Genomic DNA, 56,038 nt, shown 5'->3' on the forward strand with positions numbered 1-56,038 from the left:
ACCTGCCTCCTCCCTATTCATACTCATGCAGTCTCGACCAGGCCTGTCCAATCTGATGTCTGTGAGATGATAGTAAATATTTGTAAAACAAGCCATATTGCCATGAGGGCTGCAAAATCAGTCAGGAGGAATACTTGGTGAAACCACAAAAGCTTTGTGACAAGGCCATCTTTTCATTGTGTGGATATGGTGCCTAGCAGTGGCATACTGACAGGGGGTGCCGGCCTGTCGGTGGGGGTGGGGCACAGGCTGGGCCCTCCATAGGGTACTTGGTCCCTTGGCAGCACTTCCAGTGAAATCAGAAGTGCCACCAGTGTATCCAGGCTTGGGAATCACCTACCGGGGAACCCTGCCTCCCCCCGCTTGGCGATTGCCCACAGACGGGGGCACATATGCAAGCATTGGCCCTCGGGCACCAGAGACCTACCATATGTCACTGGTGCCTAGCAGAATGGGGCACAGACCTGTGACTCCCAGGTCCTTCTACAATACAAACAATAATCTGGCAAAGGCAAGACTGGACTAGCAACATCACATACTGCTGAATGCCTAGCAAGTTCTAGGTGTGAATTCATGCACAGAAGCAGCACTGATGAAATCTTCGCTCCAGTAAGGGATGAATATGGACAACAAGGAAAAAGTCATCTCCCCTCCTTTGGTGGGGACTGGACGAACAACAGTGTTGTAGGGAGAGATCCGTATTGATGGTGGAGGCCAACCTAAGGCATGTAGATTTGTGAGAACATGTGGAATTAATACTGATTCAGGCCTTGGTCCCACAAATGTTTCATCAGCACTGTTCTGGTAAGTAAAGCATATGCACACATAGGGGTTGTTATGACAAGCACTGACACTTGCTGTGTGTTTGCACACTGTAGGCACTGATAGCTAGGGCTCTGGTCTCCACCAGCACTTGAAAGCCATGGTTTTCAACCTTTTCAGACTCAAGGCACCCCTCGAAAAATGCTGGCTCTTAGCTTTCACTCTTGTTTTGACTCTAGAAAAACAATACAGCAATTCTTCTACTACAAAGACCTCAGAAAGATCCAGCAGGTCCAAACATTCTCAACACTGTGGATTCCTATTTGAAACCTGTGGTCTGAGCTAGCAAATCCCAAGCCCACACCTAAAAGTGCTAACAGTGTGTGGCCCCTCGGGCACCCTGAAAGGATCTCCAGGCACCCCAGGGTCCTGTGGCACCCCTGGTTGAGAATCGCTGCTTGAGGGCTCTGTTACGTTGCAACTAATGATCATTTGGAGTGATCTCTTATTGCACACTACTCATATAGTAATCATAGTAATATTTTATAACGGAATATATTATATGTAATAATATATAATATAACACAGGAATGCAATATATAACACAATACATAATACAGTACATAATATAATAATGCAATATAACACAATATATCATATAATATATAATGTAAGGTAATATAATAGTGCAATATATAACTATATATGATGCAATATAAGTTTATGCAATACAATAGAATATATAAAATAACAATTTAATATAGAATAGAATGTTACATTATAGTGTATTATATTATACATTAGCATATTAATATATCGATATAATGTCAATATATGTCACTTGCATGATCAATATACCATTTATCATCATACCCAATTTATTAATATCATTAATAACATTAGCGTGCTCATCTTGTATAAATATATAAACAGATAGATAGCGCTTCATTTTAATCATGGAAAAATGTCAATTTGGGGCTCCTTTTTTTAAACTAAAAACTGAGGATTTTTTCAAATCAGAGAAAATTAGAATCCCTGGGTATCACCGTATTCTGTCACGCCGCTGTTACCCGGCACTATTCGCGTGCCCCCTGGAAGTTGCCGGGGGGCTTCTGGGACTTGTAGTGCAGGCGCCGCTCACGTGACCAAACGCGGTCGGGCTCGTATGTCACGTGACGCCCGCTGGCCCCTGGGGCAGGATGCTGGGCTAGGTAGGCGGCGGGGGGAGGGGCCTCGGCTTGTGTTCCCCGCCCCGGAGCGAGGCGGCGCAGCCGCAGAGGCTGTCCCCGGGGTTCACCCAAACCCTGTGCGCAGCACCGAAGAGTGTCGGTTATCGATGCGCTCGGCGCTCTGCTGCTTCTGTCTGGCCGGCGGTGCCGTGCGGCGTCTCTCCCCGCCCCCTCCTGCAAGATGGCGGCCGCGGGCTGCGGCGGCGGCGAGGCGGGAAGCGGCCGAGCGGAGTGAAGGGAAGCGGCCGTGCGGCCCCCTCCCCACCCCCTCACCCTGGTCCAGGCGGCGGGAGGACCTCAGGGCTGGCTGGAGGCGCGGGGCCGCGGGCCGGAGCGAGGCTGGAGCCCGCCAGGGTGAGAGGCCGCACGGGGCCGCTTCAAACCGCCGAGGCGGGAAAGCGCGGGGAGTGAGACCGGGATGGGCTAGGGCGGGGGGGTCCGTGGGACAGTCGCCTACTGGATGCACACAGTTAACGTGGGCTTGACGCCCGCAGAGCAATAGTTACCCCCTCCGCACCTGCCCCCCACTGTTATTAGGGGGGCTGCTGGGGGAGTGTTGGCTGAACTCATTATTAATGGAGGACAAAACAGGCATGGGAGAGAAGCTCAAAGGGTTGAAATAAGTGCACCAAGGGGTGACACGGGTCAGCGCCCCCTGGCCCTTAAGTGTAGGGAGCCATTGGATACTGCCCAGTGAAACTCTGCCCAAAGACGTGAATGGATGGGGGACAGAAAAGCAGCCACGCAGTCCCCAGGGGGTCAGTGGGACAGGGCTTTTGACGTGAGGCAAAGACCCCCAGGCTGATGGGGCACGGCACTGGTTGCATAGGACAACGAAAAAATATAAAACGGGAATGGGAGTGAAATCCATAGGTTTGAAACGAGAGCACCAAGGGGGGACACGGAGCAGAGTACGCTGTACTATGCCCACCGGCCCCCAGATGGTCTAGGGCAGTGGTCTCCAAACTTTTTTGATCGTGCAGCCCTATCTATATAAATCTAATATTTTCTTCCTGCACCCCAATGGATCGTCTTGCGCTTACCCCACATTGGAGACCACTGGTCTAGGGAGCCAGTGGGCACTGCCTGGTAAAACCCTGCCTGGGGACACGATCAGGCCAACAGCCCTGTTGTCCCCAGGAGTCTGGGACAGGAGACTGGGCACGGTGGACATCTGGTCTGACCTAGCCATTGGCAACGCCTATGTTTGTATCTGGTCCTTAAGATTGTAAGCCTACTGGTGGGGAGGGGGCAGGAATCTGTTGTCATACGTATTTCTTATGTAGACTGTGGCATGTGAATTCTACCTGGGACTTGCCATATGTGCCATTGGGGTTTCACATGTTTTCCTGGTGGTGTGACTTAATTTCTGTGCCCAGTACTTCTCCTGAGTACTTAGAAAACAAAGCTGTTTACTTTGTGGACTGTAACAAAACTTCCTACTTAGTTGTGTGTGTTTGAGGAAGGAAGGGTTTAGAACAGTCGTCACCAACCAGTGGATCGAGATCCACTGGTAGATCTCAGAGCCTTTCAGAGTCGATCGGAAGCTGGGGTGGGGGGCTGAGTGCCCGCGTGCAGGCACACACATGCCCCAGCCCAGCAGCTCAGTCCATGGGGGTGTGAAGGGGTGGGAGCTAGATCAAGGCCTGTACAGTGAAGGACACTGCAGCAGAGGCAGGAGCAGGGGTAAATTGAGTGGGGCCCCGGCCAGATGGGACTTACCTACTGGGGAGGCACACCCCCAAATATATTTTTCCCATCACACTCATCAGTCCTAGGGCTCTTAGTGAGTGACTGACGTATTCATGACGTGGAGCTGACAGCAGGCAGAACCCAGCAAAAGAGAAAGCACTCTTACAAGGGTCTGCTGCAGGAAGAGCAAGAGATAGCAGCACAGGTCAGGAAGACCTGGAAGAAAAGGCTGAAGGTGAAAGGATGCATATAAAAGCTTGTGATGAAGTTAGCGTGGGCATCATCGAGGGCATTTCGGTTTTCTGCTACTCTGTCCTCTATTAATACAAAGTCCAACGCCTTTATGTCCTCATTTTTCTCTTCATAAAGAGACATAAAGGCATCAGTTTTGTATCAATAGAAGACAGAGGACAACCAGAGTGTCCTCTATGATGGACTCCCTAGTTGGAGTAGGGTGGGAGAATTGGTTGTTTTGAGGAAGTGTCCTGCAGAGGATTGTAGGCAAAGCTCAGGGAATATCCCATGTTGCTCAGGGACACTTTATGATTTGAAGTGTAGTGCTGTATTGCTCTGAGAAGGAGTCAGGCCTAATTGTTTTGTCTCTGATTTGTGACTTCATGTTAGATGAATGAAAGGGAGAGCAGGACTTTAGGCAGTCTTTTAAAGAAGAAGATTCTAGTTATTGCAGTGCCACAGGTAACCAAAAGCTCCAAACTGCTCCATTCATCTCCATGAGATGTTAAAAAACTGAGAATAGATACTGACAACCTTAGTTCAGAGAGGAAAGTTTAAAAAAAAACTTAAATATATGCTTTTTGGAGTCAACTAAAAGGGGATCCTTTTTTTTTTTTTTTAATTTTATTTTTTTAAGTTCAGCAGATGTGGAAAACTATTGTTTTCTGCTTTTGCTTTTTCATTTGCTGGTTCATTTTCCATCCCTCAGCTGGATTCTTCCAAACAAGCTTAATTTTTATCTTCAAAATGGTCAATAAATAATTAAAGTGTTTTGCGTTGCATATCTATAAGACCATTTTACTAGTCAGTCATTTTGGCCAGGTCACCTCTCCCTTTGCATTTCTCTCCTGGTTCCCCCTTCTCCAGTACATCAAACAAGCTACTTGTCTCCACTTGTAAGGCCCTTCACAGCCTTTTCTCTCCTTACCTACCAACTCTTATTCAGTACGTTCAGGTCAGCTCTTGCATTTGATCAAGGCCTGATGTCAGCTGCCATTGCCAGCTTGTTAGATTTTCAGACAGGCTCCTTTTTTATCGTCTTCCATGTTGCCAGTCTCATGTGAGAAGCATCTCCCATAGATCGCTGTCCTTCAAGTATCTATGGAAGTCTCAACAGGAGTTAGGTTGCTGATGTGCTTTAGGCATTGCCTTACATAACTAGGGTTCCTTTGTTGCTGTAGTAATATAAATAATAATTATAATACTGGTTTCCAGAATTACCTGCATCAGTATCCAGTGCACATTTGTTCTTTTTTTCTGCTGTCTTTCCAACTCATTTCTTCTCTTTTTCCAGGACACTGAGCTCTTCTTCCTGGGGACAGAATCACACAAGAAGAAGAGGAAGCATTCCTCCGATGAGTTCTATCACGGAGGTAGGATAGCAAGTGGGCAGGATTAAGGAAATGGGGCAGAAGGAAAGACTTACAGATCCCTAGTTTTAAGGAAGGGTCACTTGGTAGCCCACAGTAACCGTTTTGTATTCGGCACTCCTTCATTTAGGAGTCACCAACTGTTGGGAAGCACAAAGCCTGATACGTACCCAGCAGGTAGACAGAAAGCCCCAGGTTGCAGAGGAAGGATGAAGGACTAATCTTTGGGTTTCAACACAACAAGGTCTTATTCACTGAGCAATCACAATTCCCTAACATGCCCTTATGTGACTTTTGTATTCTGGTATCACAGCAAGCTGTGGATTTACTTGCGGAACAAAGTATTTCAAGGTTTCAAAATGTGTTCTTTTTCTGTAGTGAAACAAAAACTAAACTTTCAAATGTTTCCATAAATTAGAGTTTTCTCAAAATAACTTTTCAGAGTGAAAAGCTCAGGTTAGAAGTAACCATAAAACAGTGGACCTTAGGCAGCAGTTTGTTGTGATAAGCACATTTCCGTGAAATGGATTGGCCTCAAGGAAGTAGTATATTTTGACAAAAACATATTTTATCAAAAGTGTTCTGATGAACCTCACAGTTTATACTGTTAACCAGCTCGAAGTCTATGGCTTCTCTTCTTCTGTAGCTTGTTTCGCGTTGCAAAGGAAGACTTGCACTGGCCATAGGGGTTAGAAGTCTTTTTCTCTGTCAGAACAATAACCAGCTAGCTCTGAGCATAAGGAGTTCTGTAGGACTCTTGTCCTATTTCAAACCAGTGTAGGAAGAGGGGTTGCCTTGGAGGAGATGAATTTGATGTGTGTTGCTTTGGTCCCTTTTAGACCTTTCACCTTTGGAACTACCATCAAAGAAGAAGAAAAAAGTAGTGTCAAGCCCAACTTCTGCTGACACGGCCATGGACCTCCTCAAGGCTATCACCACACCTCTTACCACAGGCTCCAAGGCCTCAAAAAAGACCTCAGAAAAGTCATCTTTCTCTTCCTTTACTGCCTCTGGGTACTCGGAGAGCAAAAAGGAGCACCACAAGAAGAAGCTGAGTGGGAGCAGTGGAGAGGCTTCACTGGATGATGGGAGCTTCCACAAACCCAAAAAAATGAAACCACTCTATGTAAACACCGAGACACTGACCCTACGTGAGCCTGATGGCTTGAAGATGAAGCTCATCCTTTCACCAAAGGAGAAAGGAGGCAGCGCAGCAGATGAGGAGTCATTCCCCTACTCTTCACCACCAGCAGCAACAAAAAAATCCTCCAAGAAATCAGCCCGAGATGAACAAGGATCATTCCTTTTGGGGCATGAGTTTCAGAGCTTGCTGAAGTCATCTCGGAAGAAGCACAAGCCACCACCAGACCCACAGCCAGCGCCCATCTCTGAGGGATTTGGCCCTGACACCTCCTTCTTTTCAGAAGGCCATGGGAGTGAGTATGACATTTCAGGGTTGGAGCCTCCATTAGAATCAGGTTCATCCTCTGGGGGAGAGTTGGAGGCTGGAGAGTTGGTGATAGATGACTCTTACCGGGAGATCAAGAAGAAAAAGAAATCGAAAAAGAGTAAGAAAAAAAAGGACAAGGAGAAACATAAAGAGAAGAAGCACTCCAAGTCTAAAAGGAGTTCTGGACTCCCTACCTCTGTGGCAATAGCGGAAGTCACAGTACCACCGCCACCGCCACCACCACTACCACCGCCCCCTCCACCCAGCACCCCATATGTCCTCCCTGCGCCACCACCACCGCCTCCTCTGCCTCCTCCCCCTCCTCCACCTCCTCCTCCACCACCTCCTCCAGTATTCCATGTAGATGGACAAAGTGAGAAGAAGAAGAAAAAAGAAGAGAAGGAAAAAGAGAAGGCAGAGAAAGCAGAAAAGGACAAAGAAAAGGTAAACAGCATCAGGTAATAGAAATTGTTCTATATAAAGTCTGTGATGTTGCATAACTATGGGTCAGGTATCAGGTATTGCAGTTGCAGATTCAGATTGCTGCCATTTCCTAAAGAACTGGAGCTTTCATTTGGGTTTATGTGAATCAAGTGAATATTGAGGTTATTGTCTCTCTGAAACGTATCTTAGACAGGGCAGTTTGCATTTCTATCTCAAAGTATTTTTAAATAATGAAACCCAAAGTTAACTACAGTATTGGCATTAACCATTTCATTTCCGAAACTGTTTTGCAAAAACAAAAAAAAATCACTTGCTCTTCTCCACCAAATGGATGGCTACTAGCCAGACATTCACTGACAGAGGTTAGTGAGAAACTTTTTTTTTGAAGTGTCTTGACAGGATAGTGGACTAAAACTTGTCACTAATCTAGTCCAATAGGGCAGTGCAAATACTAGTTTTGTGAAGTGGCACATTTCCAATTGTGTTGTAAGCTGAGAACCTGGAGTTCTATGGCTAATTTATAAACGTGAAAGTGGGGAAAACTGGATGGTGTATAAAATGAGTTTTGCAAGATAACAGAGCTGTTGCAGTATGCGGTGTACAGAGGGAGAAATCACAGAGTAGACCAGTGTTTCCCAACCAGTGTGCCATGGCTGTCAGAAAGAAATGGGTGTGCCATCGAATTTTGCCACAGCAATGAGCTACAATAGGTAGGAGGATGGGGAATGCCTTAACAAATGTGCCATGGAAAATTTTTATTAGTGTAATTGTGCCTTGGACTGGAAAAGGTTGGGAAACACTGGAGCAGACTAACAGAAACTGAGCTGAATTGTGTCAGGAACCCATCAGAAATCTCAGTCAATGAAATGGACTGCTTTGTTTAAAATTGTGGGTAGGCTTTCTCTAATCACAGACTGTGGTGGCAGAGTCTCCTGTTTCCATCACTGTGTTGCTAATATCTCACTCCTTGTAGGGATGCTGGAACTGGAACGAGAGGTAGTTACGTATCAGGATTGAGCTGAGTCGATGGATGTGTGACTAGTGGCAATGTAGTGAGAAGTGGTGCTGGAAGTCAGAACTGAGATGTATTAGTGGAAGTGTGCATGGATCTTGTATTAGAATAACATGTTGTTGCAGTATGGGAATGAAATGCATTGTCAGAGCTTTTGCAGGGTACAGGTAGACTAGGACTGATTCTGATCAATAGTTAAAGCCCTTACTTTCATGAGTGCTGATTTCACCAAGAAAATATGAAAGAATTCTCCTTCAGCCTCCTTACTTCTCTTGGGAGTTCCCTTTACTGCCCAGTGGACCAATGCAGAGCAGTCCTTTTCTGAAAGGTTTTGTAGAAATTCTAGGAAATCCGTACATTTAAATAGACTGTAGTATAATTTAAAAAGCTTCCCTCACTGTCTTTTTTTTTCTTTTGTCCAGCCAAAGAAGAAAAACATGTCTGCCTACCAAGTGTTCTGTAAGGAGTATCGTGCAACCATTGTGTCAGACCATCCAGGGATAGGTAAGAGAGTAACCAGGCCCCTTCCTCAGTTCTTGTACAGCGATCTGATTGGATATGAGGACATCTCACTTTGTCCTGTCATCTACTAACACTAGCAAAAGGTCTGCTACTAGGCTTTGAATATGAGCCATCCACGTGAAGAGGAAAAGATTTCATGAGTGGGGATCCAGGTTTTCTGAAGAATTTCTTTTAAGGAGAAAAATGTGGATTTTCTCCTTTTTTTTTTTTTTTTTTTCCATCTTGAAAGGAGAATAATGCAGTAAATAGCGGGTTTCCCCTTGCAGGCTGGCATGGGGGGGCAGGGCATTTGTCCCCTGCTGCTGCCAGGTGGGCAGGGGGAACCTTGCCATGGTGGCGCTGGGCTTTCTGTGGCACCATTGAGCCTCCCCGTGATGCTGTGCCCTGCTGTACCAGGTCCTGCCTGCTGGGCTATGGAGGCCTCTGGGGAGAAGGCAGCAGGGCAGGGCACCCCAAGCCCACAGCAGGCAGCCTGCATCCACTCCTGTCCCCAGCAGACTCTGCTGCATCCATAAACCCCACATGGGAGGGGGAGCTGGGCTCTGTGCTCTGCTCCACCATGGCAGCCAGGGCTCGGATGCTACTGTGGGGCCAGGAGGCTCTGGGCCCTGGCCCCATAGCTCTAGGGGCCCCTCTGGCAGGGTGGGAAGGAGGGGGAGAGGAGAAGGAACAGGGGGCTGCAGGTCATGTGGGGGGGGTGGCAGGCTGTGGGTTGGGGACTATGAGGCAGTGGCAGGGCCAGGGGGCTGTGGGTTGGGAGTGAAGGCCACCTGTGGGGTTAGAGGGCTGCAGTTTGGGAGTGAGGGGCACCAGCAGGGTCCAGGGGGCTGTTCAGAGGAGGGTGGGCTGTGAGTCAGGAGGGCCAGGGGTTTATGGATTGGGAGTGAGGAGGAACGGCAGGGGCAGGACACAGGTGTATCAGGGTTGCTCAGCTCCAGAAAGTGGGTTAGGGGGACAGAGCCACAGCTGGACCGCATCTTTGTGCACAAAGGGAGCAGGGGGAGCTCTGATTTTCTGTGATAAAAACAAAAACACCAACATATATAGGTATTTAGAATTAATTTTATTATAATAATTGGGGTACTGTTAGGCTTCCAAAGTGTAAATATATCAGTGAAGCATTGTTCACCTGATACCTGTATATAGTGATGTTTCATTTTAATTGTGGAAAAACGTGGATTTGGGTGTTTTAAGTCTGAGAATCTGGGATTTTTATTAGAGAATTTACGATGTTTAAAAGGAGGAAACCAGGATCCCTGCTTATGAGTAATAATTTGACCAACCTCATTTCTGTGTACTTGCAAAACTGTCCCTACCTTGCACTGTGGAGCCTCCACATACAGAACTTCCCAGTGCAGATGTTCCACATCAGCCTTTCCAGTTTAGAAGATATTCAGGGTTTATGTTGAAAACAATCTCCAGGACAGTATAAGTTCTTGAAATAGCCATGGAACAAGCTATTCACTACAAGCATGTACATGAGCTAATTTCCCACTGCTCCTGTAATTACACAGACTCTTTTAAAAAAAACCTTTTTCCCTTCTCTTGTTCTGTCCTTTTTCCTCACTAGATTTTGGGGAACTGAGTAAAAAGTTGGCAGAAGTCTGGAAGCAGCTACCTGAGAAGGATAAACTGGTAAGCATAGCCTTGACAGCAGTCTTATGTAGAGTTTAGATTATGATTTGTATAGGATGATTTGGATAGGGATTAGGCCTGTGCGAAGTGGCTAGCATTTGCTTTGGATTCAGCCAATTCAGGGAACAGTGATTTGATTCTGTGATTTGAATCACTATCCCAAATTGATTCGCTGAAATCACACAGGCCCATCCCCTGCCTGCTATCCGAGCCCTGGCAATGGCTGCCCTGCCCACCCCAGCTCCGTCATTGGGTGCTTCCAGGTTTGCGGGCGATCCTCGCTGCCCTGCACTGTGTGGGGGAGCTCTGCAGGAGCCCCCTGACACCCTCCTCCGCCCCTGGCTTCCCCAACCCCCACAAGGCTGCCCTGGCTCCTGCCCTTTAAGAAAAACAACCCAGACTTGCCAGTTCCTGCCTGGCAGGGGAGTGATCCCCATGCTGCGTGGGCTCTGCACGAGCCCCCAGAACCTCCAAGGCTGTTGTAAGAACTGGGGAGGTTGTTTTTTTTTCTTAAAGGGCCAGAGTTGGGGGGGTGCTCATGACAGAGTCAGGGGCAGCAGGAATTGCCCCCCTGCCCAGCAGCACCCAGTGAGTAGGGTTTGTTTAGTTTTTTTAAACAACCAGGAGCTGGGCCTGGGAAGGGCAGCCATGGGAGGGGGGTTGGGGAGCAGGCAGGGGATGGGCCTGGCAGGGGTCCCCCCATGGTGCCCTCCCCCCCCTTCTCCAGCACCCTCTCCCTTGCCCCATAAGTACAAGCTCTGAGTCCAGGTCCTGCTCCCTCCTGCAGCAGGCAGGGAGTACCCAAATCACTGAAGGTCTCTGAATCTTTTCCAAATCAGTTCAGACCTTTTAATTGGTCCCCAGATTTGATTTGGATTCAGAGATTAGGCCACCAAATCAGGCCGAATCTCCTCCGAATCAAATCAGTACCTGAAGCTTCACACCGCCCTAAAAGGGATGATCCTGCCTCAGGCCAGGGGGTTGGACTAGATGACCCTGGAGATCCCTTCCAGCCCTGCTTTGGTACAATTTTATGAAAAAAAAAAATTTCTAAAATACTTTGTATGAATCAGTTGCCTGCACACTCTTGTGTTGCAACTGCCACCTTCATACGTACAAAAGGCAGCCCCCTACAGTCTGGAACTGAGCAGTCTTAAACACCCCCAGCTTCCCACCCCCCCAGTCACACACACACACATCTAGTTCCTGTTCATGAAAAATGCTTAGCTGGTCACCTATCCATAAAGTTGCCTCTCACATTCCAGTTCTGGCAGCAGGATTGCCTAACAGTTTGAATCTTGCTTTGTTTTTTATCATGTTCTGTGAAGAGTTGGAAGCAGAAAGCTCAATATCTGCAGCACAAGCAAAATAAAGCAGAGGCCACAACAGTGAAGAGGAAGGCAACCTCATCAGAGGGTGCCCCAAAAGTGAAAGGTACTAGCTATGTTTGCTCAGGTTTCAGGGGTAGGGGAGAGCTAACAACTATGTACTAAATTAAGAGCAAGCACCCCTTGTCCTTCTTTTCTCTTCTAGCTTTCTACTCATTAGTTCTGTTTCCATGCTTGATCCATCATGTTACCAAGAAATAATCCCTCTAGGATAAGAAATGGCATCAGCAGAGTTGAAAAGGATATCCTGTCCAATTCTTAGCTACAAAGATGATGGTGTTAAACCACCATGATTCATTTTAAAAGATTTAAAGCAAGCCATAACAGGCGGAAGCTCTGAGTAGGGACTAGAGGATGGAATTAAAAAATGCATGATTAGCTTAGCATCTGTGTTTAATCAAAGAATTTCCTACCATCGCCACTAAGTATTAATACTACCACCACTAAGTATTAATATTAATACTACATTCAGAAGTGGAATATGTGCTTTTTATGTGTATAGGTAAAGTCCTGACTCTAAAGAGCTTGCATCCTCAATAGACTGGTCATAAGGAAGGGAGAGGAAAAAAACAGGGGTTTTTTATATCAATCTGTTTTCAGCTTCTCCGACAGGAATACTTTCACCCCACAAGAAGTCGCCCTCCAGTACTGTGGTGTTATCCTCTTCGCCAGCCAAAGTCCCTGAGACGGAACCCATTGACGTAGCTGCACATCTACAATTGCTGGGTGAATCTCTGAGCCTCATTGGACACAGGCTGCAGGAGACAGAGGTGAGTACAGGTGCCATTATTGAAGCAGGGGAGAGCTGTCCCATGTTAGCCCAAGTTAGCCAAAATTCTTTTAGTATGAAAAGAAATTAAAGATGGAGTCAGTTGTTTTTTTGTTGTGTCCCTGTTTAACAAAGGATATAGTAAGTTCTTTTTCCCGGAACCCAGCAAGCACCAAACATCTGGTAACGCTTTCTTTGCTGGCACACCCAAGCTATTGCTGCCAGCACTCAGGCCAAACACCTTCAGCTTTCTAAGGACATGTTCAGACAACGTTATCTTCCTCATTGCCTTTTTTAACATGTAGTCTTGTGTTTCAAAGCTTCAGTGGGCTGAATAGTAGGTGACAGTATCCTCTCATCCCACGGTCCTGCATACCATGTGCTTTTATGGCCAATAAAACAAATGTGCATGAACTCCTTTTTTTCTAGTGATGACAACTGAGATTTTATTGCAAGGGAGCTGTTCACTCCGTTCTAACAATCAAAGGCTCTTGTTTCACAGGAAGCTGCTCAAAAGTAATTCTCCACCCAGAAATCTCTTACATTAGTACAGCCCTAGCTACAGTCTTAATTCTTTGAGTTCAGGGAGACAGCATTTTCCAAGACATTTCATGTTTTGTTTCGGAGGTTTAAATATGTGTTACCACACTAGGTGATGGAAAACAATTATCAAGTGTATCCAATTTCAAGACAACTTCAAAATGATGTATGAAATGCTTGGCATGAGGTAGTAACTACATAAATAGACTAGGTAGATTAGAGAAGCTCAGGAGCAAGTCATTAATGTTTGCAAGAGAAGAGGTTATGGGGTGGTGAGATTTAATCTCTGCTGTTCTTTTCCATTCAGTTTGATCCTCCTTTATTCTTTTCAGGGGATGGTGGCTGTTTCAGGAAGCTTGTCAGTGCTTTTAGATTCTATTATCTGTGCCCTGGGCCCTTTAACATGTCTGACCACACAACTGCCTGAGCTGAATGGCTGCCCCAAGCAAGTTTTGGTGAGTTCCATGTGACTCTTATTTTGGTTCTAGACTTACTTATTTTTAGGGGAAGAGAGTTAAAGAACTGATTGGCAGAGCTTTGTGACACTGATTCTCCAGTGCAGAAATCTTCATGCTAGGGCACTATTATTGTGGGAGGGATGTAGGAGAGAATTCTCTGAGAAGGCATTGCCTAATGATTTTTCAGTGAAAGCTGTGGAGATGCTAATCATTCAAGGAAAGCTGGTCTCTTTTTAATATATTTATTACAGTAGCTGTAGCTTATATTTCTTAGTGACTGAAACACTCAATCTCAAGCAGATAAAGCAACTGTGCATACTAGACATTTTAATACAAGTTTGCAATAAGAATTTAAAGGCCCCTACACCCTATACACCCACCTGTTTAATTTTTTATTAGTCGTGTATGCATTGTTCCTGTGACCTGCAATTAAGCATGTGGCTCCTAATAGTGAGGGGTGGTACTACATACCTTCAAAGATGGACCTTTTCTTGTCCATCATTTATAGCTGGGTGCTAGCTGCATGTTCTCTCCTGCATGCCGGAAACACATTTGCTATTAAACCCTCATTTGGCAACAGACATCCTGCAGCTCCAGTGTAGTGTGAATCCAAGTGAAAAAACAGAACATATTACTTTAGCAGACAGGGCAATAAAAGACCACATTAGGAGGAGACATGAATGAAAAGGAGAGCTGAAAGAAGAATGAAAAATGAAGTCACAAGAAGCAAAATGTGTAGAACAAAGTAAAGGGAAATCATGTCTGATGCAAGAAAAAAGAATAGCAATACAAATGTGAAGAAAGCAGTGGATGTGACATGAACACGCATGTTTTACAAAGGTTCTGCCATGATGTCCCATGCTGGCTATTGGCATATCTTCTAATAAACTGAGTCACCTGAGTACTCCTACCTGCTCAAGTTATGACTACATTACTATTGAGTATTTTTTCTTGTACTACTTTCCCTTGCCCAAAGCATTATGAGCTCTGACACCCTTCCAACATCATTAATGCAGTGTATGACTTGACAGCTTGATCCTCTTATTTCTGTAAAGAGCTAGGGAGTGTTAGATGGGTAGTGCTAATTTTTCACTTCTGGAGCTTGGAGAACTTGTCTGAAATTAGCAGGCTAATTGTAGTATCAAGTATTCATCTACATCTGTAACTCGCTTGTCCCCAAAGCACCCTGTGCTTGTGGTGCAGTTTACCTTTTCAGTTAATAGGTGGTGCTGCTAAATTGTAGGATCAATCAAGAAATTAGCAAAGAATCCATTTCCTCTGTCTTTGAGTATGAACTTTGGGAGTGCAGCACACCAGGAATCAGACTTAATTGTATGTATGGTCTTCACTGAGGCACAGGAGACTGTATTGTCCTTCAAACTTCCATCTGATTTGTATAGAAACTCTAGGAACATAGAGAAGCTCTCCTACCTTACATCTGAAACAGATTAGGGTTGTTTACTTGTTCTGTTTAACTTAACACATTGCAAATTCTAGCAAAGGTTTTGTATGTGCATTTGGGACTTCATTGGTATCCCTTCCATCACCTTAATTGGATCCCTTATCACTGTTTTCCCTCTGGATAATGTGGTTTGGATATGGATTTCTTCTGAGTTTCTTCACACTAGTTCTAGGACTAGTTATATAGGGTAAGGGAGGCACTTAAGAACAACAGGAAGTGTTCCCTTAATTCTAGATGCAATCTCAATGCCTGAGAGAACAACAGGGGCAAGTAGACTGAGCAGTAGACAGAGCATTTCCGTGATTGGTGGTTAGCCTAGAGCAGGGGTTCCCAACCTTTTTATGCTGAGAACCAGCAAACTGTGGACCATAAGTGACCAGCATACTGCAGGCAGCCAACCCTTTTTTATACTCAATACTGTACTAAATACAGTATGAAAAAGGGTTGGCTGCCAGTCCACAGTATGCAGGTCACGTCCAGTCTGCAGTTTGCTGGTCTGTAGTCACTTCCAGTCTGGCAGCCAGCCCTCCTGTGGACTGGCAGCCGGCCTTCATGGCCCGGCACCAGGTTGTGGCCCGGGGGTTGGGAACCCCTGGCCTAGAGTGCTGGTGACTTCTGACTTGGGTTGGTCTCACCATGTAGGAGCTTGAATGACAAGACTGGAGAAATCCCCACCTATTGCTATGTTATATTAAAGCATTGTTTCTGTAGCTTTTCGAGCCAGAGCCCATTTTTAAAAAGAATGTTACATGTTCTCTTCCCAGTCAAACACACTTGACAACATCGCCTACATCATGCCTGGACTTTGACAGAAGAGGACCCTGGGATGTACACACCTCTATGTAACTGACTCGTGTACATACACGTTATACCGGCACTCAAAGGGCTTTGTGTGTAGGGTTTTAAAGTTTTATATTTGTATAGTATATACATAGGATTGTAACTATTTTACCTTTATTAATGTTATGAAAAGTTGTGAAGTATAAGCTAAGAGAATCCTTTCCAATTTGGTGGGAGAGACCTGCTCAATGCCTTCTCCAATCTAAAGGCTTTTGTGTGATTAGACGTCAGAAAGCTTTTGATATATCAGCCTTAAATTCAGAGAAACGTTTTATTTGGAATTGGTCTGGGAACTGACTGTTTATCCAAGATGGATAGGTAAGCTAGTTTATTTTGGACCAAGCAGTAGCACTTGACACATCACCAGCCCTGTTTCTAACACTTTTTCAGTCTATGGGAGACAACAGGATGCCTGTTGAAATCCGGAGGTTACCACCTGTGGTCACCTCTCCATTTCATTTTTCTTCCCCCCCCCCCCCCCCGCCAGTCACAAGTGACTGAAAGATTTTCTTGTCATTTGGCTGGTAGCTTGCATTAAAGTAGTCCTGGAGATGGCAAGGAATCTGGACTCTTCCCGTGGGCATGCATGTACATTGCCATTAGCTCAACATTGAATCCACAGCAGAGGGCCAAAGATTGAATTTGGGATTATGGAAAATTGAACCTCCCTTGAATTCTTCCAGAGCAGGGCTAGCCCACTCTGACAAGGAAGAACTAGTTGGCAGAGGAAAAAGCTTGCACTGCCCCTGCCCATGTTGTGCTGGTTTTATGAGTAGAAGACTTTTAGTTTCTAAGATTGCTGATCCCATCCCTTTCACCAGCAGTATTATTTAAGAGGCATGGAATCCTCTTGGTGCTGCTGTATTCTCCAGAGGAAGTGATTAATGCTAAAGATTGAAGGAGTTATTGCTGAGTGGCACAGATGGGTTCATTGGACAGATCCCTGCTCCCCACAGCCACGTTGGCATTCCAAGCTCCTGCTCCTCCAATGTGAGTTGCAGGAAAGCACTTGATTCTCACACAGGCTTGTGTGTATGTGTGCGTGGTGTCCATATTGTGTATTTAACTTTTACAAATATCTGTAATAGATTTTAATTTATCCTGTATATTTCTGTGTATATAGATATAATTTAAAAACAAAAGTCCTTCCCTCCACCAAGTGTGTGGAAAATATGAATCAGCTGTGCTCATCCCTAGTTCCTGCAGGAATAAGCTGCACCTGTTGTGGCAAAGCTAGACTCTGCAAGGGGGAACAGCAGCCAACAAAACTTCGAGCCCTTGTGGCCAACAGGGTGTCCAGTGATGTTGGGTGGAAGCTGAAATGGGAAGCTTTTATTTTAGCTTCAGCCTCCCCCTCCATTAAAGTAGCAGAATCAGAGCACTTCTGTGCTGTTACAAATTGTGGTTTCTCTCTTTTCCAGGGCAGCTGAGAATAAGCTGTTCCTCATTGCTGCTGAGACCTAAATCTATTATGTTTTAAAGTCAATCTTCAGGTGTCTGGAAGGGGCTTCCTGCCAGTTTCCCGCCCAGCTATTGTCTCTTGCAGGGCTTCCCCTTTTCCCAGTTCAGTGTTGCTTTTATTTGTCAATCAGAAGGGCTGGTTTGGTGGATGGAACAGAGGACTCTCTCAAAACCTCAGAATAAGGCAGAAATCTCTCACCCAGATATGGCTAATCTGAAGCAGAATTTGAGGGAGCTTGGAGATACGGGAAAGGCTGTCTGGCTTCTGGATCTGGACATTTACCATGGTTCTTGCAAGTGGCATAAAATGCTTGGCTCCATTTCCAGCTCTCCAGAAGAAATGAAGTATTGTATCAAAGGAAAAGATTTGCAGATCTCTATCTAAGGAACAGAAGGGGATCAGCTTTAGCTTTACCATCTGTACAACAGTAAACTCTTGAAGAGTTTAGAAACACACACAACCCTAATGTATTGTATTTTTATTTAAAATTTGTACACATTTGTATAATCTGTATCTTGTGGTATTTGGTACTAGAGGGAAAATCTTTGGACTGAGAACTAGCAGTTTTTATATTTTTGTTATTTTCCTGCCATTTGATCCAGATTGCATTACAATTGTATAAAGAAACTTTTTGTACTGTACTTACAATATAATTTTTTTTAACATTTGGAGTTTTGTGTCATTTATTTTTTTGCTTGGTATTGTAATTTGCTGGTTGTCATTTCCCTCACTACTCTAGCTGTCCTAGTATTTCATTTTACGGAATGAAATGTCTCTGGTATTTGAAATCTAGACCTGTCCTGTGGTTCTTGGCTGGGTACTTCAGTGTCTTATTTCTAATGAAAGGATGCTTGAAATACAACCTGGGAATTACTGAGTTGCACCATTTAGCAGTCTCAGTAAGAGACCTGCATGACTACATAGGGTTGTCACTTAAATGCCCTAGTACCAGGTTATCTGCCTGCCCCTCTCCTTGTTTACCATTCAGTGAATGGCAGGCAAAATGCTACAGGTGTTTCAGGATCCCTCAGCAATGACAGAAATGGCAGGATCACATCTTGTAATACTTTTTCAAAACACCGTAGTTTCAAGAGCAGAGAGACTCAGTCAGTTATAGGCTCAGAACTTGTGTAGTGATGTCCCAATATACGATGATCATGCAAAATGTGATTCCTCACCAACTCAAGTTGCACTTCTTGTAAGGAGACCTTTCAACAGAAGTTCAAAGGAAAATAACGTTAGAACCAGGAAACACGTACCCACAACAATTTCAACATATTTAAGCAGCGGTTTTCCTGGAATTCTGCATTGGAAGGAATACAGACGTTCAGGTCCCATTCCAAGCTCACCTCGTGCAACATGCTTATTTACTACTTAGACTATGGTATCAGCTTATTTGAAGCCATGGAAGTAGGGGTCTAAGGCTCACTGGTACAGTTGCCTTTGCAAAAGTGGTAGCACTTCCATTGCTTTTGCAGCTGTTGCTATTCCCATTATTGTGACTGCAACAGAGTTAAGCCAGGCTGATCACAGAGGCAGAAGAGCCAGTGTTCAGTCCATCTTACAGAGGTTGCAGCATAAGCTAATGCGATCTGCACAAATGGAAGCAATGTGGAATTGGACTTTGCCATGTGGAGTAGGCAGCTTTGTCAAAATGGGGATCAGTACTTGGTAATGGCCTTGTTTCTCTTAACAGACGTATTACATCCGCAACACTACACCAAGGGGCACATTTTCTGGAAGTTCTTACTGGTGTCGTTAGAACTTGCAGTATTTCTCCTATGAAAGAATTGCTAGAGGAAGAGGGGTTTTTTTGTAGCTGGTCCCTTCCTGCCGAGGATTCACAAGTAGAGGTGATGACTAGTACCGCTAAGGAGGTGTGGTGGAGGAGGATGGTACTACCAATATGTGGGCCACGGTGGGAAGAGGTGTAAAGGCCATATCCTCTCTTGCCTGAGATCTCCCAGTGGGCAGAGAAAAGGCTACAATGACACGTTGAAGGCACACCCAAAGCAAAGAGATGCTGACATCAAGAGCTGGGAGGAGCTGACTGTCAGCTGACTCCACTGGCATCTCAACCTCAACCAAGCATTAGTCTGTTTTGATGGAAGAAAGAGTGGAGGAAGGAAAAGGAGAGGAATCCCAGCCTGCAGCCTCCTCTCAGCTGCAGAAAGGCCTGCAATGACTGTAGTTGGCTCTGTGGCTCAAGGACCAGACTCTGCAAGCAGCTCAGGCTTCACAGCAGGGGCCTGCCCAGAGCTGGGGCCAGCTGAAACAAATGGCTTTGCATGCCATGCTCTGGCACATGTGCCGGGGGTTGCCAGCTACTAGACTAGATGATCTCTTTGAGATCCTTTTCAGCTTTACTTCTGTCTGCCATCTGTCTCCTGGAAACAGTGTTACCAGGTCTTAAATATGAAAATATTGTATTGGAAGCTCAAAATTATTGTATTTTCTGAAAAACTGTCATACACTGAAAAAAAATTAAGTATACAACTAAGTAACATCATGTTGCCTTATACCAGGGGCAAGCAATCAAGGGCCGCATAACAGGCAGCCCAGGGCAGATAAATATTAATTTTCTAAATTTTTTACAGGCCCCGTGGGCTGGATAGAATGGCCTGACAGGCCGTATCTGGCTCCTGGGCTGCATTTTGCCCACCCCTGCCTTATACTGTTATCATCACCACATCCTGCACTGCTCTGCTTGACACTATGACATTTTGTTTAACTCTTTCCCTAACTGGTTAAACTGAATTGATTGCTATAATTAGTCTTTTCTCTCTGTTTTGTGTTTCAGGTCTACATATTGTAAATTGTTCTGCAGTTATGTTATATTGCTCACTGGAAGTCCCCAGTGAGAACTGGGTCGTCAAAATTGAAGTTTCGAGGCAAGCAGGCATAAGCAAGTGCTGAAAGTGAACCCAGAAGTTGGTTAAGATTCCCTGAGAGTGGGGTTGCCAACTGTTTGAATGTATTCTGGGAGGCTTTTGGAACGCCAACGTGCCCACAACACTACACGCATTTGCCCGCATGCTTGTTTACGTCAATTATGGATTACGATGTGTAGACTTTACATCAGGAAGGCAAATGCACATGACAAGTACATTTTAAAATCCCACTGGACTACTGTATAAATTGGATTCAACATGTTAATGAATGCCCTATCATTCATCTCCTGGGTGACTCTCAACAGTCTCCTGGGGATTTGTATCCAAATCCTGGAGACTCCAGAGCAATCCTGGAGGGTTGGCAACCCTACCAGAGAGTGACTTGGGTTTTATATATGCTGCATCAATTAATTGCATCAAAAGCCATTGCACATTTTGTCAGGTATCTGGGTTGTAGCCCTACTTGTCTAGAGGCAAAAGGAATCAAAACTCATGGAAGAGGTGGTATCTTTTATTAGGCCAACTAGGTATGTGCAAACAAATACATTTTGAACAGTTTTAGCCATTGGCAATGTGTAGGGGGTGTACATGCACCCCCTGAAAGAAGCGCCGCTGATGCTGCCAGCAGTTCCTGCAGGCCGTGGGTGCTCACGGTGCCCCCCAGCCTCCAGGGACACACGTCATTCATGCTTTTAGCATTGTCTGTCATACATTGTACAGGGGTTGAAATTATCCTACAAATACAGTATTTATCTTACACCTGGCACGGCTGCCTGGGGCCTCAGGGCTATCCACTCAGGGCTGCCCTGTGTAGGCTGCTATCTGTTGCCAGGTCCACTAAGGGAGCCTGCAGAGCACAAGGAACTATGCCTCTCTCCCCAGCCGTGAGGCAGGCTACTCCCGGCCTCCTCCGCCCCATGAGACCCCTCCCTGCCCACACCGGGAGCCGGGAAGTGCCACGAACCTGTAACGTCACGGCGGGCGCGGTGGCGTCACCACTCCGCTTAAGGCGAGCGGAGAAGGTACGCGAGCGGGGTCCCGCCCTCCAGCCAATCACAAGCGGCAGCCGTTGGCGTCACAGGTGGCTGGGCTCCCAACTCCGCCGCGCGGCGCTCACGTGACGGGCGCTGGCGGTCAGCTGACTGCTGAGCTGCGCGGCGGCAGCGATGGAGTTTCTGCTGGGAAACCCGTTCAGCTCCCCCGTGGGGCAGCGCATCGGTGAGTGTGGCCCGGAGCCCCCTCCGACGTCCTTGACATTTGGACTCGTCCACTAACCAGCCCGACCCTGCCCCCACCCCCACCCCCAGAAAGTGACCGCGATAGTCGCCGAATAGGTGCGTGGTAGGGGGAGCGGGTTGGGACTTACGCCCTCTTTAAGGCGGGGTTGACGCGACTTCAGCCCATGGCGAAGTGATCCTGCTTTGATTGACGGCAGGCTGCCACCAATAGGAAGGGGCCAGCGACGTTTCACCCCGGCGGCTGTCCTCCCAGGCAATCCCCGCGCGAGGGGGTCGTGGATGGCGGGGAAAGTTTCCCGCATTAAAGGTGCCGCGACCTGAGCCCCGTCCCCTGCGGGCAGGCGGGGCAGTAATTGGCTGCTTGACATGCGTCCCTCCCCCTGACTTTCTTGAGCCAGAAGCCGCTCCCTGATTGGCTGGGGAGGCATGGGGTGTCCCTGGAGGAAGGGAGGTGTGGTGGGTACCCTTGGGTGCAGGCTGTATCTTGCTTCCAGCATGGAGCAGGTCCCCTCGCTCTCACTCCTTAGGTTTTAGGCTACCCCCAAGGTATTGTCTCCTTGCAGATCCAGAACCAGCTGCTGGGTACAGGGGTGGGTGGTGCATCCTTTGCCTGGCATTGGAGCAGTGCCCTGTATCCCCCCAGCCCTAGCACCAGAAACCCTTCAGCAGGGCTCAGGACCCTCCCCAGAGTGCCGTCTCCCCTGCCACGGCCCCCTGCCTCCAGCAGCTCCTCACAGAGTTACCCCCTAGGCTGGGAAGCTTCTGCAAAACTCATGGCAATCGGGCCAGACTGGGCATGTGTCCATCGTGTCATCAGTTTGGCACAGATCAGCGTTATAATGTGGATGCCACAGCCCTGTGCTGCACAGGTTCTGGCCGGATTGATCTCTGCTACAAGAGTTAGGCACCTGCCTCAGCTGTTTGCAGGATTGGGGGTTGGTTTTATTTCAGAGTGGATTTACCACCATGGGTTTTTTTAGGAAGATGACCCCTCGTTATCCCCTGCCCCATAAAGGCTCTAGTAAGGCAGGGAGTCAGAGCTACCAGTTAAGCCCGAAAGCATGGAGGTAGAATGATTGGGCCTAATCCGAGACCTTGCAGAACTTTAGAGAACAGCGTTCCCTGTTGTCCTGTTGGTCATTTAACCTGAGAGAAGAACAGGGAGGTACTACTCTAAAGAGAAGGGGCACAAAGAAGCTGTAGACAAGAATAGAAAATTGTTTTGGAGCTGAAATACAAAAAAGGGTAGGAGAGACGGGGTGGGGAGGGGGGTGCTCCCAAGAAGTTTTAAAAGGGGTTAGGTAATATTTTCTCCTATGGTTTGCCATATATGGTCTTTCTACATATCGTGTGTGTGTGTAAAATGGGAATTAGGTTTTCAGAGACTGGCTTTCTGACAGCTGCTTCTGTCCTTGATTGCTGGTCCCCTCTCTCTCTCAGCCTTTCTGTTCCACAGTGTTTTGGGTCAGACTGCCTAACTCCTTGCAGACTTTGACTCTCTGAAGCCACTGGGTACTGAACCAATGACAAGCGAAGTGCATGTTCATCCTATACATATGGACACCTGCATTCCTTTCCCCATAGAGCATTTGTGTCCATTCCCCCTTTACAGATGTTCCCCACCAGCCCTTTTCTCTCTTCTCTTCTCAGCTTTCCCCAGTGACCAAAACCCTCTGTTACCCTTCTTCCTAACCCACCAAAAGTTTCCAGTGAGCTTCCTAGTCCTGCCTTGCCATGACATTCTGTCCTAATCAGCTGCTTACTCAGACCTCATTACTGTAATATCTCAATGCCCTCCAGTAGCAACATGACTAACGTTAGTCATAGGTTTGGTCTCATCCTCTCCCAGCAGGGGAAAAGTCTGTGCTGTGGAGCATATTTGGAGCTGTGCACATGTCCCCAGACATGCACTCATATTGCTAGTGTTGAGCACCCAGGCAGTTGTCCTGTTTTTACACCTCAAAAATGTTGTTCTCCCTGCCCCCACATTCATTTTTTATGAGTGCCAGTCATTTCGAAGAGTTCAAAGAATGACACAAGCTATATTAATAGAGCAGTGCTGAGATATGGTGCACACTGGGAGGATGAGCAGCAGCTGGGCACACAATGTGGGGGAAAAGATCAGTTTGGCTTAATCGCATAAGGGCATGTTCCTTCAGGGATGAAAAAGTGGGTGTGTTTTTGTGTGTGTGTATGTGTGTGTTTTGTCCATGCAGACGGACTCTGTTTAGTGGAGGAGCATTCTCACAGATGCTTCTAGAGTAAATGGCCTTTGCTTCCTGGAGTGAACAGAATTTGGTCTGGTTTGCTTTTTTTTTTTACTCGCTTCTAGATGCTGGTGGTTTCCACTCCCTTCCCTACCCCTAGATATTTTGATCAAAAGAGTAACCAGATTGTTTGCAGCTTCTCTCTGCTCATGATGGGAAAAAGGGTTTGCAGCTGAATGCCAGTAACAAAGGGGAAGAGATCAGAGTAGTCAGGGCTGGTAACGGAAGAATTGGAGAAGAAAGCCCAGTGTTGGCAATGCCTTGCATTTGTCAGATGGAGAAGAAGGGTTATGAGAGCCCACAAGAGTGGAAGCTTTGTAGACCGTAAAGAAGAAGCTGGGCTGCACCTGGTTGTGTGTTATCAGAAGTGATAGGGTACAGCAAGGAGCCATTCGTGGGAGTGCTTTCCCTCTTTGGAGTTCTGCCTCGCAAAATTCTTGTGACAAGAATAAATATTATTAACCTCACCTGACAGCTGAGTGAACCCAAGGCACAGACAGTGGCTTGCCCAGAGTCTCATGGCAGATCAATGGTCTGGATACAGAACCCAACTACACAGTGGAGCCCCAAAGTCTTGACCAATTTAGGGCCACTGTTTCAGCCTGTCTACAGCCTGAAGGCTAATCATGCAATTCCCTAAAGGGCAACATGAGTGGAGTGTGTCAATGTGTCTCCGTGATATACAAAGTTATAAAACACCTTGAGAAGAAAGATATTTTTTAGTTTATAACACAAATGGCTTGCATGCATGGGGTGCCTGAACCTGGAATAAAATTTGGAAAGCTCATAAAGATTTTCAAGTCCCGCTTAAGGTAGGAAATTTGAAGTAAGAAAATAGTAGTGTCCTCTATATTTTGCAATCAGAGAAACAGGGGTGACGGGAACCTTAATGATTTGCCCTGTGTCTCAGAGTGAGTTGGTTACTGAGAGCTGGATTCTCTTGTCTTCTGATCGTATGATTTAACCACAGGATCAGCCTCTGTCATGTAATATCCCACAGGCTTTTCCCAGTCGACCTGGTTAGAACTTTTTTTTTTTAAAGGAAAGTTTGCCCAGGAAAAAAACCTCCTAATCCCCAGAAAAAAACACTCAGACTATAAACTGTATGGATTTTCTGTATGTCAGAGAGGATTTCTGGGCTTTCTATCAAATGCTATGTAGTTCTTGGACAAAGTTGGTTGGCACCCACAGGCGAGTTAGTCTCTAAGGTGCCACCTTGCACTGTCTTCTGTCTAATAACTACAAGCAATCCTACTGTGGAAAAACACATTAATATAAGGAAGCTCTCCATGAGTTGCAAGACCCAGAAGCCTGAGGGTAAGCAGTAGGGAACTGTTGATACTGTCCAGCCCTGGGCCCTGACATTTGGAGTTTAAAGAAAATTACCACGTCTGTGCAGAGAGTGGGGTAGGAAAGGTCTGCTGTTGATAATGGAGAGGATAAAGAGAATAGGGATAGAAGTGAGGAAGCAGAGAAGCATCTGTTTTTCAGGGAAAACTAAGGGAAAGGGCATGGGCAATGGCCAGAGAAGCTTTGGGGCCCACTGCTGTGGTGTGAAGAAGGGAGCCAATACAAATAAAACATGCCTAAGCCCCTGCAAGGAATATAAGGAAGAAAGGGAAGATGACATACTATTTCCCTAGCCCACCACCTCATAGTCCCTTCATCCTGGCTCTGTGGGATTGGCGTTTCAGGAGTGGGAAGGCTAAAGAAGCAGAGAGCAGCCCCTTCCTCCTTAACACTTCAGTGCTGCTGCTGCTGAGATAAGTGTTAACAGTTCCTTTATGACCACACCTCCACACCCCCCTGAAGAGAGAAGTCAGAGAGCAGGAGCTGTCTGAGGAGACATGTGCTTCCTAAAAAGCGATGCTGCCTGATGGGAGTAGACCGTAGGCAGAAATGCAAGGGACAGATCTCTGCTGTATTCAAGCAATGTGTCTGTGGATCCTCAGCCTTGCATTGTGTCCTCAACCCTGTCTGTAAAATGGAAACCTCTCCCATTATGCAGCTCACATCTGAACTGTGGAGTCCTCCCTGCGCCTGTGTGTCCTCTCCCACGGTCCACCACCAGAGGAGAAGGTATGGGCAGGGATTGCAAGGTACAAAAGAAGGTGGGGAGAACTTGGATTCAGGTGCTGTGTCTCTGGTGCTGCTTTCTCGTGGATCTCCAAAGTCGTGATTCCATGAAAGGCGGCTCACCCCCAGCTCAGAGGAAAGTGTGCGGGAATAGCTTGCCCTTGATATTTTGCAAAGCTATTCAAAACTGGCAAGGATAAAGCACTATAGGGAATGCTGGCAGGGGTCATGGACTAGGACACAGGATAAGGTGTGAGGAGGAGATGGTAGACTCTAACCTGCTAGCGGACGGTGTTTATGAGATGAGAAGTTCCTGGAGGCTGACTGGCTGGAGAGGGATGCAAACAGGTTTTATAGATGTCATAGACATTAGGGCTGGAAGGGACCTCCGAAGATCATTGAGTCCAGCCCCTGCCCAAAGGGCAGGAAGTCAGCTGGGGTCAAAGGATCCCAACAAGATAAGTGTCAAACAGGGTTGGTTTTATTTTTGGGGGGGGTTGAGGTGAGGAGGCGAGGCAGATGTCACAGAGGGTACTTGGTGCCTTCTATCTCGAGTTTCTCAATTTCCCTGCTGTCTTTACTATATGCCACAGGCTTGGCTGGATGGCATCATAAATCCATCAACAAGCCCTCCCCAACTATGAAGATGAGACAATAGGCTGGGAAAGGAAGAAAGGTCAGATTCTATCACAGTATGAACTGGGTCAAATCCATTGTACCACTCGTCCCAGGTCTGGGATTAGCTCCCGAGCTTTAGAACAGGACCGGCTTTGATAACTTAGCCAGATCAAGTAGGATCATTCCAAACTCCAGCTGAAAGGAATATTCTTTGTTAACTTCATCCCTGACACCGACTGCAGGTTGATGTAGAAAGACGTAAGAGGACAAGTTGGGAGCATGCCAGAGCCTTAGACATCTGGACTAACCTGACTGGCCTGGAAAGCAATCCAGGTTCGCAGCGTTCAGTAGTGTAAGATGAACCCCAACGTTGCCACACCCTGGACACGGGCTTGCTGCCAAAATAAAGCGGTGCTGAAGTTTCTGCAGGGCAGACATGCTGTCAGATCACCATGTTCAGCGGCTGGTCAGGTTTGCGTGTACCAGTGACCCCTACCATGAGAAATAATCAGTGGCCAGTTACATTCCAGCTCTTGTAACTCCTGTTTTTAAAACCTTGCTGCTGTTGTGTGCAATGGCTGGGCTCCCGGGATCATGTTGCATGAGCTGTGGACAGCTCATATGCTAATTACAGCTTCTGAAGCAGGGCCTGGCGTCCTGATCCATCATGTGACCAATAAGTAGACTTTGTTTTTCCCCAAGCTCCAACTGAAGGGTAAAGATGAGGATTTCCTTTCTCAGGAAGGACTCCAGCTTCTCTTATTAATCTAGGGTAGTGCCGTGCTACAGAGAAGCGTTAGAAGGGAGTTAACCCAGCTCTCCCATGGCCTTTTTAAAATCAGCACTTCACCTGTATAGCCTTCTAGTGCTTTGTCACAGTTGCAGTCATATTGTCCATGTATCCAGTTGCTGCCTCTGTGCTATCAGACTTTTGCTTTCTTCCATGTTATGGTTGTATAAGGGCGATGCTATAGTTGTGATAGTCCTTGCCTCTCACTCCATTTCTGGATTATCACGGCTACATCAGTCTTGTACCGCTCAGAGTCTTGAGCATCCCTTGATATTTTTTTGGTCAAGTTTTTCACCTTCCAAAGCATGTCACTGGCTGCTGTTGGACGGGGTGCCAGAATCAGTGGCCTGTTGCTTGATTGTAGGGAAGCCGGTTGTGTCCATTCCGGTTGCTTGCTTGGAGTCCTGTCTTCCTCGTAAGTGAGGAGCTGGGCTAGAGAAGCGTGTGGGGCTGGTTTGCATTTCTTCCTGAAAAGTAAACACCATCCAGACCTTGAAAGCCTGTCTGTGTAGGACAAGCAGTGCTACAAGTCACCCTGTGAAATCTGGCTCGGGGAGGTGGGGGCACAGTGCCTACAGATCCTGGTCAGGGTTGTTGAGGGAAGATATTGAAGGGAGAGGCTCAGAGGAACCCTTGAACTGAAAGGAAGGCTTCATGGTTAGGAACAGCTTTCCACCCCACCATCCCTCCACCCCACCATCCCATTTCTCCTGCTGCCAAGGATTCTCCAGCCGCCCCGTCCACACGTGATCTGTTGATTTGTGGGGAGGACGAAACAGGCTAGTCTTGCTCAAGGTCTTTCCAGCGTAGCAAGGGCAGTGTGACTTATGCCTTTCAGTGCAGAAGGTGACACAGTGCAGTGGAACTTCTGGTGATGCTGGCATTTGTGCTGGGTTGGTAGTGGGCAGGATGTGCTGACTGGCGTGTTAGAGGAGATGGTAAAGAGGATGTCCTAAGGAACCATTTGTTTATGATTCATTCCTGAAGGGGTAAAAGATCACTTGACCTACCGAGGAGCCTACAGGGGGCTGCACAGAGCCTCAGTTCAGCAGATTAGCCATAACTTTGAAAACCACAGTTGCTACAATGGTTTTCTGTGGCCTCTTGTTCCCTGTTCTGCCTGCCTCCACCTTGTGCTAGCAGCCCAGCTGAATCCATGGGTACCCACTTTTTGCCCAGTCAGGTGGGGCATATTGAGGCCCAAAGGCTGCATTAAACATCAGCGTGCAGTTGACCTGGTTTTTGGAGTGTGGGTATGAACAAATTTGCCTTTCGGTAGCTTAGAGTGATGGCCTCCTTCCCCTTTGAAGCATGTATCACATGTTTGGATCTGACTTAAGTCTGCATGATCCTGTAGCAAGTCAAGACCATTAGGTCTGTCCATACACTATGGTAGAAAATGGCCTGCCTGGGTTTATCATTTCCATGAGAAGTATATCTGTATGAAAGGTGAAGGTAGCAATGAGCTGGACTGCTGAGTGTGCAGTGGATTGCACTTTGCCCTCCCCTGAGATAGTGGTACTGTATCTCAACGCGCAGAGAACTGTGTAAGGTAGGAATAGTTTCAGACAACCCTAGAGCTAAAGTCTTCCCTAATCCATCTCTCTTTCCTCTTGTCTTTTCCTATTCCATCACCAGTAGGCAGGGCTGCATGGCAACTTACTACATGAGACAGGGGAAGAGAGAGCAAGAAATCATTAGGTGTTGCTCTATCAGCAGAGCAGGTATCTCAAAGATAGGGAGAGAAGGCAGATTGGCAAAGAGGGCTGTTCTGAATGGGAAGAGAAAGGGGAGCCAGGACACCCAGGACCAGGTTTTCACAAAAATGCTCAGAACACTTCAGTGTTTCAGGCTTTTGCAAAACCTGAACCTTCATCTGGTATCTAAACAGGCCTGTGCTCTTTTGAAACCTTGGCCCCATATGAGCAATGGACACTATGGAAGACAGGAGGGCAGGTAAAGAGCCTGCATGTTCCCTAATGTTTTTCTGTGCGCTATCTTCCATTTGCTTCTACCCCCCTGACTTTGCAATGGAGAGAGCCCCAGCTGCCTGCCATGATATTCGCTTTTATCTGCAGGCTGGCAGTGTTCCTAGGCGGTGATCCCATCACCAAGCGTGGGGTGGACCTGTGGTTTAGCTGATTGCAGGGTGGAGGCCCTAGTAACACTGGGTAATAACAGCTTGTTGCTCAACTCTTTCCCATGAATAACAGCATAGCACACTCAGAAACTCTAAATTAAAGGGGACGTGGTCAAAGAGGAATTCGGATTGCCCTGATGCAGTCAGTCCTGCAGTTGACTCCCCTGCATACACCATAGTGACCAAAGGGCCATGTTTTAGTGCCCTTTGAAGGGAAGCTTAAAAATGAAATAGCAGGTAGGTTTTTTGTTGTGGCTTTTGCATCAAAAACAAGGGGCTTGATTCTTCTCTTATTTAGTATGGAGCTAATTCAGAATTATTCCATGTGAATTAAACTAGGTTTAGTGGTAGGTGGATCAGGCCCAATATAGCAATTTTTTTCTTTCGGTAGCTACAGAGCAGTAGCAAAAGAAATAGTTCCTGGAGCAGTGACACTGTATTGTGGAGTCAGGTAGTCATGCCTCCCCCTGGACTGTGCCAATTCAGAGAGAGAGAAAGAAGAAGATAGCGTGTGTGCACACGCACATACACACACACACATATATAATGTACAGTGAATGAAAGGGACAGGAAACTCTGATACAGAACACCTCCCCCCCCCAACACACACACACACACACACACACACACACACACACACACACACACACACACACACACACACACACACGTTAAGGGCATAGCTCAACTGCATAACAGGCTGTCGATCCCAGTTTGTCTCCTGTTGTAACAAACCCCCAGTTACCTACTTGTTGATTAAGGGCATAAATCAGTTAGGTGCATACCATCTTTCATCCCCATTATCTGCTTTGTAACTCCTCGTACTCCCCACAGTTACCTACTTACTCTGGTTGTAATGGTGTTCCTGTCTTCAACCATGTCAGAACAGTGAAAGAAAAGCACCAGCCTGTGGGTCCAGGTTTCTTATGGGTGGTTCTGAACAGCAGCCCAGAGCCTTTTCTTATCTTTGTCTTGTACCTTTTCTTTTCCTAGAGAAAGCCACTGATGGATCCCTGCAGAATGAAGACTGGGCCCTCAACATGGAGATTTGTGACATCGTGAATGAGACAGAGGAAGGGTAAGGGAGCTGGTGTGGATGTGCCTCCAGCAACACAAGCATATATCCTGTACAGCAAAATCCCCTGAGGAGCCTTGGCTTGAGTGAGATGAAAATACCACATCCCTGGCTACTCTCTTAGTCTCTGCTGTGCTAGGGAGACTTGTAGATACAGCACAGCTACTTGTCTTAGCCAGAGACTCCATTAGTTGCTACCCAGAATTCTTTATGTAAGCATGACAAGCAGTTTATTGACCAGGCCATTGGGTCTTGTTATAAGCACCCTGGCTCAAGCCATTTTTCATTCCCTTTCCCAAAAGAAAGTTATTTATCCTGATATGTCCCTTTGTTGCCCTCTCTTTTGGGAGTTTAACCATCTCCAGACTGGTAACTTAAGGGACTCAGAAAATCTCAGCCTACCATTCAGTTCTTTGACTTTATCCAAGCCCAGCTGGGGTTGTGTGCTCGGGTATTTGCATATACAATAAATTGGACATGTGCAACAGGGTGGGAGGTCCCAGGTCCCCTCTCCCTGATGAGCAGCTGTAGAATGAGACCTTCAGAAATCTGGAGCATGCTGGACACACTGGCTCCAGGCCCTGTAAATAACCTGCACCAGGGACCTGGTGAAGTCTTCAGGGGCCACTCCCTCTAGCTGCAGAAATGTCAAGAACAGCATGCAGTGGGAGCAGTGAAATCCAAAACAGGGGAATCTCTGCCCTTCTCCACTGTCCACTCCCACCCCCCTGAAGGGTGACAGTAGCTAGGCCCAGTTTCCAGTTACACCACTTGTCATTTTTCTGAGTCACCTGTCTCTGCCAGTCATGCCCTTCAGTCAGGTATTCATATGTTCCCACAGTTCAGAACATAGCCCTGACCTCCACTTCCCATGCTGTTTCAGTTCTGGGCCCCAGATGGCTCAGCTGATGTACCTCAGTCCTTTTGTATAGTGCTCCCTCTACTTGTCCTCTATCCGTCAGCATCCCTGCTCCCACACAACTTGGCCAGTGCACTCCATTCCTGGCCTGCATTGCCACTGGCTATTCTAGCCCTGGCCTCCCCCTTTGCTCTGCCAGTGTATCTCATTCCTGCCCTTAGACACCCAGTACTATGCCAGCCTCGGCCCTACCCTATCACAGCTTGTTTGTGTACTTCAGTCCAGAATCCTGCCCTCATACAGTGTTGCAGCACCACCCTGGCCGAGCACATCCAGCCTTTCTGAGAAAGCAGGAGTGTTAGCAACTTTGTTATACCTTGTTTCTCTCCTTCAGCATTGCAGCTGAAAATGCAGGCTTCATTTCTTCCTGCCCAATATTGGCTGAGATTGCAGAATAAACTTTCTCTAAAGAAGTAGTGTGATCATTTGTGGGGGAAAGAAAGGAGCTCTTGCAGTCATCTCTTTTTAACATCCTTCTTCCTCACATCACACCCCAGTCCCTTTTTGGCTCGCATTGACAGAGAAGTGTATCCTCAGTTCCCACCACCTTCCTCTGGTTTTGCGTCCTGTGCCAATTGGTGAATCCAAGAGCGGTGCCACTCATAGCATTGTCTCTTGTCTGTGTGCATGCTCACTCTGTCCCTGTACCTTGGATCGTCAGTGATGTCAGTACAGATGCCCGTGGTGCCAGGAAGCAAAACTTGCTAGTGTAACTACCATTTCTGCTGCAGAGCCATCAGAGCTGCCTTACCTGCTGTTGTTTTGAGCCATTCCAAAAACAGAGGGAAACTGGGGACAGAATCACCAGCTAACTGCAAAGCCTTGGAACCTGGAAGCCACGTTGTTGTAGTCTCTGCTACCAGACCTAGTTCTCTGTGTAATCCTTTCTCCATCTGACTTTCCTGCAGGCCCAAGGATGCCTTCCGAGCCATAAAGAAAAGGATTGTAGGGAACAAAAACTTCCATGAGATCATGCTGGCTTTGACGGTTAGTGCTATAGGCCTTTTCTCAGATACTGGAATCCTGCTATAAAGTTAGGTCCTTAGGCTCTCTGCTTCCAGCCTTTCCTATCTCCAGGGGTTACCACAATACTGCTCCATTGGGCTTAAGCTCAATTAAAAAGGGAAAAACTACAGAACTAGGGGGAGTCTGGGTGAATGGCTTTCAGAATCTGGGAGTGGGGAAGAGGAGTCTTTCTTTGATCAAGGGTCTGTGGCAGCTCTGGAAAGGGGTACTTGCATCTTCAGAGTGGGTGGTACCCTGAGAGTCCTGCTGTCTAGTGTGGGAGAGACTGTGGTGCCAAGGCTCCCACTTCAAAGGCACGTGGTAGATACTGTGTACTTTATTTGGAACATGGAGGCATGAGTAGGGGAGACGGATACCAGCAGATGGGATTTTTCTTTTAGAGCCCTATGTATCAGCTGACCCTTCATAAATTCAAGTAAGGCAACTCCGCCTCCCCGCTCCTTCAGCCAGGAAGGTAAACCAGACAGTATCTTATAATGACCCCTTTTTCCCATCTATTTTGAGGCACTTGGGAGCTGTGATGTGGAAATGTTGCTGTCTGCAGGCAAACTGTAGGGAGGTGACTCTTTCCCTCTGGGGGAGAGAGGCAAACAGGCCAGCTCACAGAGAACTGTAACCAACTAATGCTTGTCTGACTCCACAGGTCTTGGAGACTTGTGTCAAAAACTGTGGCCACCGCTTTCACATCCTAGTGGCCAGCCATGACTTCGTGGAGGGTGTCCTGGTGAGAACCATCCTCCCAAAGAACAATCCACCCACCATTGTGCATGACAAGGTGCTGACCCTTATACAGGTGAGACAGAGGAAGGGCAGCCGTGCAGGCCCATCTGTTGGGTAGGGCCCTTGTTTCTTCTCTATTCAAAATGTGACAGGATGCTGGTTGTAGAGGGCATTTGAAAAGGAAGGCAACAGGGGTGGAACTTCAGTATCACATACAGCTGCGCTGACTGACAGCATAGAAGCCACTGGGCTTAACCTGCCTCGTACTTCCAGCCGCTAGAACTAAGAATGGGACCTGAATCTCTTGCTTGGCAGTACAGAGCACTTAACTTCTAGAACATAGTTCCCAGCCTGGTTTATTGTGTCCTTAGATGCTGGAATAAAAGGCAAATGATGTAAGTTACAGCATGCACTGTCTCCTTCTCTCCCCAGTCCTGGGCAGATGCATTTCGCAGCTCACCAGACTTGACAGGTGTCGTATCTGTTTATGAGGACTTGAGAAGAAAAGGCCTGGAGTTTCCCATGACTGACTTGGATATGCTGTCTCCCATCCACACACCACAGAGAGTAAGTGAAGCCTGCATAGGGCCTCTGGTAAAGGACAAACTGTGACTGCTGCTATATGGGGATGATGAGAGTGGGGATAAGTGGCTGAGGCTGCCTGTAGCACACGGAGATCAAGGTGGGTTGAAGGGTCTGTGATAGCAAATAATTGTGGGGCTACGGTGTAATGTCAAGCAGCTGTTCCTGTAGTACAGGAGCTGTGGAAGCCATGTAGTAAAGGGCTGCAGCTGTGGAGGAAGAGGTGAAAGGGAGAAGCAGGTGGAGCTGCTGGAAAGAAACAGTGAATTTTTTGAACATTACCAACCTTATTGCTTTTGTGTTCTCATCTGTGAAAAATATAATCAATCTCTCTCTCCCTGCCCCCCTTATGTACTATTAATGCATCGCTCTGTCTCTAGACTGTTTATAGCCCTGACTCCCCATCAGGACAGAATTCACCTGCTGCCAACTCCCCTCAGAGAATGGAGTCCATTCTGCACCCTGTGACTCTGCCAGCAGAGCCAAGTACCCCCAGCGATGCACCCATCACACCCACGCTAGAGCAGGTAAGCAGAGTGCTGGCCCAGCATTCCCTCACCTTGAAGCTGTCTGTTCTAGTGCAGCTGCTCCTAGGCTCCCTGCTGCTCTCAAACTCCAGAGAACTGAGCCCAGTCCTATGGGAGTGAGCTGGGAGGTCACCAAATGCTGTGCAGTGACATTCCCAAAGGAATGATGTAGGAGGGACCCAGTGGGCTAGCGAAGAGATGGTGTCTCCTGACGCATCTGCAAGATAATTAGGGGTGCTGGGTTATACAGGGCCCAAGGGGATTCTTGACATTTCATCTCAGCAACTGTGTGCATAACAAATGCCTCAGTTTTGTCTGTTTGTCCCTTCATCAAATGATTTTGCTCCCTCTGTCTTGGGAGTCCACTCTGCCCAGTGATTAAATTTCCAGAGGCAAGTGTTTCTCCCTTTTCCCCTATCCTCATTCGCATTGAGCCAGCATAACATTGAATTGTGATCTGTTTTCCCTAGAAGGAATTAATTCTCCAGTTTCTAGAAGACTGTCCCCTAGCATGAGCTAACTGCTCCTCAGAGTCTCATTAGCAGCCTTTGCCACTGAGGTGGGAGAGGGAAACCTCCTTTAACTGTATGCCCAGCACAGGCTCACCTGTGGATTGGGGCTTTTTTTTTCCTTCTTCTCACACTGTTGTTTTGGAAATAAAACTCCCTCTCTTCTATGGAAGAGCCACTGGTTAGGAAGGGGGAGCTAGGTCACTACAGCCACCTGGGCTAGCTGATAAAGTGTAGGGATGAGATTGAGGCCTGGTATCAGAAGATACTGAGGATAGTCTCGGTTTGATCCGCAGTAAAGAGTTTCATAGTTGGTAGGTTCGGAAGGGAGATCATCAAGTCCAACCCCCTGCCACAGGCAGGAAAGAATGCTGGGGTCAGATGACCCCGGCAAGGTGTCTATCCAGCCTCCTCTTAAAGACCCCCAGGGTAGGAACCAGCACCACTTCTCTTGGAAGTTGGTTCCAGATCTTAGCCGCCCTGACTGTGAGGGATCTGACTGCGCCTCCTGATATCCAGCCTGAATCTCCTCTCTGTCAGCTTATGGCCATTGTTCCTTGTTACTCTTGGTAGTGCTCGGGGGAACAGGGACTCTCCCATTGCCTGCTGGTCTCCCTTGGCCAGTTTATAGACGGCCATCAGATTCCCTCTCAGCCTCCTCTTGTGGAGGCTGACCAGGTTCAGATCCTGTGACCTATCCTCATAGGACCTGCCCTGCTGCCCCCGATTATGCGAGTGCCCCTCCTCTGGACCCTCTCGATGTTGTCCACATCCCTCCTGAAGTGCAGCACCCAGAACTGGACGTAGTACTCCAGCTGGGGTCTGACCCAGCCTCCAACTGGGGCCTGACCAAATGGAGTCTCACGTGATAGTAACTAGAGGGCTTAGAGTTTCCAAGACTCCAGACCAAGCAGTCAGTCCAGTCTCCAGTAGTGGTTCCTTTACATCCTGAGCAGGCTGTATGAGATCATATGCTAGTCAACCCTGTCCTCTCTCATTCATAGATTGGGAAGCTGCGCAGTGAGCTGGAAGTGGTGAATGGGAATGTGAAGGTGATGTCCGAGATGCTGACAGAGCTGGTGCCTTCACAGGCAGAGCCCTCTGACCTTGAACTGCTACAAGTAAGGATGCCAGAGCTGGGGGGAGAGAAGAGCCACTTGGGTAAAACTTGGCCAAGCGCTGAGTCAGTTAACTGATTGGCATCCCGCACACCACACAAGGAGAACAGTTGCACATAGATGATGGGGAACAGCGAAAGTTGTGTGGGGTAGATACAGCAAGGAAAGATGAGACAAAATCAAGGGGAAAATTTAATCTGAATAGCCCAGGACAATCTACCTGGCCAAGGAGTAGCCTGTCAGTGGGGTGACCTTGTATTCCTGACTGGGCCTTTCTCCCTAACTGGCTTAGCTGGAAGCCTGAGCTCAGCTTTCCACAACTGAGAGATCTGACCAGACCAGTTACCAACAGGCCTGGATTCAGTTTACTCTGCCTGGGTGAGCCTCTCACCACTACCCACAGGGCCTGGTTTTATCTTCCCCTGCCTTCCCTAGAGGAAGACCCATTGGGGACAGAGTAGTCTGTGGCTATTAAGTCCTGCAGATCTATGACTTTTTGAGTTAACCTTGCTCCCCTGGCCTGACCTATGTGATTTCTCCCCCTTGCTGTGGCAGGAGCTGAACCGGACATGCAGAGCCATGCAGCGGCGTGTGCTGGAGCTGATTCCCCGAATCCTTCATGAGCAGCTGACGGAGGAGCTGCTACTTGTCAACGACAACCTCAACAATGTGTTCCTGCGCTACGAACGGTACTTCTTCAGTCATGCTGCCTTCCTGCTCCTCTTCCCTCTTCTCCCCAGCTGCCCCTTCTCCATCCTGGGTATTTTATGTTTGCCCATTTTTCCATGAAAGTGACATTCCAAGTGTATCAAACTGGGGCAACTCTCTTACATCGTCAGTCCACTGCCCTCCAGCTCAAGGGGGTTTATTTCCTTCCCTTTGTGTCGCTTAAAGGACACAGGGCTCTCTGAAACCTAGCATAGTTAAGGAATTCCAGTTTCTTCAGCTAGTGGCACACAAGGAAGTGCCGTGGCCAGCATCACATCTGGCTGCCTTTGATCCCCCAGCCTGAGTGGCCAGGTACCCACTGACAGCTGGATTAACTGGAGGCAGCTGTCATGAATCTGAAATGAGGCTCAAACTCATTCCTCTAGAGCAGTCTTGACTGCTGTCACTCCCTCCTCCATAATGCTTAGCTTTTGTATAAGTTTTGCTAGGACATAGAGAAACCTTTGCAGCACAAGACTGGCAGGACAGGTGGGAGGAAGGAACTGCCTGCAAACTGCATCAGAGGTCCCCAGTGCAGGCCACATAGCCCTGATGAAAATACCCAGTGGTAGAAGCCTCCCCAGTTGTACCAACCTTTCCTGTAATTCTAGTAGGAGACAAAGGCAGTTTGTGGATTTAGTTGAGGGATTCTCCCTTTTCCCCATCAGAAAGACAAGCCGCCCCTCGGTCACTTGGGATGGGTGTTGTTCCAGGGAAGTGTAGACCCTTCCCTCTGCCCTTTCTCCTGCAACACCACCCCTACAGTGCTTCAGAGATCTGTTACCCTGGGTGGGAATCAAGCTTGCAAATGAGGTTCCTCATTCTTCTCAGGTATGAAAGCGCAAATTGAGCCAGCCTGCAACCTTCAGGGAAGCAGAGTGGTAAAGCTGGAAGGATGGTGGTGAATGCCTGCTAGAGATGCTTATCAGCCATGGAAGCTTATGCCACTGAAACTCTTTGTATTTCATCTCTTGCAGGTTTGAGCGTCTCCGGACTGGCCGGTCTGCTAAGGTAACTCAGAACTGACTCTAACCACAGTCACCCCCAACAGGGAGAGATGTGGCAGCCTGTATTTTTTGCTCAGACATTGAGGGTAAAAGGGAAAGCTTGTGGCCAGGGGAATGGGTAGGGATCAGTAAGAACTAAGCCCAGCCTGCAGGAACAGAGAATGACTTTTCTTTTCACCCAAAGGTCCCAAATGAAGTGGAAAACAACTTAGTGGACCTTGAATCTAGTGGCCCTTTGACAGTGAGGCAGCCTGAAGCCACCAGCAACCTCTCTGCTCAGCTGGCTGGGATGAGTAAGTAACCAGTGTCCCCCTCCTGGGCAGGGACCTCTTCAGGCTCAAGATGCCCAGGTGTTCATCTGCTAACCTTTGTACAAAGTTGTCGAATTATGAAGTGAGCTGGAAACTGGGGCAGTGATGTTGTAGAGTGACCCTTTCTCATCACAGTGTGGTTCAGATAAACGCTTAGCTTCACTTTCTTTTCACGGTCCTGAAGGGTGAGGGTGTCGGTGATGCTGGTGCTGTAGCCTGAACTGAGAACACTCCTACTGAATGACCATGGAGCTGGCTCCCACCATCTACCAGTGGGAGGCTAACAGTGGACCCCAAGAAGAAGTTTAGCCTGCGCAGTTCAGAATCAAGCTTTCCCAGTGCCACTTCACTCCCTATGTTGTCAATTGTGGGATTTCCTTGGTGCTGAGTATTTACCTTGCTGTCCTCTTGCCTTCCTGTAGGTTTAGGTTCTGGCAGTGTCAGTGCTGGCCTACGGTCCCTAGACACCTCTGGCAAACTGGAAGATGAGTTTGACATGTTTGCCTTGACCAGGGGCAGCTCACTGGCTGAGCAGCGCAAAGAGTGAGTGGCGGCTATTCAGCGATGGGAATTTGGGTGAAGGGGGAAGTAGGGAGATGGAAATGAGAGCCTGGGGATGGGGAGGAAGGTGGCTGTAGGTTTCACCTCTCTGCTACAGATGTGTTTCCTCTGTGTGTTAGGCTGAGCAAGAAGGGATAGAGATGTGGGACAGGAATAATTGCACTTGAGCTTTCCTTGAATTCTGGGCTAATACAATACTCTCAGTGGGAACACAGCAGAACTTGGGCCCCCTGGATCTGAAATCATGAGCACCTGCTGGAAGGCATAAGTGCAACTGGGAATCAGCAGTTCTGGGGTCTATTCCCAGCTCTACCACTGGCCAGCTGTATAACATTGGGCTGGTCATTACACCTTCTTGTGCCTCACTCTCCCTATCTCCCTATCCCTAGAAATGGTGATACTTCATTTAGTAATGTAGTTAAGATCTGCTGATGAAAGGCAACTCATGGCTAGCTAGTAGTATTACTGCCTGGGCTAGATCCCAGCTTCTGCAGCCCAGACCACAAACAGAATAAGCCTTCACAAACAAGCCGTAAGAGAGTGGTACGGAACCACAGTTTGCTTCTTCTTGGCTTTAGAGACCAGATCTGGATGCTCCAGCCTTCTCAGAAAATCTGTCCACCTTCTCTGAAAGACATGAGAGTCTGTGCTCTCACCCATAACTCACAGGAGTGCCGGATCCCTTTGAACGGTCACAACAGGACTGTGGCAGGTTCTCTTCCTTTACAGTCAGTCTGTCTCTACCCCTGTTCTTCCCAGTCTGACTTGAATTCTGCTTCTGGGAAAGGGAGCAGAGGTGAAATCTATGATGTGCACAACATTAACTGATGGATAAGGCTACTAAGAATCACAGTGTGATGGATTTTTAGTCCTGTGGGTGGAGCTGGCTAAGGGCTGTGCTTTTTTCTGAGAAGCAAGAAGTCTGACTTCCCACACAGCATTGGCTCATATAGCGGGCCATCCCATTGCCCTGAATGAGACCACTGGTCTGTCTAGCCTGGTGTTCTGTGTTTGATGATGGCCAGTATAGATGATACAGGTCAGGACTGTCCAGATAGTAGCATGTAGGTTGCATGGGGCCCCCAGGCTCAGATTCCTTTCTTCAGCTTCTGCTTTGTGCCCCCACTGCTGGTGGAGGAAGTACAGCCCATGAAGTTGGTGGGATGGTAGGGGAAGCTCACATGGAGGGGGAGCTACACAACACACAGCCCTTGGCCATTCAGAAGTTGGACAGTCCTCATTGAAAGGAAAAGAGTAAACCCTATAATGTGACTCATTACACCACAGCCCTTCTTGGGCATAGGCTGACTTGCCATCCTCTCGCCACAAGCCCACTCCATTCTTGCCTAACCTGCTTCGCTTGCAGTGTGCTGAGTGAAAATGTGCAGTTGTCACCAATGGCCTGGTCTCTAGGATGTCCACAAAGGCTGGGTTTCTGATTGGTACTGAACTCCCTCAGCTATTGATGGAGGCTGGGTGTGCTTTGGGTTTGGGGGGGTTTGTGTTTGAACATGCACTGAACGGGAACGGGAAACCAGGCTGGGTTCCAGCCTGTTTTGGACACACCTGGCAGAGAGTGCTCAGCGTTAACCATCTTAACCCTGGGCTCTGAATTGCTGTCACGTATGCAGAGGGCTATAACCCAAAAGCAGCCCCTGAGGAAGACTGACTCATGCAGGGTGCTGCATGGAGGTCACTTGATGTCAAATAGAGGGAGTTGGGTGTGCAGCAGGGCCGTGTGGATAGAAGCAAGATAGGGATTGAAGCACTGGAGCCAACACCACCTGATCTTGTAATGAAACCTAATCTCCTGGTCCCTGTTCAATGCATTGCCTTCCCCCACCGCATTGGACGGCCCTCGGGGGAGCTGGGCAGGAATGGAAGTGTATCCTCTCCAGCACAATCTGATCCTTCAGGAAAAGATACTTGTGATCTTTCCAGTTGCATCTAATGAGGCATCTTCTATTTATTCCTCACCACCCACCATTAGCCTGCCCTGGCCGCCTCTCCAATTGCTTTTCTGCCAGCCAGCCTCTACACTCGCTGACTTAGGCTTCTCACGCCTGTCAGCAACCCCTACATTCACCGCCTCGCCCTCTCTCGGAGCTGATCAACTCCCACATTGCTTTTGGACCCAGGACACCAGCAGGAAGTCCATGGCATCCTCCTCTCCTTCACCTGGCTTGCAGCTCCTGAATACCTTTGTACAGCAGTGCTGGAAGCAACTCAGGCCCTTCACACCTTTCTTCCTCATCAGTGGCATGATAGCAGCACTTTATTTCATCCTCAACGCCATCGTCCACAGTGGGCCCTTCACTGACGAAAACTTCTTTGAGAAGTTTGACCGCAGGTGGCCCAAGCCTCTGGCCTCCAACAAGAGCAGCTCCATGTGACGCTCCATCAGCGCTGCAGGAGGAACATGGATGCAGCTTGAGGAGGACTTACAGACATACTCTGAGGGGGACAGTTTTCCTGGTGCAAGGACTATCCTCCCTTGATTGAATGGTAACTGCAGACTCCCAGCCTCTGCTTGAGAAGGAGCATCCAAAAGGAGGAGAGAACTACATGGTCTCTCTGCTTGTGTAAATATGTGAGAGAGAGGAATAGGACTTAGTGAAGGAAGGTAGCTGTTGAGAAGAGAGAGTACTGTGTTGGCACACTTGGAGATCATGAGGCCAAAGGGAATCCTTTAGTTTTGATCATCTTGTCTGACCTGTGGTGCACAGGCCTGTGAATTTCAGCTTCCAGTGGAATTTTTGGTAGGGGGTAGATGGTCTGCTTGTGTAAAGTTTTTAGAAGTGTGTCTGTAGGGAAGAAGGGGGAGACATGTGAAGGGGTCTGCCTAGGTGAGGGCTTGTTTGTATTTCTCTGTATGGCTGTGAACCCTTATGCAGCATTTGTAGCCCTTTAGACAGCGTATGTCTTTTTCCTCCTTTCTGTGCTCAGTCCACAGAGGACATCAGTCTATTATTATTCTTAACCTCTTGCTCAGGCTGTAAGGATCCATGCACTTTGCTGTGTAGGCAGACCCATTACTGTTGCATTTCTAACCAGCAGGGGTTCATAAACAAATGTTGGATCTAATGCTCTCAGCACTGTGGGGGAGGGTGTCTTCAGGGTCACAACAGGAGAGAAGTAATGCAGTCAGCAGCCCTGAATAGTTATATCTAGGAATTCCATAGGGAGATCAGTCCTGTGCGCCTCTCCTGCTGCTCATATGTTGGGGTTTTTTTACATGCCTCTCTCTTTCAGGGTGAAGTATGAAGATCCCCATGCAACTGAAGGGCTCGCTGGAGCCCTGGATGCCCGGCAGCAGAGCACAGGAGCAGTAAGTGGCTCTGGGGCATTGCATATATCGCCAGTAATGGGTTCACCACCCTGCCCACTAACAGTGTCAGCTGTGAGGCTCTGTAAGCCTAGTCCTTAACTGTCTAAGAGGGTTGACCTCCAGCTAAGTCTGGCCTTGCTTTGGTACCTGAGGGGTGTGTTTCATCATGTCCCATTTTCCAGTTCCCCTGAGTAGGTCAGTCAGGCCAGGCATAGATTTCTTCTCCATCTCCCTCAGCATGTCCTTCTGAAGCTCTGGAATTGACCTGCTCTCTGCTAACAGGAGTCTCTAAGTCCACTGGAAATGTCATGGAGAGGAAGAATTATGGAGGATCCTCAAATCGAGTCCTCTGCCATCTGCATAGGAGAGATTCATGGCCACATTGTTGAACTTCCCTCCTCTCTTGCTCCACCTGCCTTGTATCTGTTTCTACCTCTTCCCCCTCCCTCTTTGATAGCAGCTTTCAGTGCAGACTCTTTCTTGATTAGACGGAGACCAGTGTTTCCACCGATGGAACCCCAATCACTAACTGGATGGTACGGCAAGGAATGGTGAGGATGTGCCACAACCAGTGGAGAGCTGAGAGAGCTGGGGCTGTTGGGCAAGGGGGCAATACTAAGACAAGTGTCTGAGGACACACAGACCAAATTGGTGTTCGTGAAGGGCTCCTGCTCTGGACTAGTGGTAGAGACAAATTATAAAGAAGCCAGGGACTCTGCCCACCTTCTCTGTGTAACTAGCGTGAAATGTTTGCAGGGACTGGACCCAGAAACTCGAGATCCTAAATCCCAAGTTATTTATCTGCCCCTGGCTGCCTGTCATGCGGCCATTGATGGCTTGCCAAAACTCAGTAAGCGGCCCTCTGCCCAAAATAATTGCCCGCCTTTGCAGTAGAGGCTCCTGCTTTTTGATGCGGAGGCCTCAGTTTGGTCCCTAAGAATGAGCTGCCTACGGTGTGACTATGCTGTCACAGGACATCTCTTGTGCTGCAGCTTCTGCAGGGCACCGCCCAGAGAGAGGTGTGGGCTGGTTTGGGTAGTTCCCATGTACTATCCAGTGGCTTCTTTAAATATTTCCCTTGTGTGTCCTTGTCTGGGGCAAACTTTCTTAATCTTGCCCTTTGCCCCCAATCATGGTCATGCCCCAAGGGCTGCTTTTCCCAGAGGGATTTTATCTTGACCTGGAGACATTGCAGCAGTTCAGGGACTATGACCAGACTAGAGGAGTCTGTTCACGGGCAGAGAGAGGATACTGCTATCCTTGGCTGTGCCATTTTCGTCATGGTGGAGTCCATGGATTTTTGCACACTCAGGGACAACATCTTCCAAGATAACTTCCCCTGCTTCTGCTTGCAGCTGTAGTGGCCCCTCTCTCGGCTGGTGTTGGTGCTTGCTGTCAGGGACAGGGCTCTGGGGTTTTGTAGCAGCCATAGGAAACTGAATATCCTAGCTGTTTAGATTTCATCTCCCTTTTCATAGTGGAACTGGCCAAAGGTGAAAGCTCATTATTACAAATGATTTCCAAAAATGGGGCAAGAGTCAGGTATCTCCACCCTCAAGGCAAAACGCATCTTTCTGTAGCATTTCCATAGGTTAGCTTAAGATATGTCAGCTACTGCAGTTTGTCTGCCATTAGACCTGAGATTTCTTACCAGGCCTTCCCTTCTTCCTCTCTGATCTCACATGGGCATTAAGGTGACAAACCCATGACATCACAGTTGTTTCCAGTGCTCTAGGCTTTAATATTCCACATGACCGATAACTTTGCTGTGGAACAGAGTCAGGATGGAGACAATCTCTTGTTCTTTGGATATAAATCTACAGTAATAACAGAGGGAATGTGCCTACTATATTGTGGCTTTCTATTTAAGCAGCCTTACCTAAATCTCATCAAGTCAGAAAGCTGTCCTATTGGGCAGAGCAGTGCCAGGCAGGGTTCATTCATCTGTCTGGGCCAATCCGAATGCCACAGTGCCAGCCATGAAACCCCAGATACCTTTAAAGTCCTGTGCTTTGGGGATACCATGGTGCTGTCAGTGGGATGTGCTATGACAGGGGCAGCTAAGAGGATGTGGGGCTGTGCTAAACACATAACATGGGAGAGAGCAGGAGCTGCTGCAGGACTGGGTTGGAGTAACATTCCTTTCCCCTGTGCCTCAAACTTCTCTTTCTTCTGCCCCAGATCCCAGTCCCCCAGGCTGCTTTCATGGAGGACATTGAGCAGTGGCTCTCCACTGATGTGGTAAGTGAGGGGCAAAGCTGGGCTGGTATTTGTGACTCTTCAGCTGCTTCTCAGGAAAGGCAATGGACTATCTCCTGTGGCCTCTATAGAGGCTCAAAATCTTAGGGATGCTGGAGATAACACCAAAGGACCATTGCAAGTGCAAGTAGGGCTGTGTTACTTGAGAAGTAGTTCCCCTCAATAGCCCTTCATCTGACCTTGCAACACTGACCATCCTGTGTTCCCTGTTTCCCTTCCATGTTGCCACCACCCAGTTTCTCCCTTTTCCCAGCCCTCCTAGGCTGCTGCTCCACCTCCCCTCTTGTGAAGCCCAATTATGAAAACTCTTCAGCACATGCTTAGCTCTTTGTGTGCACATAGCCCATGTGAAGACAGCTGTTGTGTGGTACTGGACTCCACTTTGCCTTCCAATGGAGGGGAGAGGGCAGGTAACAGGGCTGGCGCAGGCTGAGCAGCACAACCGTGACACCACTTTGGGGGAGCAAGTGAGTGCAGTCCAGGTCACCAAAGCTCTCATCGTCCTGTAGTGAGGAAGGAGCTTGGAAGAGCATCTTTGTTGTGATACAAAAGCAGAGGGTGATGGTTTGGGGGACCACTGTGACCAGGCCTGCCAGCTGGCTGAGAAGCTTTCAGGGAAATGTGATCAGGGTGTAGTGTTTTTGCTCTCCTGTCATCACTGCCTTGTGTTTGTATTGGGTGGGTCAAGAGGTTATCATTGGGGCTGGGCATCGCTATGTACCTGCGTATCCACACAGGGTGCCCTGTGTGTCTCTGATCTGCCCTACTTCCCAGCATGGCTTTGTTCTTCCTCAGGGTGCTGAGCCAGAGGGTGCAAAGGGCGTCACTAGTGAAGGTAAGGGCCACCAGTTCTTTTCCTTCTTTTGTTCCTGGAGCTGTTCTGTCAACAGCTCAGTCTTCCTACCCCCTTGCTAATTATCTTTCTCTCTCCCTCTCTTCCCCCACCACCCCAGAATTTGACAAGTTCCTAGAAGAGCGAGCAAAGGCAGCGGACCAGCTGCCCACACTCTCCAGCCCTTCAGGAGGGATGCCCGCGCCCCCCGCCACCTCCAACCCTCATCGGAAGCGGGAGAAGGAAGACGACACCATGTTTGCCTTATGAACCCTACAGACTGGTGTGCTGGAGCAAGAGGCCATGCGTGCTGTTCTGCTCTCTTCCTGCCAGGGGCTGGGAGAGGAAGGGCCCTGCCCCCTTATTTCCCCCCACTCCCCACCTCTTCCCATTTTTAGGCTGCTTTGGGGTTAAGTTGAACATTGTCATATTCAGGGATGTAACAGAGCAGACTTGTGGTGGGGAGTTTGCAAAGCTGCTAGTCACACTGCCTGATGAATTGGGGGAGTACTGGGGTTGTTGCTGTGTGATGAGAGCAAGCAGAAGAATTTCCCTGTCCCCCCCGCCCGCCCAAATGAAATCAGTGTAAACCCACCCTGAAAGTGGCTGCCACCCTGCATCCTCCCCTTGACAGGCTGCATTTTCCATCGAAAGCTGGGGCCTCCACTCTCAGGGGCTGACTTTTGCCCGTTTTCTGCTGAAATAGGAAGGCAAGTATGGTGCAGATGCAGGGGTGGGAAGACATGGGGGAGGGTGTGGACAGTAATGATCTGTTACTGTGTCTTGTTGCACAAGTGCACACGATCTGCAACATCTTCCTCCTTCCTCTCCCCTCTTGCCCCCTCCCTCCACTGCTCTTTGCCTCCAGCATCCTATTCATCATGGGCCGTTTGGTTTCGCTGCACGTAATCCAGGTACCAAATCTCATGGCTGGGGATGAGACTGCAAATGGTACTGAATCCAAGGGGTGGAGGGGCTGCATGCTGCTTCACCTTTATAAGGGGGTGGTGGGGAAGGGGCAGGGCCTTCAGCAAACTCTTGAAATGATCTTTGATTACGACTCCCTCTGGATTCAACCTGTGCCTTTTAGCTCAATTTTCCCTCTCTTCCATTATGGGACAGGGGAAGTGAGTCTCCAGCCAGCTTTACACTACAAGACCCCTGCCAGCAAGGCTTTGTAAGTCAGGGGAGTGATGGGGTGTGATCCCTGACTGACACAACTGTGCTGACAGGGCAAAGGCAAGCATGCCTGCAAAACTGCACACTTCCCAGGTTGGCTTGTTCAGCTCCCTAGAGGTGGTTTACCAAGGCCAGAACAAGATTCAGCTTTGCTGGGATAGCTGGGACTGTGCTTGAAGCACTTAGCCAAGGTAGCATACTCCTGTTCCAATACTGGCGAAGTGCTCCTGCCATAGACATGGCCTTAAGGGAGGGAACATTGAGGAGAGATAATACTTTAAACAAACTGTGCCTTATCCAGAGGTGGTGGGTGAGGGGTGCTCTGGGCTTAGAACTAATGCTGGTTATTCAGTGTAACCGGGGAGATTTGCCTTTTGTATTGCACATTAAACAAGCAAAGTTTGACCCCGTGGGAGAGTGTGTGCTCTCTGTGAAGTTGCGGCAGGCGGGGAAGGCAGCTGGGGAGCTGGGCTGCTAAGCAAGAGAGCCACCTGGCTACGGTGTTGGGTGGAAAGAGAAGGAGATGTCCTGCTGCTACGAACAGGCACTGCCTCAGGTGGGGTGGGTAAAGGGTGAGTAGACACTGGCTGAACCTCCTTATTGCAGTTCCCGGCAAGACTTCTTCAGCCCAGGTAGGAATGTCACGGGGAGGCAACTCCTCTCCAACCTCCTTTGGCTTGTGAGAGCTGATCAGACATCAGCTATCACAATCTCTTGGTCCTTTTAAAGACTAACAGAGAAACAGTTCCTGTTAAGATGCAGTTTGTTCTCCTGTCTTGCTGCTTGCTACAAGGTGCTATCTGGGTGAGGGTGGAGGTGGTGATGCCTGGGTTACTGAAAGGGCCCTTTTCTGTCTGCCTGAAAGGAAAGTGTAAAATTAGTTTCCTCGTGTACTGAATTCTCAGCTGCAGGTCAGGCAGGGGGCACGGAGAGAACAAGCTAGGATCACGGTAGCTTCTTTCCTTGGCAAACTAATTGGGCTTGGGGCTTATGAGGTGGCCCCTTCATGTGTCCAAGGCAAAGTGGGCACCCAGTTGATTTTCTCCTTGGTATGGGCTGGCCTCTCAACCAGGATTCCCCATTCCAGTAATCATAGTGGTGATGTGCAGTACCTTTTAGTTGCCCAAAGGAGGAGGGAGGAAAGATGCAGTGAAGAGAGGATGGGAGAAAAACCTCTTCCCCACTATCTGCTTCAGAGCAGGACTGGATCTAAAGCATCAGGATATGCTGCAGGTTCCACCTCACCCTTTTCTGAACATACTTTCATCTCTGATCTATCTAATGTCCATTAGAGGCAGGCTCTGCAGAAGAACGGAGAGGGATTAACAGTCCTGCTCTGTTCCAACCTAGCCTGGTTCCCTCCCAACATGTTAGCAGCTGGCATGTTTTTAAACCTCCTTCCCAGTGTCTCATCATCCTGAAGCCAAGAAAAGGCTTATTTCTTGTGTTTGACTCCCAAGACTTTTCTCCCTCTCATGCTATCCCTGAGCTGGGACATGTATCCTCACTGCTAAATCATACACCACTTACCCAAGTTATTGTAAGAGTTAATCAAAAAAGTCTATAAAGTATTTTGTTGCAGAAGAGCAACAGGTGAGTAGATGTGTCCACTCTCTTGAATATTGGAGGGCTTGCAGGTGGTAGATTAAAAAATCACAGGGTCAGAATGGGCCTTGAAGGCCATCCAGTCCAAACCCAAAGGTGTTTCAACTACAGATTTCTGTTACAACTCCATTTTCACATACTCAGGGCCTTACTTTACAGTTAGGGCTGCCAGGCTCTGGAACGGGCTCCCAAGTGAGGTGGTACTCTCTCCTACCTTAGGGGCCTTCAAGAGGAGGCTGGACAGATATTTGGCTGAGGTGCTATTACCCCAGTACCCATTCCTGCCCAGGGCAGGGGGTCGGACCTCATGATCTGTTTAGGTTCCTTCTGACCCTAAGCACTATGATACTATGACCTGCTGTTCTCCCTTTAGGTCCGAAGTGAGATAACATTGCAGGACAGCAAATCATGCAAGTGACTGTTTTTTAATTAAAAGAACCCCATTTCCAGCCTCTGCTGAAACCCCTTTTTAAAGGAACCACAAAACCAGCTGTCACAGGATCTAATGCCCTTTTTGGTGGGTGGGTGTGTTGGAGGGGAGCTCTTCATTGGGGTTTTACGGGAAGAAGCAGCCACGCCAGGGCTGGCTTCAGGGGAGTCTTCTCAGCTGAGGGACATCAAATAAGGCTTCTTGGGAGTCCTAAGGAAGAGCTCCCTTTCTCCATGCCATCCCTGGGGTAGAGATGGAAAAAGGAAGAAAAGGGGTATGACCAGAGTATCTTCTACTCAGTTTTTCTGGGCTGGAAGAGGGGTGTTTGTTCCCAAAAGCTTGCAAAAAATTTTTTTCCAACTATTTGACCTGGTCTAATAAAATACACCAGATTTACCCAAAGAACCTTGCCTGTCTTGTTCTAGGATGTTCTTGGGTGTGAATCTAGTGCTTGCAAAAGATGCCAGCCTATTAGAGGACAGGGATAGTTGAGTAGAAATCCTGACCAATGTTACACTGAAATATTCCAAGATTGCTGCAGCCATGCTCTTAAATATTTACTCCTGACTCAAAGGGGAGGAAGGGTGGCAGTCTGACCCATGTGGGATGGAGGGAGGGCAGGAATGGAAAATGGTACATGCTGTGGATAAAAGAAAGATGGCAAACAATTTGGATATACAACTTCAGTCTGAAAGAAGGGTCGATCTCACAGTGGACCCAAAGAATAGACTTGGCAAATGGGAGTGCTGTGCCTGCCAGGGCTCTGTGTGGAAGATGTCCTAGTAAGCCTGTGTGTAAGCTGTTTATTGTTTAATTTTTTTTTCTGTCATACATTTGTTCTAAATAAATATTATTGTGTTTGTGGAAGCTGGCTTGTCACTCTCATGCCCCTGAGGGAGGATAGCTCTGGAAATGTTGAACTACACTTGGATCCACTAAAGAAGCTGTAATAAGGAGTCAGTAGCCTAAAGCCCCAGTCTGGAGGGAGGGGAATGCAGGTCCTCTCTCTGAGAGAGGTTAATACCAGTGTCCTGGGATTTAAATAAGTACCCTTAAGGTAACTGCAAAAAGAGTCAGACTTGCACTTAGCCCCCAGACTCTGCCAGAGCCCATCAAAGCGGTACAAGGCACATCTGCTCAAGCACCAGTGGCAACCCAGAACTCAAAGAGCAGGTCACAGCCCTGGGAAGTGAAGGCATCTGTTTGCTGAGAAAACACTTGCAGTATGGGCTTTGGAAGTGCCAGCTTCCCCCCACCGACGGAACATAACTCTCAGCGGGGTCCCCTTGTGAGCTGCAAGCACCATTCTCTCCGGGGCCCTTCATTCATTCCTTGGCTTTTCTGGTGAAACTACCAAATGAGAGCAGCAACAGAGAAGCACAAGCAGAGATTGTTTATGATGAGGGCACATGCCCCCTAGGAACTGAACTAATGCCATCTTACTAATGTACCATGGGTGAACGGATGGCAATAACATTTGAATGCGGCCAACTGGAGTTGATCTGAAGCAGCAACCTACAAGTGAAAGGTTTGATATCCCATTCCCCATCTCTTCAGCTATGGCAGTGGGTTGGTTTTTATTTTTGTTTTTTCCCTCTCAACAGCATTTTGTTGGTTTAATATGTGACTTGAAAAATGAATGTGGAGTAGATGTGGTCACAGATTTTCCTGCTGTGCAGAATAATTGCAAACTTCATTATGTTCACAGTAGAAAAAGAACTAAAGAAGATATGGGTACTGCTAGGATAGCGTAAAATGTTATTTTGCTGCAGGTTAATTCAGAAATGTCACTGAATTTGAGCAGGATTTTACCAAGTCTCTTTCTCCTCACAATTCTGAAGCCATCCTTAAAATCACTTAAAGCAGGTGATTCTCGCATCATGGGTATGACAAAAATGCAAACAAATTGAACATTCCCCTAAGTTCATAAAAAAAAAATTTAAAAAAAATGAACAGATGTTCTTTAATGCTGATCTCTCTTAAGATAACTTTGGCCATACCTGTGCTGTAAATGTATTGTCCCCCGTGGCAGCGCCTTCAAGCAGAAGACACTTTTCTGAGTATGCTGCCTCTTTCACAAGGAGGTAGGTAGTTTCAGCTGCACAACTCCAATTAGCTTGAAGTCAGGCTAATTGGCAGAGCCATTTAACAAACCCAATTAGCCCATCTTAGACAGGACCAGCTACACTGCTTATGGGTTAGGAAAGAGTCTGCGCAAGGTGAGATTCAGGGACAGACACTAAAGACAGTACATTTATGGTATAATAGCCTTTATGCTATACAAGAAGCAGACAAGGGTCTTTGGGTAAATGAGATATATTTTATTAGATCCATTAAATAGTTGGAAAAACTGTTCTCTGCAAGCTTCCAGGTACAACCACCCTTCTTCAGGCAGAGGGAGGAGAGTTTTGTGTTCTGGTTGGATTAGAAGCCAATATTATACAAGGCAGCCACTAGAGGTCAGCAGTGACCCATTGGACTGAATACCAACTGCAAAAGATCAAATTTAAAAAGCCTAACATTGCTTATTGCTGATGTCCTGATTATCAGGCTAGCCAAACTTAGAAAAACTAGCAATTGAATACAAAGACTTCCTACACTCTTGCTATTGCACTATAACCATAGGCTGACTACTCCAGCATGTACACATACCAGTGTTTGACTAACTTGCAAGGTCCAGGTCAAATATCATTCAACTGTGAGGTTAACAGGGGACCTAAACTTTACTTGCATTTCTTGAATTGTAGTGTGCAGAGCAGGTATCATTCTGCTTAATGTTCACAAGACTTTTAATGGCGTTTGTATGTACAGTTTGTATGTGCAGACTGTGCATACAGTTACAACTATAAGAATCACACTCTTTGAGGTGATGAAACTTATGCTCTTATATCTGATGTTAAAATCCAATAACTTTAGGGCTCTTTTTGAGGACTCTTAACTAAAAATGCCTCCAGTTTCCTAATGATGTAACCTTGACAATCAATAAAAAGTATCCGCTTCTTTGCATACTAAGACATCTACCTCTGTTCCATATGACTTTCATGAGGTGAACAATTCAAGTATCTTTCTAACATCTCTCATTATTTTGAATACAAGATTCTTTTTCACCAAATAAAATTTAAAACTAGTTCCCGTTCCCTTTAGGTGATTCCTACAATGCAATAGCCCATGTGTTATATAACATGTCCTGTTGTCCAAGAATAAAAAGCTGGTACCTTTGATTGACTTCTACCTCTCTTGACCCTTGCTGGGTCATATATTGTAAAGAATTTGACCATTCTGAAGTGACGACTGAACTTGAATTCCTCCTAAGTTATTGGTTTTGAAAGGTTGCATCATGGGTTGTAGCAATTGGCACTTAACCTTGGGTTTTCAGAAGGGACTTGCATTTAACCTCTGACCTTGCTGACACAGGGCATTAACTCTGTGGGAGCACCTAGGCCTGTTCTGCAAGTGAAATTAGTGGGAACTGAAGGATAAATTATGAACAGAATTGTTGATTTCCCAAGCGTTACTTGCTTCTGCTGACTACGCCCATTCCTTAGCAGGGGATCTCCACTAGTCCAGATAAAAATGCAAGTAAAAGCACAGGGAAGAAGAGAATAGGGACAATGCAATCAAGCATGACAGTACATTTCTGCAGTACCCATCACACACTTGAGGAGCGCACCCCTAGGAAATGACTGGGCAGACTGTTCCACATCAGTGGCCAGCCACCAGTAACTCTCCAGTGTCAGGGGAGCTACTAGCAAAGAGTGCACTTAGCCCTGTTTCTATAGGGTCTGTTACACTGCGCTGCCACAAGAGGCACTGCATAGCTGTCTTTTAAGGTCAATGGCACCAAAGCTGGGAAAACAGATGTGTAATGCCATCAGCCAGTGACAGCTGACATACCTCTCCATCTGCCAAAGTACAAGTATGGGATGCCCTGTGTGTTGAAGACTCAGAAATGGGGACAGAAAAAATATTACAATGAATTGCCTGGCTCCCTGTGGGGCAATGTGTTAAGACCTTTTCCCCATGCACTTTTCAGTCAGCAAAGGTCTTTCTTTCCAAGCAAGTGTTGCTGACATAGTTATTGCATTCTTCCATCTAGACGCTTTTAGGAGTTCCTAATGACAAAATGTGTATGCTAAGTTTCCTGTACTCGTTAAGCATGTATAATACTGGATAAAGTATTCTGCAACTTTTTCAATGACTTTGGAAGGTCTCCCTCACAACACCTAGCAGTTTAGTGAGCTATTTTTTCTTGCTTGTAGAGTTTGGACACCCCATTAATTGCCTCACTGTCATTCTACCATAGGGCACAAGGGGCTTGGCTTAGGAGGGGACCAGAAGTCTGGGAGTTGGCTGTGGAGAGAAGGCCAGGCAGATTGTGGGGTAAGGATTGAACCTGAATATAGGCTGCTGCTAGCAGACAAACAGATCATCAGGAGCAGCTTCTAAAAGAAGATAAATGTTAAAAGGGTGGGGGTGGAAATTTAGAGGTAACTGGATCTTGAGTTTGCTTTAAAGGAACTATGGACTTCAGTCCATTGTTTAGACTGATAGTTATTATGTTGTCATGACTTGGCAAATGTAAAGGGGGAACAACAATTTTATGGGGTCAGGATTCCCATGCCAGTGCTTCCTCCTTTCTATCTGCAATTTGTCTTACAAAGTTTTGCAAACTGGAGATAACTGCTGACTCTGATTCAGATTGCTAGGTTGGTAAGATTCACTTCCTTGTTCCTGACTCATTTGGAGTCACCAAAGCAAAAACAGGAGAAAAAGCATGTTTCGGTGCTAAAGGGGTTCCTGTGCCATTTGTCTTTGGAAGCTGTTTTGTAGGGTTACTTTGTCCATTTCTTCTTTCTTTCTGGGTCTTAAAGTTCCTTCTCTCCCAGTCTGAGAGTCCACCTTTTCACAGCCTGATTTTTCAGATATACTGGGTATCCACAAATGCTGCTAAAAGCACTAAGGCCTTACTGGGGTTTTGTACCTATGGTAATCAGGCTGTTGGTTTCTCATGACCTAGAAGCCCATGTTAATGCTGGTTTCAGCTAGACAGTTTTCTCCTACTTTTACTTGTCTTGCTTTTGTGTAGGAACTCAGCAGGCCTGCCGCTGGTGCTCTTTCTTGGACAAACATTTCTTGAGGATGTAAAAGATCCATTTTTTCTGTCTAAAGGGTCAGAACAGGTAGCACTCCCTAGTTTTTTGCCTTGTTGTAAGGAAAACTTAGTTGGTAACAGAGGTTTTGGGGACAAATTCTTTGAGTGGCCATGTGATCCTTTACCGTATGCTCATTTACTAGCTTTGCTCTGAAAAAGCCCATTTTGTTGATTGGCAGGACCCATGCACAGAAGTGCTGTGTGGAGTGGGAGGACAGTATGTTGCAGTGGGTTTAGGATGGTGTCCTTACAGAGCTCCTTTTCTTGGATACTGCACTCAAGGGGCCTACAAGAATAAAGTACCTTGCTCATTTCAATGAGAGTTGGGTAGCTCGTTCCTCTAGGTTCCTTTGAAAATTCCAGCCTAGTTTAACCAAGTCAGAGCCTTTTACAATGGCTGACCCAGAGTTTCATGCCTCCTCCAGAGGAGCGAGCTCTCTGCTTCAGAGTGTGTGCCTTGCTTATTCCTTGCTGCTTCTGAGGCAGAGATATTATTTAAGCAGTGGGTCAAAAAGGTCAACGGTCCACCCCAAATCAAGGAGCCCGTCAGGCTAGAGTGACTAAAGATGCATGATTTTCTGTAACCAATAGTGCATAGGGGAGTGATGCAGCCAGCCTCACAAGCTCCTATAGACTCCTGAGCCCAAGTGATTGGGTATCATTTTACAACTGGCCAACCAGGGACAGTCTTCAGCCTGAATGCAGAACAAGGTTCAAACTCACACCTCCAGAGCCATAACAAGGTGTCTTAATGTATTTTGCCACTACACTTGTTGGTAATATGCCTCTAACACAGGGCCCTGACAGAGAGGTCACCCATTTTCTCAGAGTTGGCTTAAAGCATCCAATACCTTCCAGGTCTTCTGGGGCTTCTGCTTTTTGAATCTCTTTACTTCGAACCTCAGAACATGTTTTCAGTGATGGTGGTGATGGGGGTAGTTGTTAATTATTGGTGTTACCATAGTCCGTGGGAGCTTTTATTATGACCTAGGAACCCACTATACAAAGGTAGAACTTGGCCAAAGATAAAGATAAAACAAGAGACATTAGATAGATACAAAATCCATGGGAGGCAACCGTCAGGTTTGCAGGGTAGGAAGAGCTTTAGCTGCTCCAGTTTACATGATCTAGTTTCCAGGAACGCCATCACTCCAAAGGTCTCATGTCTTCTTTATGTATAAATTAGTGGTCACATGCACACTGTAGTAGTGCCAGCCTGCTAAGGCCCTGAGTTTCACCTCCAAACGACAAACTGCAATCTGTAGGTGCACTGATCTCTAGGTTCATAAGCAAGTGACCGGAATAGGCAACTCACAGACTAGTGCATGCTCTTGCTCTTCCAGTGGCATGAGAAACCTTAGATCAGTCCATCCTTCCCCTGCCAATGCAGGATCATTCATTAAAATAACATTTTAGTGCTTTATACAGCCTAGTTTTAGGAGCCAAATGGAAGGGGCCTTCCCTACAGAGACTCTTCCTTGGCCTAACACATTCCCAATCTCCCAGATGTTTTTCCCTATGTATTTACATTTTCCTTTTCTTATTATCTGCCTGTTCAAAATTATGTTCACTTCCTACATAAGACTTAGGTATTTATTGGAATTAATGATTCAAAAGCAATTGTAAACTGCTTATTGTGTCATGCCCTCAGATCAATGCTAGGCCAAGCTAGTCATGTTTATCTCCATCCAGTCTTCTATTTGAGACAACCCTTTCAACTCCTGCTTCACGCTGGCACCAGTCTTTGAGCTTTCTTCAGTTTCTAGAAAGTCCTGTAGAGACGGATCCTTCTGGGATGTTGCAAAACAGCAAGAGTGTCATTATGAAGGAGGGCAAGACAACAGTTGATCTAGCTGATGTGGACATTGAAACACTGGCAACTATGGAGCGGCAGGTCCCCATCAAGATTTTCAGCTGTTCTGAAGGCTCCCTAAACATGGTGTGCCAATCCTAAGAGTAACTAGGAACAACAGCCACAAACTGATGGAGGTTAGTCATCAGGAAGAACTTCTTTACTGTAAGGGTTGCCAGAACCTGGAATGGGCTTCTGAGGGAGGTGGTGCTCTCCCCTGCCTTGGGGGTCTGTAAGAGGAGGCTAGACATGCCCCTGGCTGGGGTCATCTAAACCCAGTGCTCTTTCCTGTTCAGGGCAGGAGGTCAGACTCCATGATCTCCCTTCCAAACCAAACATCTATGAATCTATGAAAAATGTTCACAGGAAAGATGGAAACAGTTGTCTCAATCAGTGGTCTCAAACCTTTTTTGTACCAGGACCCATTTGTAAACATCAATGGCCAGTCCCGACCCACTGCCCTTCACTCTTGACCCACTGCCTCCTGCACCCAAGCCCCAGCCCCCAGTGTGTGGGGCAAGGGGCGGGACCAAACAGCCCCTTGCAGGCTGGAAGTCTGCCAGCCTGCAAAGGAAAAGCCACAATTTCTCACATTTTTCTCCTTTTAAAGGAGAATCCATTTTTCAAGTTTGTTCACAACCCTTTCATATATTCTTGCAACTTGCTTTGGGTCAGGACCCAAGGGTTGAGACACGCTGGTCTACATTATGTTGGTTAATCCTTTCAACAGCCTCCAAAACCATGTGCTTGTCTTTGTGTTTTGCTGATTCACAGCAACGTAAGTTGATCAATCCTTATGGCTAAGTAAACATTTCGGTCTGAATGATCCTGTTTTGCTGAGTCACAGCAGGCCAGGCCACTTGGCTCCAGTCTTGTTACGGACACAATCGGATTTCAGAATTCTCTGGAAATTATTTCAAGCAAACTGATGCCTGTTGCCTTAAATCCAGGCAGCTGCTATCAGGAGAAAGAGATGTGCCCTTAGAGTTGCACATCATAGTTTCATAGTTTCTAGGGTCGGAAGGGACCTGAGTAGATCATCTAGTCCG

At 47.4% G+C, this 56,038-nt stretch overlaps 2 protein-coding genes across 3 annotated transcripts; both read left to right on the forward strand.

The window, feature by feature from the left end:
• The first annotated feature begins 616 nt into the window (after nt 1-616).
• On the forward strand, nt 617-17,940 carry HMGXB4 (HMG-box containing 4). The gene is made up of 10 exons (XM_019543901.1): nt 617-658; nt 2,025-2,345; nt 5,212-5,290; nt 6,127-7,181; nt 8,616-8,697; nt 10,286-10,350; nt 11,679-11,784; nt 12,339-12,508; nt 13,380-13,502; nt 15,732-17,940. The coding sequence occupies exons 1-10, from the start codon at nt 617-619 to the stop codon at nt 15,774-15,776; spliced, it is 2,088 nt and encodes a 695-aa protein (XP_019399446.1). The 3' UTR covers nt 15,777-17,940.
• Nucleotides 17,941-21,268: 3,328 nt separating this feature from the next.
• Nucleotides 21,269-47,256, forward strand: TOM1 (target of myb1 membrane trafficking protein). 2 transcript variants are annotated; one of them, XM_019544815.1, is made up of 16 exons: nt 21,269-21,378; nt 30,283-30,367; nt 32,192-32,270; nt 32,953-33,102; nt 33,462-33,596; nt 33,992-34,138; nt 35,652-35,768; nt 36,321-36,454; nt 37,451-37,484; nt 37,665-37,773; nt 38,214-38,334; nt 41,605-41,680; nt 42,169-42,231; nt 43,862-43,921; nt 44,735-44,774; nt 44,893-47,256. In XM_019544815.1, exons 1-16 carry the CDS (start codon nt 21,327-21,329, stop codon nt 45,039-45,041), a joined length of 1,551 nt encoding a protein of 516 aa, XP_019400360.1. In that variant the 5' UTR covers nt 21,269-21,326; the 3' UTR covers nt 45,042-47,256. The 2 variants fall into 2 exon arrangements, with proteins under 2 accessions (XP_019400360.1, XP_019400361.1); XM_019544816.1 differs by lacking the exon at nt 42,169-42,231.
• Nucleotides 47,257-56,038: the final 8,782 nt, after the last annotated feature.

Source organism: Crocodylus porosus, unplaced genomic scaffold (assembly GCF_001723895.1).
Source record: "Crocodylus porosus isolate Cpor-Errol unplaced genomic scaffold, CroPor_comp1, whole genome shotgun sequence".
NCBI classification, from domain to species: Eukaryota; Metazoa; Chordata; order Crocodylia; family Crocodylidae; genus Crocodylus; species Crocodylus porosus.

Coding starts and splice junctions, on each gene's coding strand:
- HMGXB4 (XM_019543901.1), top strand. CDS start 617: ATGAATATGGACAACAAGGAAAAAGTCATCTCCCCTCCTTTG. Junction 2,346..5,211: donor CGAGGCTGGAGCCCGCCAGG/GTGAGAGGCCGC, acceptor CTCTTTTTCCAG/GACACTGAGCTCTTCTTCCT. Junction 7,182..8,615: donor CAGAAAAGGACAAAGAAAAG/GTAAACAGCATC, acceptor TCTTTTGTCCAG/CCAAAGAAGAAAAACATGTC.
- TOM1 (XM_019544815.1), top strand. CDS start 21,327: ATGGAGTTTCTGCTGGGAAACCCGTTCAGCTCCCCCGTGGGGCAGCGC. Junction 33,597..33,991: donor CCATCCACACACCACAGAGA/GTAAGTGAAGCC, acceptor CTCTGTCTCTAG/ACTGTTTATAGCCCTGACTC. Junction 43,922..44,734: donor AGTGGCTCTCCACTGATGTG/GTAAGTGAGGGG, acceptor GTTCTTCCTCAG/GGTGCTGAGCCAGAGGGTGC.